Source organism: Thamnophis sirtalis, unplaced genomic scaffold (assembly GCF_051295495.1).
Source record: "Thamnophis sirtalis isolate CommonGarterSnake01/CBP01778 unplaced genomic scaffold, rThaSir2_p1.2 scaffold_1, whole genome shotgun sequence".
Lineage (NCBI taxonomy): Eukaryota > Metazoa > Chordata > Lepidosauria > Squamata > Natricidae > Thamnophis > Thamnophis sirtalis.
The window spans coordinates 180,367,717-180,439,805 of NW_028261381.1; the positions used below are offsets into that span (position 1 = coordinate 180,367,717).

General features: G+C 40.1%; 1 protein-coding gene across 1 annotated transcript; it reads left to right on the plus strand.

The window, feature by feature from the left end:
* Positions 1–15,228: 15,228 nt before the first annotated feature.
* Positions 15,229–28,516, plus strand: LOC148049948 (vomeronasal type-2 receptor 26-like). The gene is made up of 8 exons (XM_087705703.1): positions 15,229–15,247; positions 17,465–17,683; positions 20,871–21,024; positions 22,108–22,223; positions 22,857–23,713; positions 25,505–25,723; positions 26,835–26,964; positions 27,612–28,516. The coding sequence occupies exons 1-8, from the start codon at positions 15,229–15,231 to the stop codon at positions 28,514–28,516; spliced, it is 2,619 nt and encodes an 872-aa protein (XP_087561829.1).
* Positions 28,517–72,089: the final 43,573 nt, after the last annotated feature.

Below are 72,089 nucleotides of genomic sequence, written 5' to 3' on the forward strand. Positions count from 1 at the left end.
TGTTGTCTACACACCAGACAGGGGGAAAAAAACATATCTCTGTCTCTTGTTGCTAATCCACAGAGCAGATGGACTTGGGATAATAATAATAATAATTCTTTATTGTCAGTGCACAACATATGTACAGTGAGATTGGTTAAGCTTCCACAATGCAACCCCCCCAAGACAATAGAACTCACAGTGAAGACAAAGAAAAAATATCCCTGACCCAATAAATCATATTAACAAACACCCAGTCCCATTACACCAGTGTGAACAGGATGCATTTTGAATTTTTGACTTATATAAAGTCAATGGTGAATACCTCTACACGAGATAGAGTTTGGCCTGAGTCATAGTATGTTCAGAGAGAATGGGTGCTAATGAGCTATGGTGGCATCAGCTGTGCCCTAGGGACTGTGAGAAATCATACCAATGTTTAGATACAATGACTGACTTGGTTATACCAGAAGTGATATTCAGCAGGTTCTGACCCGTTCTGGAGAACTGGTAGTGGAAATTTTGAGAAGTTCGGAGAACTGGTAAATACCACCTCTGATTGGCCCCTCCCCCACCTATTCTCTGCCTCCCGAGTCGTAGCTGATCAGGAGCAAATGAGGATTTTGCAGTATCCTTCTCCTGGAGTGGGGTGGGAATGGAGATTTTACAGTATCCTTCCCCTGCCACACCCACAAGCCACGCCCACCAAGCCAAGGCTTCAAAACCAGTAATTAAAAAAGTTGAATCCCACCACTGAGTTATACCCACAAGACAGGATCCGATATTGGTTCATTGATCCAATTCACCCATTTCAGGCAAAGTCATTCTGGGCAGAATAAAAGGATTGGAAATTATAAGAGCAGAACTAAAACAGAAACAAGATTAACAGATGGAGGTATGTTAATAATAATAGAACCAACTCATGACTTCAACTGCCTATTGGGGTCCTCAAGCCAGCTAGCATAACCAGGTCTGAGGGAACTTCGGAAGGTCAGGAGTGACAAAGCCAACCAATGCAGCTGAGAAAGCAGAAGCATAATATGGTCTACCAGAAACATCATAACTGATCTTGCTACTGCATTTTATACCGGATGAAGTATAGCAATACTCTTCAAGGGCAGACCTATACACAGTGGTGGGATTCAGATGGTTTGGACCAGTTTGGGTGAACCAGTTATTAAATCCTTGGCTGGCCCTGCCCCTTCCTGCAGTTCCCAAATGCCCCGTTTTGACTTCCAGTTAAGTGCAGGGAGGCCTGCTAGGCCCAAAATGGGGTGAAGGGAGCTTGCAGGGAGGCCCCCGTGGCCTGTTTTTGCTCAGGGGGGGGGTCCAGGAGGCCAAGTACTGCCTGTCACACACTCTGGCCATGCCCACCCCCTGTGGCCCACCATGGCCACACCCACCCAGCCAGTCATTGGGACAGAGAAATGGTTGTTAAATTATTTGAATCCCACCACTGCCTATACAGAACACCTTGCAATAATCCAACCAAGAAGGGGCCAGAGAATCCTTCACCCAGGAACGGGTGCAACTAGCACATAAGCAAAGTTGTGACTCCTAAAAGAACTTCTCCTTGATTCTCAAGCAGGAGTTATGAATCCAGGAGCATCTCCAGATTTTGCACAGGATCTGTTTGGGGCATTGCAAACCGCAACTAGTACCATAGATGGAGTAATCCTAGAACCAGAGTCCCACAAAACCCAAATCTTGCTGAGGTTCATCAGAAGCATGTTTTTAAGCATTCAAGCCTCCCAATAGCAGGACAAAATATGCACTTAATTTACCAGAAGCAAAGATGTGCAATTAGATTTCATCACTATATTGAGGATAACTCACCACATGGAGATGGATGAGCTTACTCTGGGGTCTTATGGAGATGTTGAATAGGAAAGGGGACAGCACTGACCTTTGTGGCTCATCACAAAAAATGGTCAATGAACAGTGGAAAGAACTGGGCATGGCTAGTCTAGTGAAGAGAAGGACCAGGCGAGACATGATAGCAGCCTTCCAATATCTCAGGGGCTGCTCCAGAGGGGAGGGAGTTAAGCTATTTTCCAAAGCACCCAAAAGCCAGAAAAGGAATAATAGATGGAAACTGATCAAGGATACATTCAAATTGGAAATAAGGAGAAATTTTCTGGTATTAAGAGCAATCAACCAAAGGAACAGAAGTTGCCTTCAGAGGTTCTGGGAGCTTCATCACAGATTAACAGAGTCAGAAGGGACCTTGTAGGTCATCTAGTCCAACCTCCCACCCAAGCAGGAGGCCCTACACCATTTCTGACAGATGGCAGTTCAATCTCTTTTTGAAAGCTTCCACTGAAAGCAGTGGTGGGGTCTGCAGGAATCATTCCTACCCAGGTGCAGCAAATTCCAGTGGGCTGGATGCGGGTATGAAGGGCCTGGCTTCACAGTACTTCCTTGCTCAGTTTGAGAACTTAATCCAGCCTTCCAGAGTTCACTGTGCTGGGGCAGGAATGATTCCCATGGACTTTACTGCTGCTTGAGCAGGGTGTCAACTTATAAAGCATTTCCATCTCTGTTATCAAGTTGACATTGGAAGAAAGGGGGGAGAGAATTCCACACATACCTTTGGCTAGAGTCGGATCCCAGATTACTACAGCAGCTTGTGAGGCACAAAATTTTACAACCTGCTGCAGCACATCATTGGCAAATGTGATGAGGGAGAAACAGGGGTAAAGTTCTGTCATAATTTAACTGATGTCAGATCTGACTCCACGTGGGTATTGCCGGTGTTCCTAATAAATGACTGGATTTCATTTGAAACTTGGCTCGAGGCTCGTAAGTTAATTAGACATCTTTCGGAAACCTGACACAGGGAGGATGATGCTGAAGAGGAGAAAAACCGTGAGGTTTTGTGCCAGGCGGCTGACCCTGCAGTGGCAACTTGAATGTCCCAACTAAAGTTGTGCTCGCTGTGAATCACCAATGTTGGCTCTGGCAACTTCTATGGAAGGCTTTCTGAGGCCCTTCCACAGCTCCTTTTTGATCTTGCCCACTTTCAGGATAGCAGCCCCCTGAACCATGTACTCCACTGCCTTGACCTGCCAATTCATAGATTCCAACGTAAGGATCTTTTTGCATGGCACTTTCTCTTTCGGCTCCAGCACGGGGGCCGTGGCTGCAGAACTGCTCCAACCAGCCAGCCTAACAAAGCTCAGCTGGCAGCTGTGTACCCACTGGCATCTGAGTGATGCTACGTGGGGCATTGAGTGACTATCAGCCGCATGGCTCTTTGCTGGGGTTCAGCCTGGCAAGGAAGCACACAGCCTCAACTCTTCATTCAGGGAAGTGAGGGCGAGTGGCACGATGGTGGGAGAGAAGATCGCTGCTTGCAAGCAGACAAGCAGAGGTAGCAAGTGTATGCCACGCCATGGGAAAAATGGGTTGTCCTGTTGTCCCACAGAGCCTCCTGCCACTTGAGGGGGGGCAGGAGAATGGTGAGATTCAGAGAAGAGGCCAGGTGGAGCTGTCTGACTAGGGAGGGGGGGATCATACTGCCCAGAAGCTGCCCCCACCACTGCCAGAAGTTTGGGTGCCTTGGCTAAAGCACAGATTTTTGTTATTGTGTGCAGAAAAAGAAAAACAAAAAAGTTTGTGGGACTAAAAGAAAAAACTGGATCAATTCCAACTTTAAGAGATTTAATATTCTAGAGTAACACCAAATTTCTAAGAATTTCCCCTACAAAAAATCTCTTCTCTGCTAAAGTTAATAGAAGTTGCTCCTCTCACAACAAGGTGTTCAGTGTAACACATTGCAAAGTAAATGCATGGTGTGGGTCAGGCAGTCTGCTAAGCCATAGAAACTAAACCAAAGTTAAAATGAAGTGAGTTGAATGTCTTTTCAAAAAGTAACACAAGTTCAGAATGTATGGGGAGACTTGCCTTGTAACAGTTCATAATAATATGTAAGTGTCATGTAGAATAACAACATTGGAATTTAGAAAAATAATCATATTGGAAAGTAGAAAAACAAACACATAAATAAATATTTTTTTTAAAGGATGGGATTTGTAGACCCCAGAAATGATCAAGCTCTCGAATCTTCTTAGAAATACAACATCTGGTTACCTTTCAAAGCATTAGTTTCATCCTTGAAAGGCCTGAATGATCTGTCACAGAGGAACCAACAATTCCATCTTGTCCAAACACTTTTGTCCAAAACTGAAGCCTATGAAGGTTTTCAGGTCATGCTCTTTTCTTGCTGGCCCTGTTTTGCCTAAAGGAGCTTCCCTTCAGAAATTGGATCTGCTCCATGTTCCCCAGGGTATTTATAAATAAATATTCTGGAACACATTTGGTGAACTCTTCCTCTCAATTTTATTAGTTGTCTAATTATTTATACAGTAACTGAAGACTGATTTTTGTTACAAATGAAGAAAGGAAGTGCTATTAAAACTTTCCATATTTTTCCCCCTTGTAGACAGTTGTTTCTTCCACCAAACCCTTGTGCCAAAAAATAGTTCCCTTTCCCATTTTCAGATTCTTTTGAGGGACTCTCATAAACTTCCTCCAACCAGGACTTTCTCAGTATCTTCTCAACCATCTTTGATTGTTCATCAATGTTTATTCCTCAGAGGAGATTGTCCACTATGTCTCTAAATCCATTTGAATGTGTCTTCGTTGTTCCACCCCATTCCCTGACTTTACTGGATGCTCTACATTCGTCCATCTTTTAAGGCCTGAATTGCTCCAGATGGTCACAGGGAACAAAAGTTCTGCAGTTCTCTGACAAGGGCTGCGTGTGAATTGTTCATTAGATTTCTCTTTCAAACACAACTTTCTTGAAGTTTGATATGTGATTATATCACATATGGTCAGACAGTTAGATGACAGAATAGGATAGGATAGGATAGGATAGGATAGGATAGGATAGGATAGGATAGGATAGGATAGGATAGGATAGGATAGGACAGGACAGAGCAGAGCAGAGCAGAGCAGAACAGAACAGAATAGAATAAAATTCTTTATTGGCCAAGTGTGATTGGACACACAAGGAATTTGTCCTTGGTGCACATGCTCTCAGTGTACATCAAAAGACATGAAAAGATACATTCATCAAGAATCATAAGGTGCGGCACTTCATGACAGTCATAGGGTACAAATAAGCAATCAGAAAACAATCAATATGAATATAAACAATAAGGATATAAGCAATAAAGTTACAGTCCTGCAGTCATAAGTGGGAGGAGATGGGTGATAGCAATGATGAGAGGACTAATAGTAATAGTAATGCAGTCTTAGTGAATGGTTTGACAGTGGTGAGGGAATTATTTGTTTAGCAGAGTGATGGTGTTTGGGGAAAAACTTTCCTTGTATCTAAACATGACAGCTAAAGATGCAGATTTTTTTCAAATGTGTGTGTGTGTGTGTGTGTGTGTGTGTGTGTGTGTGTATGTATCAAATCTATGGAGAATTTGTTGCAAATCATTTGAGATTTTAGACAACATACCACTGTCTATATATAAGAGTATGCAGAATTTTGCCTTCCCCAATAACCAATTTCTAGGCATTTCCTTTATTCTTATCTATCAGTTCATTAAACAAGCAACAGGATATCACACAATGGTGTCTTCCTCCCTGAACATGAAAAAGTCGCAATGTATTTTATTTTTTCTCCCCACCCCATCCTTCCTCCCTCTTTTCCAACCAATCATCTTCCTTCTTCACAATATTTGAAAAGGATAAAAAAAATACTACCAACAGTAGAAGACGGAATATATCCATTAATAACTATTTTACATGATCGTGTCTATTAATGATGTTCTCCATTAAGTATAGAGAGAGCAAAAAATGTAGCTCATTTAAACTGCAGAATTAAAAGAACTCTAATAAACATTTGAATGAAAATGTTGGCAGGGAACTTGGCAAAGCCAAGTTGCAAACAAACATGCTTCAAAACAATCCAACATAGTGAAACAAACCCACCATATTTTTAAAGCTACTTTTGATGATAATAGACCTTTAACATCAAATCATATTTCCAAGTTGTTCATGGGGCCTCACTGGGGTGAACGGACATCAATGAAAAATAAAAATGTGGTTGATTAACAAATAGTCTGTGATTATTTACATCACTTCATTTCCAATTATTTAAAGAACTAGCTATCCTCTCATGTCACAACTTTTTTTAGAAATCAGATCAAGTACAAAAATACCCTAAAGTCAAATTAAAATTTTCAAATCTCTGCATAAATCAGAGATTTTTGTGTCTCATGATATTTTCTCTACAATTAAGATGGGGTCTCAGTAGGATAATATAACATTTGGGGAAAAAGATGCAAGCCAAGAGACCAGCCCCAGAAGCCAAGATGGAGAAGATTTCCACAGCTACCATGGACTTCCCTTTGGTGCTCAGGTAGGTGGGGAGGAAGGTGATCCAAACACTGCAAAAGACCAACATACTAAAAGTAATGAACTTGGCTTCGTTAAAACTGTTGGGCAACTTCCTAGCCAGAAAGGCCACCATGAAACTGATAATAGCCAGGAAACCTAGGAAGGCAAGGACAGCATAAAACATTGATGCTAAGCCTTCATTACATTCCAAGATGGCCTCTCCAACCAAGGAGTGGAAGTCCAAGTTGGGAAATGGGGGATAGGTTACCAACCAGATTGCACAAATAATTGCTTGGACCAGGGGACAGACTGAGACAATAGAGTTGGTCAGAGGCTTTCCTAAGAATTTATTTGTCCTATTCCCTGGTTTGGTTGCCATGAAGGCCAAAACTACCATGACAGTTTTTGCCAACACAGAGGAAACTGCAAGGGAAAACAGAATGGCAAAGGAAGTTTGTTGGAAGAGACAGGTGAGCTTCCCGGGTCAACCAATGAAGAGGAAAGAGCAGAGGAAGCAGAGCAGCAGAGACACAAGGAGGATGTAGGTGAGGTCTCGGTTGTTGGCCTTGACAATTGGTGTGTCACGATGTTTAAGGAAAACAACAAGGACTGTAGATGTGGTCACAAAGAGAAAAAGAGTGAGAGAAACTAAAGCGTATCCCAAGTTATCTTGATAGGCAAGGAAGTGGAGCTTCTTGGCAATGCAATGGTTCTTGCTCTCATGGGGATATTTGTCTTCCGGGCAAGGGTCACACTGGACTGCATCTGAAATCAAAAATCTTTGTCTGAACATGATTTCCCCTTCTCTGCAATGACCAACCCACAAAGATAAAGATGGAATGACCCACTGTGCTAACTGTAGTGCATTATAAAGGGCAAACTACACTTCATTCATGATGACCCTGAGATCTATTCAGCTCCAGCTGGTCAATTTGGTGGAGGAAAATAAAAGCTCCCTCCAGTCTTTAGACACTTCCATGATTCCTGTGGCTTTTACTGCGAGACAGATTGCCAACTGTTGTTTACCCCAGTTTCTACTGGAACCCACAGAAGACCGATAGTCCTGTCAGCCAGCAATCCTGCTCATTTGTTTATATGTGTCTCATCTGCTTCACCTTCAGAGATTTTTGTAGGAAAGTTCAGCAAACATAGATAGTGGGGCCTTCGGTTTTCTCCAAAAGTTCTAACAATTTCCTGGCAGATTCATAATACTGAAAGAACAAGCAACTCCCTCCCCACCAAATAATAAAGCTTAAACCCCATATCACACCCCTTCAGGAAAAATGGGTAGTTGGATTTTTTTTTCAATATGATGTGACAGCAGGAATGGGAATTCTGGTAGGGAAACTTAAAATTTTGGCACGAAACTACCCTGCATTAATAGCTGAGAGGTGGGGAAGATGGTCCATGGGGTTAAGAAAGGTCAGAACCATCAACTAAAAGTTCTGCTGAGACCTATGAACAGGTTGATTAAGGCTGATAAAGTTTGATTAGGTTGATTAAGTAGATTAACTAGGTTGATTAAGTTTGACCAAAGTTATTGTGGGTTGTTTCCAAAGCCTTCTGTGGAAACCCTAGAAACTATCAAAAGCTGTTTAAAACTTTCCTATCACTTCTCCTTTTTCAACATGATTATAATTGTTTCTTTTTTCTTAGCAAAGAAAGCTTGTAAGGCAGAAAACTCAGAACAGCAATGCAATTCTTCTGATTTGTAGATTTCTTCCTTTCATCTTGGGATAATATGTCATTGTTGGTTCATTCATTCACTCAGTCCTTCATTTAGGGCTAAGACTGGCTATTCCCCTAAAAGACATGGAAATTTTACCCCCATAATCTTGAAAAGCTGCTGCTAATAATGTACAGAATAAAGAATAACATAGTTGAAAGGGACCTCAGAGGTCTTCTAGTCCAACCCGAACTCAAGCAGAAGACCCTTAAATAAGGCTGAGTTCAATGGGCCACTCTTTACATTGCATCATCTTGATTTGGCTGAACTGATTTGCTCTCTCAGGTTCACCTTCAACCCTCTCCATCCAGCCTTGCCAGACCTCCTCATTCGGCTTTGAGGGACTTCTTGAACAAACTTGCCTGTTTGATTAGATATGGTCCCATCTGGGCAAGAAACACATTCATAGCAGCAAATGGGCCTCCCCTCTGCCACTTTCCTGACCTGTCCTGGAAGGCAGTGCTTCACACATCGGGAGAAAGGCTTTGTCTGGAAGGAGATATTTTAGTGTTGAGAGGTGAGAAACATTCAGCTCGGCTACATGATCTGCATAAAAGTGCCTCCTTCTTGCTCCATTCTGATCACAGTTTCCACCTCAACAGCCCCTTCTCTTCTCTCAGTTTTCCTTAGCCCTGGAAGCAGCGTCTGGTCCCCACCTGGTTGGCCCACACAATGGCATCAGGATCGATGCTGAAACCTTCAGCTGAAGGAGCCTCGGAATTGACCCATCCGACTTTCTCTCGAAGGATCGTCATATTTGCAAAGACGACCCAGTTGAGGATATCAAATCCTTCATATTTCATCCCAGTTTCTGAAAAGGAGACTTCATCCCCAGCAGTGTTGTTAAAAACCATGTTTCTCAAGAAAGTGTTGATCTGAAATTGCAAAACAAGCAAACAAAGAACAAGCTCAAAAAAGGGAAGACAGTTGATATAAAGAGATTGTCAGGGCTGTTTCCTAGGGAAGAAAAATCCTCAGCTCCAGAAATTTAGAGAAAAGTACTTTTATTAGGAACAATCCAAAAGCAAAAAATTCCAGGCAAGCTCTGAGGCAAAGCGCACGAAAACAGCAACTTGAAACAAACTGTACAGTCCAGCCCCCTTGTAGCTAGTCAACCAGAGGGATACTGCATACCAAAGCTAGAAGAAATGACCTTGAAGTGATATGCAAAGTCCAGGCCATAGTTGCAAAGCTGCAATGAAAAATTATCCACTGATCCCTTCCCCCTTTTCTATGGCAGCAAACAGCAGGCTAACTGACAGAAGATTTCTTTTAAAATTGCAATATGTTGAAGGAATATTATTCTGAATGCAGGACATGAAACAGAGATGGGATTAGCCAGCATTTCCTGCATAGGCCTTTAAGAGACAATCTGTTGGGGAAGAGAGTTGATGTCTTGATGGCATGACGTGCAATCTTGGTGCTACGAGATCGCAGTCAAATTCCTGCCACTGGACGGTCCATTTGACCTAAACTGTCCCGCAGAGACAGTGATTGAGAAGGGCACCTCCTGCTGATCTCAGGGACATCACAAAGTCCCTGAAAGATCCAGGAATAGCCCTTTTTTTCGGGTGACAGAATTGCAGCTAATGAAACTGATGAAGTTGGGACCGCTTCAGAATGGGAAGAAAGCAGAAATAGAAAGTGTGTCAAATTGGTGAGGAAATTTTATTATTAGAGGAAGAGACTACCCAAGAATTTTTTTAAAGTTAAGTTAAGATTGAAGACAAAAGACTATAGGTGGTGAGATTGATCTGCACTGAACTTAGTGTGTTATCCAGTTTCTAATTTCTTTTTTTTTCACGGATGGAACTTTTTCAGAGGCTCCCTGTTTTTTAAACTGAATGGATTAATTTTTTTCTTTTTTCACTTTTGCTTATATCTATGGGTTAAAATTCCCCTTCTTTTTTATAATGCCTGACTGGATTGATTGGATTGTTTTTGATCTCAATTTAAGGGTTTTTTCTTTCTTAATCTTGGAATATAAAGAAGAAAATAAGAAGGATTAAAGATGGTTGTAACTACAGGAGGAAAAACAATTACACTGCCACTTAGAGGCTGGAGGCTGGATACATTGTTTTCTTCTTCTTTCTCTTTGATCACTTGAGATTCAAGGTTCTTTCAGCTTGTTTACTGACAGTGATAGTAGGAAGTGCACAAGTTGCTTATACAGGTGCCTTTTGGAAGTTCTATCACTAGCTTTTGGAGAGAAGACAACATTTTGACTTGAAAGATAATAATCTTTTTGAAGTGTATTAAATAGCCTTGAACCCCAAAGTGGCAGTATCTGCAAAATTGAAAGTATAGCCCAGCAGAAAAAAGAAACTGTAACATTGCAAATGACTATGTTTGAAATTCAAAATCATTAGTTGTGACAGAGAGAATTGAAAAGAATTTAGAGAATATGGAATACAAAACTGAAAAATTGGATGGAGGAACTGAGGATGTTTACCAAATGAAGAAAGTGGAGGATAGAGTTCAAAAGATGGAAAGAAAAAAGGAGCAAAGAGATAAGAAAACTGTGGATACTGACAACAAAGTGAGCGTGGTTGGTAATAGCAAGAGCGGAATATGGAAAGGGGAGATGGATGGATTGGAACTCTACCCCAAACTTCAAAGCACAGAAGAAGAAAAGAGAGAAAATTGGCAGGGATAAGGAGAGAAATCTTGATAGACGCACTAGTGATAACCAAAGATAAGCTGAATGGAAAGAGCAGATATTGGGTTTCAAGCTTTTGTGGGATATGAAAGGAACAGCATGTTGCCAAGAGAGGTTTATATAAGATTTATTAAGAAAGTAACTAGAACATTACTGCTGCAAGTGGCAAGAGATATAAGATTGTACTATCACTGGAGGGATACAGGTTGATGCAATGAAAATGTATAATAAAAATTAAGCTAAATTTAGTTTACTAGCTATAGGTAAATAATGATTAATAGTGATAATGACACATATATATATATATCAGTTTGATAATATGAAATTTTATATAAACAATATATGGAGATTATGAGAGGAGGTTTAAAAGCTTTATCTAGAATATATTATAAAGATGTATTGTGATTAGATGATTTTAGGATGATTTAATGGAATGTTATTATGTAATCCTATTCTAGATTTTGAATATTATATATAAAAGGACATAAAAACAATTATAGTCAAATTCAGGTTGAGATATAATAATTGTGATATACATGAATATAGGTGAATTTAAAATATGCAATTTCATATGAAAAGCAGGTGGTGACTATGGAAGAGATGCATGGAAATACTGTAACCAACTGACATATTTTCTACAATTTGTAATGGAAGATGGGTTTTTTATTTTTATTTTTATCTTTGTTTGTCTTTGTTTAAAAACAAATAAAAATTGTTTAAAAAAGCGACAATCTGTTATTTCTTTTACTTTATTATACCCAGCTGCAGAACTAGAGTGGCAAGTGTTTTCTTAGTTGATAGAGAAAATAACGTTTGACAAATAAGGAAAATATATTTCACTTTAAGGTTAAGAAAAACTATTTTCCCATCAAATGAAAGTGTGGAGGGAGCAAAATATACCTATTAAATTTGAGACTTAATTCCATTTAAACTATGACTTGTTGTTACACCAGAATCCCAACTGAAATGGAAGTTGAGACAATGAATGTTCCATTTCTGGAGCGGCTACATCTTCAGCTTCAAGGATTGGACCTAAACTCTACTGTGAAGGGGAAAGAAAAGTGCTTGAAAAAGTAAATTAATAGGAAAACTGCAGAGCCAGGTGACTCCTCTGTAAAATCTCATTGGTTAAGCAGTTAATCCAAGTAATGAATGAGATCCATCAATATTGCATATTCCTGCTTGGAAGTTTCTCTAAGTGTTCTCATTCTTATTTACTTTATTGTTTCCCTTACGAATTGTCTGGAGATTAACGGGGGAAATTTCTGTAAATGTCAAGATATGAGATTTTTGTAAAAAGAGGGTGGGTGAAGTACTTAGACAAGACAGTGGAGATCAAAGGCAAAAGTTCATAAATCCTAAAAGAGTGCAAAGTGAAGAATTTATGTTTCACAGACAAAGAAATAAAGGAATAAAACATAAATTCGACACAAAAATAGTTTGTCATGAAAGTCACTGTCTGTGAAGGCTCCTGGATTGGGACTGAAAGGCAGAAATGGAAGCAATATGTTCTGCCCCATAATTGGGTAGACCAGACAAAGAAACACTTAGTGCAAAGTGAAGGTGACCAAGAGAAGGAAAGATTCCTTGGCCAAAAGGGAAGACCTGAAGATGAGAGTTACCTGCCAGGGATTCATAGAGAGCAGTTGTGGCTTCTTTCTGCCCCTCTTCAATACCCGTCGTGATTCCCATGTATACGCAGCCTGTAATGCGTGTGCCACAGAATAGGCAGCATTGTAGATGCTGTAGCTGAAACCGGTCATCTTTCCATCAAAGACAGAAGCCGGGAGGGTGTCCAGGTTCTCCTGCCCTGTGCAAACCCTTCGGGCACCAGGTGAGGACACACCTGCCTTCAACATATCACAGTCAAATACAACTTCCCACCATTCAGGGAGAAAGACGTTTCCATGAGGTTCGTGTGGATTCAGAGCCCAGAGATAATCTTTGAATCCTGACACTGGGTTTGTGTGGACCGTGAAAGACAAAGCACCATGGAGGGACTTTAATTTCACCCAATCGTAGTGATAGCCAATAGCTGAAAATTCCCATTGGGTGGTCAGGATCCAGACCTTCCCAGAAGAATCCTGGTTCTCATCTTCATAAGTATAGAGGGACACTATAATGCTTTGCAGAGCATTGGAGTCCCCAGAAATAATCACAACCTGAGCATCACTGTTCAAAATGGTCTGAAGCATATATATTTGAGTCCTGTGCAATATATTCAATATTGAGATTACGGGCAAGATCTGTTCCACAAATTGTATGCAAATATCATACTGGGACAGGGTGGCATCAAAAATCTGGATGAAATGGTCACTGCTCTCTGATTTCTGAACAACAATCCCAATCCAGTTCCACTGGAAATACAGAAGGAGTCGGACAATGGCTGCATTCTGCAGGTGATACTGGGGATCGATCTGGTAGAAGGTGGGGAACTGAGTCTTATCCCTCAGAACAGGGTCAGAGAAGCGATACCCTAGCTGAAAGGAGGTTGGGGATGGAGAAAAAGGAAGAAGTTAAACAAGGAAAATAGTATCTGTATTTTTGTTACTATTTAGACAAGTAGGTTATCCTATTCTAGACCTCATCCCCACAACCTTGCTCTTTCATGAGATGTTTTCTGCAGGTCACAGAATTGGCTCTGCAGGTTATTGGAAGTAACCACACAAGGCAGAACATACAACATTACATTTGCATTCCCCCTTTCATCATGTTACATGTACAAGTACCTGAGAAGTCTTGAAACAGCCAAACACAGTTGCCATCTGGTATGAGGTTCTAGAGTTGAGACCCCCAAGGACAGCGAGAAGGCTATCCTGTGTGTCACACTTATAGTTAGGAAACAATTTTCCCCAGCTGGAGAGGAGAGACAGGCTGACGTCTTCAGTCATGCTTGCATACTGGTTCTCTTGGTAGATGCGGAAGCCCAGGGTGATGTTGGGGAGAAGCCGTGGGTCTGTGTTGACCTCCTGAATGGCAAATGCCAAGGCCAGGACGTGTTGGTAGTTCTTGGGAATAGGTCTTTGTTGGAGGATGTGTTGGAGGACAAAAATTAGAGAGGAGCAGAAGGGAGATTTTGGTTAAGAAAGCATTATCAGGATTCTAGGAGTTAATCATAAAACAGATCAATACAATTTATTTTACTGCTGTCAGAAAACAGGGTTGCTGTCAATCAGTTCTCTCCCTCAGTCTGAAGCACCTTTCTATGAGTGGGTGCATAAATTATCATTTACAGCATGAACTCAGTTTAAGTCAGTATTGACTTTTCCAAAATGTATTTCTCACTCCAGTTAAGGAAAGAGGCTGATCATCTTGCTAAAGCTACACACTTTATAATATCCAGCCTTGGAAATCTTTACAGGCTGACAACTTGCATTCTCAGGGACTTATTCCCACCCTTCACCCATCATGTTATCAGAGTCCTTTTCAATTTGGTGGCTTCATAAATCCAATAAATTAGAGTAGAGTAAACATCCGACCAGATTGACCTTTCCTGACCCGCAATGATTTAATCAATAGATCTGGAGAACACTTTTAGTGTCTCAGAATGTGGAACTCTTTCAATTGGGGATTCTCAAAGAAGCTCACTTGGCTGACCTAGAAGGGCCCAGGATTAACAGGAGATTTAAATTAAATTAAATTAGAATGAAATTGAATGCCTGACCAGATTAATTTTTGCTGGATAGTAATGATTAATCTGATATATCTGGGTGACATCCACTTAGAAAAAGCCCTTTTAATGCCTCAGAATGCAGAACTCTTTCTGTTGGGGATTCTCCAAGAAACTCTCTTGGCTTGCCTAGGATTTAAAGGAGATTTATGGTAAGTGAGACATGGTGGGACAAAAGACAGGCTTTCTCTATATCTGATATAATGAAAGCATGAAGAATGGTGTTACAGATCATTAGAATAAGGAGATGGGAAGATGAATTTAATCCAACTATAAGATAAAGGATCCTGGCGTTATTTCTCCCTAAATTCAGTCCAAATTGGCTTCTCTGCAATGTGCACTTTACCTACAGAAACATGGAGAAGAAGTTGACTACCTTGTATGACAAGCTATTCTTCTCCACTGAAAGGTCAGAGGGCTTGAGAAAGGGATTAGAAGGAGATTTAATCATCAAGGAGAAACATTGTGAGGCTAGGTGGGATTTAAATCTGCCCCATCTTCAAGACTGCCCTTTCCATGTTGCCCTGAATAAAAAGACAATCAAGGAAAGACTTACAGATAATAGACATCCCAATCACCAGGACGCTCATCTAAAATAAAAAATGGGACTACAGAAATTGAGAGAGGCAGGTTTCCACCGATAATGAGATCTCCAGGTCTGTAATAGTCTTTCTGTGCTTGGAAAGGTCTCCTCCAGAAGCAGTTTGGCCTCAGGACCATCTGGACGGCTGCAGGCAAGGACCATAGCAACATTAAAAGCCAAATCATTGGCCACAAAAAGAGACCCTCTTCCTAGAGCAAATCAAGAAAGGATGATGTAGGGAATGTGATGCTCTCATGACTTCAGAGGGCTCAAGTAAGGTTTTAAATCTTCAAGATAAACATTCATCTCAGCTCCAACTCTGAAGAGACCCAGCCATGTTATTCAGAGCATGCTAAGTAAACATGTTTGGACTGGACACAAACCTCTTTATGCTAAGGGAGGGTTAATCTTTGGAAATCCACTGAGATGAAGTAAGAATTACTAGTGAATGGAAATAATAAAACACAAACTGAACTTAATAGAAAAGGAAGAATTGGCGCAACAAATCATAAGAGAAAAACAAAACTTTTTTGAAAATGCTAATAAATCAGGAAGATGTTTAGCCTACAAATTGAAAAAAGAAAAAGAAAAGAAATTGATAAGTAAACTACAAGATGTGAAAGGAAACTTACAGTTTCAAAATGAGTGTCAGCATTCCAAATATCATACAAAATTAAATCAGAGTCCAAGGCAGAGCTTTCCTCAGAGTTCCAATTTATTAAGAGAGACATGTTGGTACATCTGCGGGAAACCTCAATCTGAAAGCTTCCTGGGGTTCCCACCCAGTTGAAATTTCATGATCTTGCCCCCACACCCACAAGTCCATCACATGGTCCAATCTGCCACTGCCTCACTGGCATTTCCACCCATCCAGTTCAGGTCAGGCTCAGAGATGTGGAGACAAAGAATGACCTTGGCTTTCTAGAAAGGATTTTTTTTTATTTTGACAACAACACATTCTACTCCTTACTATTCCCCCTCCCAATTCCCCACTAATGAAACAGCATAGTAAAATAAGAGAGAGTGTGGCAGGCCAAAGATCCTAAAAGGAACCAGCTGCAGGCCTGACAGGCGCCCTCTCCTCAGAAGAAAAACGTTTCCTGAAAAGAGAATAACATAAAAGTTAACACAACAAAATTAACCACCTCTTCTCCCCACCCTTTGGTTATCAAGAAACTTATCAGGGAATCGTTTTACTAACTTATCTGCCTTTAGGTCCCAGCTTTTCACCCAAGTAGCTTCGGACAAAGGGTACCCCTTCCAATGCACTAAATACTGTAAGCGACCCTATACAGCCTGGAGTCTAAGATTTTTTCACCTCATAATGTGTTTCTCCTTCTACCACTACAGGAGGAGGGGGAGCTTGGGTGAATGATCTTATGCTGGACCCAATTACTGGTTTCAACAAGCTACTATGAAATACTGGGTAAATCTTCCCTAGAATTCTGGGTAGACTGAGTTGAACTGTAACTGCTAGGTGTGGCATGAAAAGGTGCCAGGCAAGAGAGAGGAGAAGAGTTCCAGAGGGCCAGCAAGTCTGCTGCTATCAATGTGTCCCTTGTCCAGAAGGCACCATTTCTAATCAGACAGGTAGAGCAAATGTCAAAAGCAGATCTTCCAGGATCAGTTGATAGACATGTCAGAGGAAGAGAACTACTAACACACAACAACAAAAACAGCAACAATCATAATCAACAGAATTGAAGTACAAAGTAGAGACCTTGAGTCAAATAACTCTCATTGCTGTGGTTCTTCTGCATCATTCTTTCCTCTTCCCTCTTTCTCTATAAACTACTTTGGACCAGGAAAAGAGACCGTTCGCTCTCCCAAAACTCAGTAGACATTTTCATGACCTTTTTGGTTTCACTGTAGATCTTCTCAACACAAACACAAAACCAGACCAGCTGGAGCTGAACTCCTCCTTGTCTGGGGCTAACTTATCCAAAGCATCATTAATAATATACAAAGAATGAACTTGTTTCATCCATGATGAAATACACAAAGGGTCATTCCATCACTTTCTTTGTGGACTGGCCAAAGCAGAAAGGGGAAATCATGCCAGAATAGAGGGAGGGAGGAATAATGAAGGGGAAACAACACATGGCAGATGTCCCTGGAATCCTCAGGCAAATATTTGATTTCTTGATTTCAGATGCAGCTTCCTGTGATCCCTGCCCAGAAGACCAATATCCCAACAAGGACAAGGACACTGCATTGCCAAGAAGATCCACTTCCTTGCCTACCAAGAGCCTCTGGGATATGCTTTAGCTTCTCTCACACTTTCTTGCTCTGAAATCATATTGGGAGTCCTGGCAATTTTTCTTAAACATTGTGACACACCTATTGTTAAGGCCAACAACCGAGATCTCACCTATATCCTCCTGGTCTCCCTCCTGCTCTGCTTCCTCTGCTCCTTCCTTTTCATTGGTCAACCCCAGAGGCTCATCTGTCTTTTCCGAAAAACTGCCTTTGGCATTCTCTTTTCTGCAGTTTCCTCTGTTTTGGCAAAAACTGTCATGGTGGTTCTGGCCTTCATGGCCACTAAGCCAGGGAACAGAGCAAGGAAATTCTTAGGAAAACCACTGACCAACTCCATTGTTTTAGCCTGTCCCCTGATTCAAGCAGTTCTTTGTGTCACCTGGCTAGCAACCTCTCCCCCATTTCCCAACTTTGATTTCCAGTCCTTAGTAGGAGAGACCATCTTGGAATGTAATGAAGGGTCAGCTTTAATGTTTTATGCTGTCCTCGCCTACCTGGGGTTTTTGGCCCTGGTCAATTTCACTGTCGCCTTAGGAAATTGCCTGACAGCTTTAACAAAGCCAAGTTCATTACTTTTAGCATGCTTATCTTTTGCACTGTTTGGATTACCTTCTTCCCCACCTACCTGAGCACCAAAGGGAAGTCCATGGTGGCTGTGGAGAGCCAAGGTGGCACAGTGGTTAAATGCAGCACTGCAGGCTACTGCTAGATCAGCAGTTCAGCGGTTCAAATCTCACCAGCTCAGGGTTGACTCAGCCTTCCATCCTTCCGAGGTGGGTAAAATGAGGACCCAGATTGTTGGGGGCAATATGCTGACTCTCTGTAAACCGCTTAGAGAGGGCTGAAAGCCCTATGAAGCGGTATATAAGTCTACTGCTATTGCTAAGTCTACTGCTATCTTCTCCATTTTGGCCTCTGGGGCTGGTCTCTTGGCTTGCATCTTTTTTCCCCAAATGCTACATTATCCTTTCAAGCCAGATCTGAATCAGAGAAAAAATATAATGGGGCACTAGAATCTTTGATTCATATGCAAACTTGTAACTTTTATTTTGCCCTTGGGCTCTTTTTTAATTTGATGTGGTTTCTTAACAATAATTAAATAGGAGAGTGGCTTGTCCTTCCAATGATTGGAAATCATGCAAATATTTAATGGTGCAGTAGTTAAAATGCAAAATTGCAGGCTAATTTTGCTGATTCCCAGGGATTCTATCTTCAGCATCTCAAGGTCAATTCAGCCTTCCTTCATTCCGAGGTCAGTAAAATGAAGACCCAGATTGTTGGGGACAGTTAGCCGACTCTGTAAACTTCTTAGAGAGGGTCTAAAAGAACTGTGATGTGACATATAAGCCTAAGTGCTATTGCTATTTTTATTTTATAATGAATTCTGTCCAAAGACACATAATTTTAGTTCGTGTTTGAAATTCCTTCTATTTGCATTTCAGATTTGGTATAATACAACTTCGAGTATTAAAACATTTCTCCTTAGGTCTCAGTATTGTGATGTGATATGCTTAACTAATTAGAATAATACATTAAACAACCTTTTGGACAGTAACTGTGACTAACAAGCAAGCACTGGAACACAAAACAACAACCATGATGCTGGTAGGAAATTACGAAATGGAGTCTCATTTACTTTGGTCATATCATGCAGGGAAATTCACTTGAGAAAGCAGTTATATTTGGAAGAGTTAGCGGTAAAAGAAAAACAGGCCACCAAAAAATGCCATGGCTGGACACTAAGAAAAGTGACAGCAGCTGGAGCATAAAACAGCTCAAAAATGTAGTGCAGGATCAGAAGGTCTGGCCCATAGAATCCCAAGAGTCATTTCCAACTCAATGGATATGGATCCCTATTATATATTGGGTAGATCACACCTCAATATAAAGTAACAGGGTATAAGATCCAGGCAGGGACAGCATACACTGAATGACACCACCAAGTAGTTGGAACAGGAACATAAGCACAGCGTATGGGCTAAACCTTCTAAAACCCAGTTATGATATTCCACACAAAGTTGTGGAGAATAATAGGGCTATGATCCTTTGGGACTTCCAGATCAAAGGAGACAGGCAGGTCCTAGCCAATGAACCAGACAAGGAGGTCATGGAGAAGTAGACAGAGGTAGGGATAGATGAAGCAGTGTCCAATGGAACACAAGTTGCCTTCAGAAGTTGTGGGAGCTTCATCGCTGGAAGCTTTCAGGAAGAGAATGGACTGCCATCTGTCAAAAATGGTGTAGGGTCTGCTTGGGAGGTGTGTTGGACTCGATGACCTACAAGGTCCCTTCCAACTCTGTTAATCAGTATCTGTAAATGACAGCAAGATCAGGAAGAAGGAGGGTGGGACACTGAAAAAGTCCCAGGGTCTAATGGATGAACTGGAGAGGATGTGGAAAGTCAAGGCCAAAGTGGTCCTAGTGATAGGGATATTTTGGGCAGTGACTCCTAAACTGGTAAAGGAGCTCCAGCAGATCCCAGGAACAACAGTAGAGTTCTAGGCCCAGAAGAATGAGACCCCAGGGTAACCTCATCCATCTCCATGTGGTGAGGTATCCTCAAAATGCTGATGACATCCAATTGAACATCGGTGCTTCTGATAAATTAAGCAGTGTTGTTCATGTCCTGTCCTGCTATCTGGAGGCTATGAGTGTCTGCATGGGGAAAAACAGGCTTCTAAGGAACCCCAGAAAGACTGAATGGCTTTGGGTTTGGGGGATCTCTAGTTCTAGGACTATATCATCTATGGTGCTGGATGGTGTTGCATTGCCCCCAAAAGTCCCTGTGAGAGCTTTGTGGTCTTCCTGGACTCACAAATCCTGCTTGAGGATCAAGTGGCAGTTATGGCTAGAAGGGCCTTTTCACAACTTTTTTTTTAATGCCAGTTGCACCCATTCTAGGACAAAAGATGCCCTAATCACCTCTCGGTTGGACTATTGCAATGTGTTCCATATGGTCCTTCCCTTGAAGAGTATCCAGAAACTTCAACTGGTGCAAACTGCATTAGCAAGAGCAGTTATGTTTCTGGTAGGTCTCATTATATCTTTGCTTGCTAAGCTGCATTGGTGGTCTCATCACTCCTGAGCTTCTGAAGTTCCCTCAGAGCTGGTCATGCAATAGCCTTGGGGACCCTGATAATTTCAATTCTTTTTAATAAATGTTGTATAAAGGTTTTAACCAATGATTGCCTTCCTTATTAACAATTTTACTGGACTGTTGTATGCTGCTCAGAATCACTTTGCATGAGATATAAACTTCATCAATCCATCCATTCCATCCCGCCCCCTGTCTTGTGGATATAACTAAACCTCTTATTCCATCTAAATGTTGGCATGATTGCTCACCCTTACTAGGGTACAGCTGACTGCCACCCTGCCCCATCAGCACACATTCGGTCTGAACATACTATGGTGCAGATCAAACTCCATCTTCTGTACAGGTGTTCACTTTCAGATAGGGCAACAAGTTTACTTCACTTTGATTCTCAAGTCCATCTGCTCTGTGGATTAGCTACAGGGGACACAAACATGTTTTTTCCTATCTGATGTACAAACAACATCCATTGCTCAGTGGGTAGGACAATGGCTTTTCCTTGCAATTATCAGAATAACAGTAATTCGTATTGTATCCCCTGCAGATTTCAATCCAGAAAAAATTTCCAAGGTTAATTCTGCTTTCAAATATATGTTCTACATTCTCACACTGCTGGGAGACCTTGCCTTGTCTACCACAGAGCTAACTCCAGGGTTTGGTGAGACTCAGCTGGCCTTCGTATCAAAGCACAAAGACAGGTAAGAGAAAGCATGGTTGATACAGTATTTTATTGATTGATTAGTCTTGCAACCTTATCATTAAAATAGTATAAAATGCAGCACATAGTTTAATTTCAGAATATGACAGATAAGAAGGAATAAAGTGACATAATACAAATGTGTTACTAGAAAGAGACAGCATATAAATTTGCCCTGGGGCCATCTAAAAGGCACCAAAGCTGTCTATTGTGTTAAAACTCTGCTGAGATTTCAAGTGCTCCCTGCAATTCAGCTTCTGCATAAACCTTGATTTTTGCTCTAGGAGGGAAGGTGAGAAGAATGACTGGGCTGCCTCTCCTGCTGCTGCTGCTCCTCTGGCTCCTTCCCTCAATTGCTGCTAAGGAGATTCAAACCGTATGTGCATCCCAAAAACAGTTTAATTTTCGATATTCATGGGAATTTTACAGGCCTGGTGATCTGATTATTGGAGGGAATTTGGCCCTGCTCACCTCTCTGCTGTTCAAAATCCCAGATTTTCAAAAGGACCCATTCCATCTAGGTAATATAGTCGCGTAAGTTTCACCTGAAGGGGAAAGATGTAGGTGATTATTTTCTTTCCTTTGGATTCAGGGCCTCTTTTAAGAAATACTCATTCTGGGGATTTTCAGATCTTAGTCCTTGTCTCAATAAAGAGGCAAATTCAAGAAATAGGCTAGGAATCAGCAGAGCTCATGAATAATGGCCCTTAGTGAGTCTGTGTTTTGACCCTCACTGGAGTCTTTTGTTCAGACCTGAAGAAGCTGCTCTGGGAGAGGAAGAAAATGATTAGCTATGAAGAAGAGCAACTGGGGAGGATTTCAGACCAAGTGAAGGAAGGAAGGAGAACAAAGTGGGGGGGGGGGGTTAAAATGATCTGAGATAAGTAAGACCTGGATTTTCTCTTTACCCAGAAATCCACCCAAGTTGAGTCAAGGAACATCCTTAAACAACAACAACCACCCCCCCCCCAAAAAAAAACCCAATTAAACTTGTGACTTTCTGTTCCAAGGACATCCAACAAAGGTAATTCCAACTTCAACAGAACACAGAATACAATGATCCCCAATATTTTTCTCATTATAGACTCACATCCCCAAACTACCAGTACTTCCTAGCCTTGGTGTTTACTGTCATGGAGGTGAACAAGGATCTGGATCTCCTGCCTAACATCACCCTTGGCTTCCACGTCCATGAGAATAGCAAGTTTCACAGGCACATTTCCTTACAAAGCCTCTCCCTGCTCTCCACACGAGGCCAAATGGTTCCAGGTTATAAATGTGACAGGCAGGACACCCTTCTCTCCATCATTGGAGGTGAAAACCCCAAATCCTCAGGGCAGATGGCCTCCATCTTCAGCATCTTAAAGATCCCACAGGTAAGTGGGGATTACAGTATGGAGTAGACAAACATAGAGAAGGCAAGGATGAAATCAATGTTTTGGTGGGGAGGGGAGGATATTAGGTGTATATGACTTAAATAATCCATCCCATATTTGAATTGATTTCTGGATTTTATATATCAAGATACATTTTTATATAACCACAAAGCCATATTGATATAATTCTGAAAGAGGAATTAGTTCCTGACTTTCATAGAAGTTTATCATATTTCTGTACCTTTCGGTGCAATTTATTCTCTGTGTCAGATTTAGGGTTTGTTCCTTTGACTTCTGATCTATCACAACCAGTCAAAACCGGAAACTGGCGGCTCTTCCTAAGAAGGGAGGAAGATGAAACCTGCCACTTGAAGTGGATAAACTTGACTGGTGGGGTAATAAATCACACAATGGGGACCCTTAAAATCAGCATTAAAATGTCCTTTGTCTGTTAAAGAGGATTCTCACTTTCTCCAGCTAGGTGTCGGCTTTGAATTCTCACAGGGAGGCAAAAGACTTTATCCATCCTTCTTCCGGATTAATCCCAGGGAATTTCCTCAGTACGTGGGTATAGCCCAGCTGCTCATGTATTTCCAGTGGAACTGGATTGGGCTGGTGGCCCCTGACAATGACAGTGGAGAACATTTCATCTCCTCTTTGGTGCCAATGCTGAAGAAGAAGGAGATCTGCCTGGCCTTCACTGAAATTATGAAATCTGGTTTTACTGCTACTTCAGATTCAAAATTATTTCAGATTTTAAACACGTGGTCTATAGGTGAAGTGATTGTTTTGTTTGCAGATTCCAATACTATTGCAAATGTACAGGCAGTTATTTTTGTTTATGAAAGAGAGAGAAATGCATCATTTCTGAAAGTCTGGATCTTTACATCCAGTTGGAAACTTAATGTTCTGAACTCTCAATATCTATTGCAAGGTATAAAGCCCTTCCATGGAGCTTTGCATTTTAGGGACCACACCAGGGATGTCTCGGAATTCAGCCGTTTTCTCCTGTCTTTAGACCCTTTGAACCCACAAGGGGACGTTTTTCTCCCAACGTGGTGGGAATTTGTCTTTGGCTGCAAGATCTACAAACCAGGCAGGATCCCTCCAAAGGGGAGAAAACCATGTACAGGAAAGGAGGATTTACGGAATCTGCCATCTTACGTGTTTGAAACAAGCATGACAGGGGAAAGTTACAACATCTACAACGCCATTTATGCTGTGGCACATGTGTTACATGCCATGCATGGATCCAGAGGGCAACCAGCCATGATGAGGATTGGAAAGAGGATCTCAAATGTCCAGTCATGGCAGGTAATTTCTGTGGGTTTTTTTTTTTTTTGGCCCAGTCCATTCCTTGGACTGGATAAAGGTTTTTAATACAGGACACAGATGCTTAGAGAGGAAATTCCCCAGGTGTTTTTCTTGAATTAAACAATTCTATGGCATCATATCACTGCATCAAATCTGCATCAAACCAGATTAAAACAGCAATTATTAACAAAAACACAAAGTAACTGAGAGCAGAATAGGAAGTAATAAATGGAAGATTATCAAGAGTGATCCAATGTCCAGTCATAAAAGGTAATTTCTGCAATCATCATCATCATCTTTAAATAGGAAACTCACAATTTGTATTTCTTTTATCAAAAATATGCATGGCATCATATCACTGCATCAAACAAGACTGAAACAGTATTTAAGCAGAAAACAACAGTAAAGTGAATTAAACACAATATTTTGTTGAGAGAGGTGGAGGGGAGAAGAGAAATAATCCAAGCCAGTTGCCCATGAGGTCCATATAGGAAAGACTTTCCTAAAAGTTCTTCAAGGGTTGCCTGAGTTTCATAAAGTGGTCATTCCAGGGAGGAAGCACCATCCCAGAGCAAGAGAGAACAAAGAGCAAGATAGCAATTTTGCCAGATGCTTAAACAGTCCTAGTGGGCACATTTGCAGAACCACCTCAGTTTTCTTCTGGATGTGCCCTTGATGACGATGATGATGTTATCCGTCATGCCTGACTTTTGGTGATTCTGTGGTCCAGATCGCTCGTCATTCTCCAATCTTGTACTACTTTTTAAAAAGATAGTAAACTCAGTTGATTTTAACCTTGGTTTGTGTTTCTATGGCTTAGCACGCTGTGTGACCTTCCTCCTGTCTTTAGTTTGCAACGTGTTGTACTGAACAGCTTGTTGTGTCCAAGCAACCTTTGTCAAATTTACCACACAGAACTGGACTCAACCTAGTCTGAAATTCATCAGATGTTTTTTATTTCTGCCTCAAAGGCTAAAGAACGGATCTCTTTGGCCAGTGAAGCCACAAATTAGGGCAGGCAATGTGTGGAAAACAAATCCTTAGCAGAGTGAAGGGAGTATTAGCAAAACAGAAATAAAGAAGGAATGTTTGCTAATTGGCATATTAAAAGGAACTTTTCCTTTTACAAAACCTTTACAAAAGTAAAAAAAATTAAAAAAAACTTATTTCAACATTTTAAAAAGAAGAAAAAAGTCAAGGAAACAATTGATCCATTAATGGAAGAAAATGGCAAGAAGGGAATAAGCAAACACACAATTCAGCATCAAAGGCTAAACCTTGGGCCTCTTCTGGACAGTAGAATAACAAACTGGGGCAGGAAATTTCTTCACATGGCCCCACTTGGTCATATCTTGTTCCCACATTCTGCTTTCCTTGATTGTCAGCTAGAGAAAGTCACTGGGATTCTACACTGATATGGTAAAAATGATTTAATCGTTCCTAAAATGCATTACTCATTTTCAAGACTTTGGGCCAAAGTCAACATTTAAAAAGAGCCTAGTATCACAGAAGCAAGATCATACAAAGAATTTTGAAAAGTGGCAGTAACATATTTGTACGTACCGTAGATACCATTCTGATAAAAACTACAGCTGAAGAAGCTATAATACAAATGACCAATGCAAAAGAGAAACTTTTGGAGGGGAAGTAGTTAAAAATTTGATGCTATTCCGGATTGTTCAGATCTTCAGCAAGGAAACTCTTCTAGATTCTCAGATATATATCAATCCCCTAATATGAGGGCCATCACACAATTATAGAAACCAATTATTCCAATTTCTTTCCATTCAGCTTCTTCCCTATTTGAGGAAAGTCCAGTTCAACAATAGTGCTGGTGATGAAATCTCCTTCTCAGAAAGTGGACTGGGATCTGCTCGTTATGATCTTCTCAACTGGGTTTTCTTCCCCAATCTATCTTTTGTCCACAGGAAAGTTGGACAGATAGAACCTGAGGCTCCCCCAGGCCAGGATTTCAACATTAACTCTGATGCAATTGTCTGGACAAAAAGGGTGAGCTGGAAGTTAAAATAAATACAGCAAAAGAGTCATTCTCCTCTGGGGATTCTCCCTTACTGGAGAACAGGTTACTGAATCAAAACTTTGGCAACCATTTGATGACAAAACTACTTTGCATGTAACAGTTTGCCAGATGACCACCCCAGACCTCAAGACTGGACTACTGCAATGCGCTCTACATGGGGCAGCCCTTGAAGAGCATTCGGAGACTTCAGCTCGTCAAGAATGCAGCCGCGCAAGCAATCGTGGGTGCATCTCAGTACACCCACGCTACATCTATCCTCCGCGAGCTGCACTGGTTACCAATTGGTCTCCGGATATGCTTCAAGGTGCTAGTCATCACTTATAAAGCCCTTCATGGTATTGGACCTGGGTACTTGAGAGACCGCCTGCTGCCAATTACCTCCCAAAGACCCATTAGATCACACAGGGCAGGCCTCCTCCGGGTTCCGTCTACCAGCCAATGTCATCTGGCTACTACCCGGGGGAGGGCCTTCTCTGTGGCAGCACCGGCCCTTTGGAACGAACTCCCCGCAGAGATTCGGACCCTCACCTCTCTCCAGGCCTTCCAAAAAGCCGTTGAAACCTGGCTGTGTCAGCAGGCCTGGGGTTGATGAGTTCCCTTCCCCTCTTGAATGGTGTGGCTGTTGGTTGTTTTTAAATGCCTGTATTTGTAGTTTTTGTGTTTCCCTTTCCCTCCTTGGGTTTGTGCGCCGCCCTGAGTCCCGCGGCATATAAATAAAATGAAACCTAAACTTAAACATATTTGAGGTCTGATTTGTGACAGATCCAAAAGGGTTGAGATTAGGAAGAAATTCTACTTGATACCCAGGATGCAGATGGAGCAGCCAATAGTGGTTTCCATGGACCATTCCCATTCAGTTGGATCTCCATCAGTGTTTGCTTCAGAAAAGCTATAGCTTTCCATTCCAGATGGAATGGAACTGGCCTTAATCTCCCTGTGTCTTTTCCAGGTTTTTTGCTAGAGCCCAGTTCACCATTTCATTTGAAAACATTCTGATGGTAGATATAGAAATGTGGAGAAGAATGAATGAAGCATATTCTTTGCTTATGCCATCTCAATCATCTCTCTTTTCTCTTTTAGAAAATGCCCTTTGGCAGGTGTGGCATGAAGAGGTGCCATGCAGGAGAGAAGAGGAGTGTTCCAGAGGGAGAGCAAGTCTGCTGCTACCGATGTGATCCTTGTCCAGAAGGGACCATTTCTAATGAGACAGGTAGAGAACACTTCTAATGTAACTCTTCTATGATCCAGGAAACCATTCAGTAGAAGCAAATATCAATTTTGTTGTTATTTTTCATAAATTGACATTCTTCAACATAGTCATGTTTTTTCAGCAGAAATTCTTATTTCATGGATCTAAACTGTCCTGCCCACCTCCCACCCCAGGTCACTTGAGTCAGGGTTGTCCTGAGGTTGTCCTGAGGAGACAACCTGTCCTGATGCTCATCAATTTAACACAAGGTAGTTGGGACACAATTCATGTGTTGAGGAGTCCTTAGTGCTCTTCATGTGTTACCTCCTTGACTTTCTACTCCTTCTCTTACAGCCCATTGGGAAATCCCACTACAAATCTTTTCATGAAGGAGTGTGAGGTTCAATATTTCTTATCTAGATTATGATTGTTCAGTCCCAGATAATTGATAGACCTGTTGGGGAATGAGAAGTTATATCCAGCTATATCTGTGTATTCTCCTCTGCAACAAAATCCTGAAAGTGTAATTGCAAAACACAAAGCAGAGAATTTGAGCCAAAGAGGTGAAAACATCATTGCCTCTAGCTAACCTGTCATCAGGGTCATCCGTAAAGGATGATTAACCCTTTTTGATCCATCATGAAATACAAAATGACTCCTGATTTCAGATGCAGCTCACTGTGACCCCTGTCCAGAAGACCAGTATCCCAACAAGGACAAGGACCACTGCATTGCCAAGATGCTCCACTTCCTCTCCTATCAAGAGACTCTGGGATACATCTTAGTTTCTCTTGCTCTTTTTCTCTCTGTGACCACATCTGCAGTCCTGGTGGTTTTCCATAAACATCATGACACACCAATTGTCAAGGCCAACAACCGAGATCTCACCTATATCCTCCTAGTCTCTCTCCTGCTCTGCTTCCTCTGCTCCTTCCTTTTCATTGGGCAACCTCGGATGCTCACCTGTCTCTTCCGACAAACAGCCTTTGCCATTCTGTTTTCCCTTGCGGTTTCCTCTGTCTTGGCAAAAACTGTCATGGTGGTTCTGGCTTTCATGGCCACCAAGCCAGGAAACAGGGCAAGGAAATTCTTAGGAAAACCACTGACCAACTCCATTGTATTAGGCTGTCCCCTGATCCAGGCAATTCTTTGTGCCACCTGGCTAATAACCACTCCCCCATTTCCCAATTTTGATTTCCACTCCTTGACTGGAGAGGCCATCTTGGAATGTAATGAAGGCTCAGCTTTAATGTTTTACACTGTCCTGGCTTACCTGGCTTTTCTGGCCCTTGTGAGTTTCACTGTTGCCTTTCTGGCTAGGAAATTGCCTGACAGCTTTAACGAAGCCAAGTTCATTACTTTCAGCATGCTGGTCTTCTGCAGTGTTTGGATCACCTTCATCCCCACTTATCTGAGCACCAAAGGGAAGTCCATGGTGGCCGTGGAGATCTTCTCCATCTTGGCATCTGGGGCTGGTCTCTTGGCTTGCATCTTTTTCCCCAAATGTTATATTATTCTACTGAGACCTGATCTAAATTGTAGAGAAAACATAATGAGACCCAAGAATCTCTGACTAATGTAGTTTTTGAGAACTTTTATTTGATTTTTGGACTTCTTTATTTTATCAGCATTCTTTAAAATATGAAATGAGGAAAGGGCTTTTCCATGAAATAATCAGATGATGCAAACCATTACAAAGTACCTGTTAATCTTAAACAATCCCTCACCTTTTATTTTTTACTTATGCCAGTTCTCTTCTGAGTCGATCCCCTTGAGTTGATCATCTTGGAAATAAATCTGGATGTTAAATATGTAAACATTCCTTTCCAAAATGATGGATTTATTTGAATCAAAAGTGTTAAAGAAAATATGTTGGGATGGATTTACTATCATTATTTTTAAGCACGTTTGTTTCCATAGATCACTGAAAGTTTGCTGAATTTCTTCTTATTTTTTTCATTCAACTGATTACTAGTTCTTTTAAAATAAATTATAGAATTCAAATAATCCACATTGTTTTTCTCTCTATTAATTGAAAAATACTTTATGAAGATATAAGATAATAACAATAGTAGATATTAAAGGTAGATATTAACAATATTTTTATGTCCCTGCTAATTGTTGCTACTTTTTATTCATGAAGAAGGAAGGACGAAGAGATGAATGGAAGAAAGGAAAGAAGCATGAATGACAATAAATGTTTTCTCAGAAGTCAAAATAATTGTTTCCTAGATTTGAAATACATACTTGTTGAATGTATTTGCAAATTAATATATCAAATACCAAAACAGTTGTATTTGGCAGAGGAATTGAGCGAACCAATGGTGGAATTCAATTTTTTTTACTAGCAGTTCTGTGTGTGTGGCTTGGTGGGCATGGCTTAGTGGGTGTGGCAGGAAAAGGATACTGCAAAATCTCCATTTCCATCCCACTTCAGGGCAAAGATAATGTCAAATCTCCATTTCAGCCCAACTCCAGGGGAAGGATACTGTAAAATCTCCATTGCAATACCACCCCAGGGGAAGAATACTGTAAAATATCCATTCCAACACCACCCCAGGCTAAGAATACTGTAAAATATCCATTCCAACACCACTCCAGGGCAAGGATACTGTAAAATCTCCATTTCCACCCAATTCCGGGGGAAGGATACTGTAAAATCCCCATTCCCTCCCCACTCCACTAACCTGCTTTCCAGCTCCATTCTCTGGTGCAAGGCAACATAAGAAGACCCAGCCAATCAGCTGGAACTCAGATCATCTGGGATTTGGGAGGCAGAGGATAGTTGAGGGCAGGGCAAGCCAGAGGTGGTATTTGCTCGTTCTCCAAACTACTCAAATTTTTCACTACTTGTTTGCCGGAAGCGGTCAGAACTGGCTGAATACCACCTCTGGAGTGAACTATTCAGAAGAAGCCCTTGCCAGACTGTTGCAGAACCTTAGTTCCCATTTGCCATCCGGAAAAAAAAGGTCATGGATGGGGGGAATTGAGCGGAGACTCCCAAAAGAACCTGAAAGAAGGAAGGGCAATGATTTTGTGCTGTACAGATTTGGTGGAAACTATGGTGGCCTGAAGGAAGGGAAATGTATGAAGAGCTATGCTGAGTTTAGCCATATTTCCTATAAAACCAATGAAATTGAGAGCAAGGATTTTTTTTTGCCAGGGCAACCTGGTCTACCCATTTATGGGATGGAGTGTACTGCTTCCATTTTCATTTTTGTCTTTCAGCACCAATCCAGGATCCTTCTCAGGCAGTCGATTTTGGGACAAAGCATTTTTGTGTTGAATTTATGTTTTACTAACAAAGATATAAAGGGAAACTAGTACAGATCTATTTCAAGCTATTTAGCTCTCATCAGCTAGCCATACCCTTCTGGGATTTGAACCCGGGCTACTTGCATATTAGGTAGATGTATTAACCTCTAAGCTATGGGCTATCCTCCCTTTGTCGGCTATACCTGGGGAAACATTAAATGTTTTTTGTCAGGGCAACCTGGTCTACCCAATTATGGGATTGAGCATACCACTTCCATTTTTATTTTTGCCTTTCAGCCCCAATCCAGGAGCCTTCACAGACAGTTGCTTTCATGACAAACTATTTTTGTGTTGAATTTATGTTTTACTAACAAAGAAATAAATAGAGACTAGTATAGATTGAGGGCAAGGCATTAAACACCAAATATATTCCAGAATAATTCTATTTTTAATAGCTTGTGGGACACAAGAAGCAGATCTAGTTTCTCAGGCAAAGCTGACAGTGTCCTGGAAGGTGGGAGGCTCTATAAATATTTTAAATAAGTAGACAAAACAAAACCTCCAGAGAACAGGGGCAGCAGCAGAAAAGAATCAGATTCTTGAGCAGGAGCTGAGAGTCAAGTGGGACACACACACACACACACACACACACACACACACACACACACACACACACCATATCACACCACAAGGCAGTGTAGCATCATGCAGGACCAAAGAGAGAAAGTCCTGAATGGACCAATCATCCACAGCTGCTTAGTTTTGCTAGGATTCAAACTGAGATTTTTCCTCCCCTTCCAACAGACTTCAACCACCTGGAGAAAACATTGACTGCATTGCTTTGTCAGTCAATGCTTGTAGAACTAAACATCATCAACCTACAGTTGACCTCTGAGCTGGAACTGAGAAGGTCTCACTGAGCCACCTAAACCTAAACAATCCACAGTTTGGGCTCAAACTCTCCATTCCAAGCAACACTGACTGGAACCATCTTCAGAGAAAGGAAAGAAGCACATAACAAACACATTGCACCCATTCTTATTACCACCATCAGTCAAGGGTTTACCATGGGTGATGGAATCCTTCCTATACCAGCTGACAATACTGGACACATTGTTTGTTTAATTGTTTTATTGAGCTTGTATGCCGCCCACTCCCGAAGGACTCCGGGCAGCTTACAATAAAACAAGGGAGGGGGATAATACACAAGACAACATATTAAAATATACAACAGTCACAATTTCCGAGGGCCTGGATATTTCGAAAGCTCCCCGGCCTGCTGGAGCAGCTAGGACTTAACGGCTTTGCGGAAGGCCGGGAGGGTAGTGAGGGTCTGGATCTTCATGGGGAGATCGTTGCAGAGGGCTGGAGCTGCAACAGACAAGGTTCTCCCCCGGGGAGTCGCCAGCCGACATTGGCTGGCAGATGGGATCCGGAGAAGGCCTAACCTGTGTGATCTAATCGGTTTATGGGAGGTGATCGGCAGGAGGCGGTCTCTCAGGTACCCAGGTCCGATGCCATGAAGGGCTTTATAGGTAACGACCAGTGCCTTGAAGCGGATCCGGAGACTAATGGGTAACCAGTGCAGCTCGTGGAGGATAGGTGTGACGTGGGTGTACCTGGGTGCACCCACAATCGCTCGCGCGGCTGCATTCTGGACCATCTGGAGTCTTTGAACACTCTTCAAGGGCAGCCCCACGTAGAGCGCATTACAGGAATCCAGTCTTGAGGTCACGGGGGCGTGAGTGACTGTCTGAAGAGCCTCCCGATCCAGGTAGGGTCGCAATTGGTGCACCAGGCGAACCTGGGCAAAGGTCCCCCTGGTCACAGCTGACAAATGGTGTTCTAAGGTCAGCTGAGGATCCAGGAGGACTCCCAAATTGCGAACCCTCTCTGAGGGGTGTATAATTTCACCTCCCAGCCTGAGAGATGGAATATTTGGCCAATCTTTGGGAGGGAACATCAGTAGCCACTTGGTCTTGTCTGGATTGAGTGCCAACTTATTTACTCCCATCCAGACCCTAACAGCCTCCAGGCAGTGGCACATCACTTCTACCGCTTTGCTGAGTTGGCACGGGGCGGACAGATACAGCTGCGTATTGTCCGCATATTGGTGGTACTTAATCCCGTGCCGGCGTATGATCTCACCCAGCGGCTTCATGTAGATGTTAAATAGGAGGGGGGACAGGACCGAACCCTGCGGCACCCCATAATTGAGGGGCCTTGGGGTCGACCTCTGCCCTCCAACCAACACCGACTGCGACCTGTCCGAGAGGTAGGAGAAGAACCACCGGAGGACGGTGACTCCCACTCCCACCTCTCGCAACCGTCGCAGAAGGATACTATGGTCGATGGTATCGAAGGCCACTGAGAGGTCAAGGAGCACAAGGATAGAGGGGTGACCCCTATCCCTGGCTCACCAGAGATCATCAATCAGCGCGACCAAAGCAGTTTCCGTGCTGTAACCAGGCCTGAAACCCGACTGAAAGGAGTCAAGATAATCAGTTTCATCCAAGGACCGTCGGAGTTGAGAGGCCACCACTTTCTCAACAACCTTCCCAACAAAGGGCAGGTTGGAGACGGGACGATAGTTGCTCAAAATGGCTGGTCCAGAGACGGTTTCTTCAGGAGGGGTCTCACCACTGCATCCTTTAGGAGGAGCAGGAAAGTTCCCTCCCGGAGAGAGATGTTAGCTATCGTCTGGTTCCAGCCGCGTGTCCAGTATACAAGTGGAGGCACTCACCGCTCCCATGGCCTTGTCCACTTCCTCAGGAGAAGCAAGTTGAAACTCAATCCATAAAGTATGCTCAAGACCTTCCCTCGGTACCTCAGCTGGTACCGTGCAATTGGAGTCCAGCTCTGTCCGAATCCGAGTGACTTTATCCGTTAAATACTGAACAAATTCCTCAGCTCTACCTTGTAAAGGGTCATCTGCATCCCTCCCTTTCAAGAGGGAGCGGGTTATTCTAAACAAGGCGGCTGGGCATGATTCAGCGGATGCAATAAGGGCGGCAAAATGCGAACATTTCGCCATCCATATTGCCACGAGATAGGCTCTGATAAAGGCTCTCATCAGTGCTCAGTCTGACTCAGATTTACTGGCTCATATAGTCCTGAGGGTGGAGGTTCATTCTCCAAGCGTGTGGGTTGGTTCCCAGATATATCATTCCACTGAAGATGTGATGATGTTACTTAGCCTGGTAAAGAAATGTTCGTAAACCAACCCACAAACTTAGAGAACAAATCTCTCTCGTCCTACACTCATTCTCAGTTCTAAGTTGCTTCTCTCCTTGATTAGTTTCCACCCATTGCTTCTTGTTCTACATTCAGGTGCCTTGGAGAATACTTTGACTACCTCTTCTTTGTGGTAACCCCTGAGATATTGGAACACTACTATCATGTCTCCCCTAGTCCTTCTTTTTATTAAACTAGACATACTAAGTTCCTGCAACCATTCTTCATACGTTTTAGTCTTCAGTCCCCTAATCATCTTTGTTGCTCTTCTCTGCACTCTTTTTAGAGTCTCCACATCTTTTCTACATCATGGCGACCAAAACTGAATGCAGTATTCCAAGTGTGGGCTTACCAAGGCATAATAAAGTGGTATTAACCCTTCATGTGATCTTGATTCTATCCCTCTGTTTATGCAGCCTAGAACTGTGTTGGCTTTTTTGACAACTGCTGCACGCTCCTATTTAAATGATTGTCCACTAGGACTCCAATATCTCTTTCACAGTTACTACTATTGAGCAAGGTACCACCTATACTGTACTTGTGCATTTTGTTTTTCATGCCTAAATGTAGGACTTTATTCTTTTCACCATTGAATGTCATTTTATTAGATAGGGCCCAATTTTCAAGTTTGTCCAGATCCTTCTGTAAGCCTCACTTCTGGAGTGTTGGCTATTCCTGCCAGCTTGGTCTCATCTGCAAATTTGATGTGTTCCCCATTTATTCCCTCATCCAAATCATTGATGAAGATGTTGAAGAGTACTGGGCCCAAAACAGAGCCTTGGGGTACTCCACTGTATACTTCCCTCCATGAAGATGCAGTTCCATTGAGGACTACACGTTGAGTGTGGTTGGTCAGCCAGTTACGAATCCATCTGGTGGTGATGCTGCCTAACCCACTTTCTTCTACTTTATCTAGTAGTAGGTTATTGTCTACCTTATCAAATGCCTTACTGAAGTCCAAGTAAACTATATCGACGGCATTCCTCTGGTCCACTAATTTTGTCACATCATCAAAGAATGCAATAAGATTAGTCTGGCATGATCTGTTTTTGACAAACCCATGTTGGCTTACTTTGTTTGCTTCTAGGTGTTCGCTAATTCGTTGCTTGATTATTTTTTCCAGAATCTTTCCTGGTATTGAGGTCAGGCTGATAGGTCTGTAGATTCCTGGATCTATTTTTTTTCCTTTTTTGAAGATGGGAACCACATCAGCTCTTTTCCAGTCCTCTGGTAGTTCCCCAGTGTTCCAGGATCTCTGAAAGATATAATTCAGTGGTTCTGAGATCTTCTCTGCCAGTTCCTTCAGAACCCCGGGGTATAATTAAGGTGACCAGATTTTCAGATTGGTAAAGAGGGACACCTTTGACTGGGGGGGGGGGAGCAACAAAAATTTTCATATAACGCAAACATAGTATTGTAATATATTTTTTTAATTTCAACATAACTACAATTTACAAATATAAATTTTAACTGTTGCCAAACATCGAAATTTTGATCACGTGACCATGAGGATGCTGCAACAGTCACTAAGTGTGAAAATGGTCGCTAAGTATGAAAAATGGTCATCAGTCACTTTTTTCAATGCCATTTTAACTTTGGTCACTAAGCCCATTATACCACCTTTCTTGCCACAGTTCTTAAGTGAATAACTGCAGCTGGTATTTTGTATTTTGGATAGAATCTTTTTTTAAAGAGCCTAAGACAATTTAAAAAAAGAATCCACATAAAATAAATTGAAGTAAAACATCTCAAACTATTCTTTCTATGCACAATATATTTCAAAGTATTGTGCATAGAATTTTTAAACATGATTTCACTTCAATTTATTTTGGATAGAATCTTTTTTTTAATAGTCTAAGACAATTTAAAAAAAGAATCCACACAGAATTTTTAAAAATCCTATGCACAATAAATAAAATATTATTTTAAAATAAATTAAAAAAATAAAAGAAAAAAACCAGCTCACTTACCAGCAGGCTTGCACTCCAAGTCAACCAAGAATGATGTAGATGTTAATACAAAGAACTGAGCAAATTGAAATGGTGAAATTAGTCAGGGAAATATTTTTCAAAGAAACTTTGCCATCATTTTTTTCACGAGCTGACCTCCAACCTCCATGCCCCTCCCCTCCAGAAAATCCAGGAAGTAACACTCGAGGCTTCTCTAGCCATGTATTTTCTGGAGCTCTATGGTATTAGGTCATTTTTTTCTTATAAAATGAGGTAAAAGGGGCGGGGGGTCCATTTTGTTGCTTTAACGTTTTAATATCTTCAATGAAAGTACTGAGACAGAGAGAGAGGTTAGACAGAGTATCTTTTGTCTTGCCCTGGTTAGGATTTCTTAAGCAAATCCACTGGGCTTTCAACATGAAACCAGAAAATTGGGACTTTTAAAAAACGGCTCAGGACACGGGACAAATTGTTAGAAATCATGGCCATCCCGTTGAAATTGGGACGTCTGGTCACCTTAGGTATAATCCATCCAGTCCTGGTGATTTGAATTTGTCTAGGGTAGACAGGTGCTCACTTACCGTTTTCTTCCCTATTTCAATTTGTGTTCCTAATCTGATTTTTGTGGTGCTGTTTTTGATAGGTTGGACTGTTTTATCCCTTTATGTAAAGACAAATGCAAAACATGAGTTAAATAGTTCTGTTTTCTCCCTGTTGCTTGTCACCGTCTTGCCTTCTTTAAAGATTAACCTTTAAAATTAAAGATCAAGAAGAGACAGATTATGATGTGATTTGGAATAAATTCTATTAATGGATAGAAGCAAGAGGTAGGAATGAGAGAAAAATAAGATCATAAATGTTAGTTCTGAAGGTAAGAAAATAAATAATGATAATACATACTTTAGTGTGAAAAGAAATTTAGCTAAAAGCTCTTTGGTTATATTATTAGTATTGTTACTATACCTGTATTATTGCTATTAGTTTGTATGTCAATGTTATCCTGACAATGCACTGTTTTTCAAAAAAGGGTTTATGAATAAAATTTATTTAAAAAAGAAAAGAAATTAACTTATCCCATAGAACTTAAAAATGGGTGGGAAGATCTCCCAAGAAGTTACATTAATTTAAACTAGTTGGACTTGGATAATATGTTCTGCTATATTTTGCTGACCAAGGAATGCTGTGAAGGTTCTGTCCCAGTGCTTGAAGGATGTTGGAGGTGAAGGAACTCTCAGACTTAATCCTAGCAGAAACCCAAACAAAGCAACAGTGGATGCTTGGTTCTTCCAATATTGGGACTTTTCCTATTTGGTCCTGGATAATGGAATAACAGAGTTGGAAGGGACCTTGGAGGTCTTCTAGTCCAATCTGATGCTCAAGCAGTAAACCTATACCATTCCAATGTCTATCCAATCTCTTCTTTAAAACCTCTAGTACTGGAGCACCCACAACTTCTGGAGGAAAGCTGTTCCACTGATTAATTGTTCTAAGTGTTGATGATGTTGCAGTGTCATGACTGCTGAGTATTCTGGGAGTGTTCCTGGACTCTCAGCTCCTGCTTAGGCACATATATTGGCTATGGCAAGTAAGGTCTTTGTAAAAGCTCAGTCTGTTAAATAAGAAGATACTTAGGACTTTGCTTTTTGCAAGACAGTGATTGTTTCTACCAAACCCATGCAACACCAAATGATTGCCTTTGCTTCTTTCAGATTCTTTTGGAAGACAATCATCATCTCCTTCACACCATGACTTTCTCAGTCTCCCCTTAATCGATTCTTCATCAATGTTCATTCCTCAAAACAAATTGTCCACAATGTTTCTACACACATTTGGTTTTTGTATTAACAAACATGTAAAATACACACACACAAAATCTAGACGTACACTACATTTACAAAATACAATACGAACAGGAGTTTCCTGTTCTTTCTAATAGCAATTATCAATAGATACCACTCACCTTATATTATTTCCCCTTCTATTGTATTTCATTTGGCTTTCACCATTCTTAACCCCCTTATTTTACTCATAACTATTATTTTTTGAGTTTTGTTATATTCCTTCATTGATTCCTGTTTCTTTCCTCCATCCACCTACACCATTTATCCCATATCTGGTAGAATTCTGATTCTTCTTTTCCCTGGATTTCTTTAGTTAGTTTGTCCATTTCAGCACAGTCCATAACCTTTCTTATTATTTCATCTTCGCTTGGAGTTAATTTGTTTTTCCATTTCTGGGCAAAGGCAATCCTTGCCGCTGTAATTATATGTGGCATTAAATACTGGATTTCTTTTTTATATTTTGCAGACATTATTCCTAATTAAAAAAAACTTCAGGTTTCCATTCTATTTTAACCCCAGTTATTGCCTCCAGCCAATTTTTGATCCTTTTCCAAAAAAAATTAGCCTCCTCAGAGGTCCACCATAAATGGTAATATGTTCCGTGTATTGATTCGCATTTCCAACATTTTGGGGAGGTATTTGTTAAGATTTTAGCTAAGCTTGTTGGTGCCAGGTGCCATCTATAAAACATTTTGTACTGGTTTTCCTTGTATGCAACTGAGAGTGTCATTTTTAAGTTTGTTTCCCAAATTTTTTCCCATTTGTCTAATTCAATATAATAGCCAAAGTTCTGTGCCCATTTTATCATTTGTTCTTTCACAATTTCCTCTTCCATTTTATACTTCAGGAGGAATTTATATATTCTCCCTATCATCTTTCAATCTGAGCTTTGAATAATTTTATCCAATTCGTGTGGTTCTGTTTTGATGTCATATAATTTAGTATCTTTATTGTATTTAGTTTTGATTTGGAGGTAAGTTAGCCAATCAACTTTCATGTTCTGATCTGCCAATTCTTCAATTGTTTTTAAATTTCCCTGTCTATCAATTAAGTCTCTGTATCTTAGCATTTTGTTCAAATCTATAAAATTTGGGTCGTCCTTTCCGTTAGTGATAGCCAATTCGGGATTTTCACATAGTGGATTTTTTTTTTTGAGCCATTTTTGCAATAACGCTCTTCTGATTAAATGATTTTGAAAGTATTTGTGCGTTTTGTTTTTATCATCCCATAGGAATGTATGACAGCCTGCTTGTAGATCATGGCCTTCTAAGGTCAAAATTCACATTTGAACACTTTATAATTCTTCCACCCTTTCTCTATCTTTAGCATGATACAAATATTCATCCACCTAATCTTAGACTGAATTTCTCCAGATAGTCATGGGAATAGAGGTTCTGCAGCTCTTCCAATAAGGGCTTCTTCTAAATTGGCTATTTCCTTTGAGGGTGTCATAGAATCAAATTGAATCAAATAGAATAGAATAATGGAGTTGGAAGGGACCTTGGCGGTCTTCTAGTCGAACCCTCTGATTAGGCAGGAAACCCTATACTATTTCACACAAATGGTTATCCAACATCTTCTTTAAAACTTCCAGTGTTGGAGCATTTACAATTTCTGGAGGCAAGCTGTTCCACTGATTAATTGTTCTAACTGTCAGGAAATTTCTCCTTAGTTCTAGGTTGCTTCTCTCCTTGATTAGTTTACACCCATTGCTTCTTGTCCTGCCCTCGGGTGCTTTGGAGAATGGCTTGATTCCCTCTTCTTAGATACTCTCTTAGCTTGACTGTTTTTTCTTGCAGACATTTCATTACCTCAACTAGGTAACATCATCAGTGCTAGCTCATCAGTCATAGAACTGATGATGTTACCTAGTTTGTGTAATGAAATGTCTACAAGAAATCAGACAAGCTCAGAGAGCACCAAGGATCCTTCATTTCAACCCTAAACTGCAAATGTTCTCCTTTATTGGTCATTCCAATTCTCTGTCAAACATGACTTTTAAATACTTACCACAAGCCTGTATATACGTATATGTTGCAGTCCTCCTCCTCCCTACAAACTGCACTCCCCCCTAACACAGAATAAGTTACCTAATTTGAGTAATGGAAAATCTGAAAGAAAACTGCCAAGCTCAGAGAGCACCAAGGACCCCTCATTTCAACCCTAAAAGTGCAAATATCATTCAATTTCTGTCTCAAAGATGAGTACATTGATATTTGATATGCTAGCTTATAAATGCATCCAATAAAACAAGTATATGCATATCAAAACTATGAAAATGATTTGAGTTGTATTCTAATAAATTTGAGCAATAATTCCAAAACGTATACCAAATAATAATTTATTTTTACTTGTTAGGGGGTGAAATTAGAAATTAATTGCTCCCATAGAAATTAAAAACAGACAGGAAGATCTCTCCAGATGTTACATTAATTTAAACTAGTTGGACCCAGAAAATGTCTTCTGATATCTTTTGCTGATCAAGTAGGGCTGCCAAAAGTTTCTCCTAGTGCCTGACGGTTGGTGGATATGAAGCAACTCTCATATTTTATCCTAGAAAAAAACCCAAAGGACACGTGGATGCTTGGTCCTCCCAATATTGGGACTTAGCCAGTTTTAAGGTAAATAAACAGAAAGAAAATGCTGCTTTAAAATATGAGTACTTATGAAATTTTGATGGTCAGGTTTTAAGGTGAAGTAAAAAGTCAAATACCTTGAGGTGACACTAACAAATGCAAACTCTAACCTGTTCCAAAACAATTTTGTGCCTCTTTTGAATGAAATTCAAAAAGACTTCTGAAGGTGGAATAAATTGTGATTATCCTTTTTGAGTACAATTTCTGTAATTACAATGAAGGTATTACCAAAATGTTGTTTTTATTCCAGGAACTACCAATACTGATGACTGATATTTCATTGAAGCAATAGCAAAATGATATTTTTCAGCTTATATGGCAAGGAAAACAAAAATTAAATTATTACAAGATGCTAAAGAAAGTGGAGGTTTGAGTAAACAGGTTTAAAACCGTATTTTGATCCTTATTGTTTGATCTGGTTGAAAGACTGAGTGGCCCTTAAAAATACAGCTCAGGAAACTTTATGTCAGCGTTCCTGAAAACCCCAACTCCAATGAAAAACTCAGAGTCACACAAACATGTTTTTCCCTTTCTGGTATGCAAACCAATCTAGGAATAATTGGGTAGGACAATTGCTCTTCTTTGCAATCATCCATGAAGCCACAATTCTTATTCCCTGTGGGTTTCTATTCACAAAAACCTTCTGAGAGAACAACGGCTTTAAAAAACTGGATGTGTCACCTCACCTTCTCTTGCAAAGAACTCACTCCTGGGCTTGATGCGACTCAGCTGCCCTTATCTTTGCCTTTATCACAGCCCAAACACTTATAAGGGGAAGGATGGTTGATATAAATTTGCCACAAAGCCATCCAGGTGGAATGACCTGTCTCTTTTGTGCTAAAGCTGTGATGAGATTTCAAGTGCTATCTGGAATTCACCTTTTGCACAAACCTAGATTTCTGCTCTAGGAGGGAAGGTGAGAAGAATGACTGGGCTGCCTCTCCTCCTCTTCCTCCTGCTCTTCTGGCTCCTGCTTCCAACTTCTGCTAAGAGGATGCAAAGCATATGTGTGTTGACAAGGCCTCTGCAGATTCTGAAGGACTATTACAGGCCTGGGGATCTCATTATTGGTGGGAATTTGCCCCTGGCAACCATTGTTTTATCCTTTAACAGCCTACATTTTCAGAAAGACCCATTCCAGCATCGTTTACCAATTCTGTAAGTTTTACATGGAGGCAAAAGATACAGAATGAATGTTTGCTTTCTTTGGGATTCAGGAACTCCTTTTAAAAATACTGGTCCTGATAAGGTTTGCAATGTCCTAGATAAATCTTTGCACTTTTTTCAATAAAGAACCAAGTTCATAAAAGAGGATAGAATCCTTAATCTTTCCAGAATTCCACCTGATGAAAGGGATGAAGCATAAAAAGTGAGGATGGACAACACCTTAGAAATTGTGATGGTCTAGTTATTAATTTGGATAGAAAGTTATGGTGGAAAAGTCAAATAAAAATCCTTATCCAGTATGAGATACGAGTCATTGGATACAAGAGGGTTGGCAAATAAATTTCCTAAATAAAATAAAATAATAAAAAATACAAAAGCAAAACTCAGTTTTGGAATCAGTAGTGCTCATAAACAATGGCTTTTAAGAAATCTATGCTGTGACACCACCACTATCCCAGAGGTTTGGCCTCAGCAATGGTTACTTGTCCTGAAGAAACTTGTCCAGGAGAGAACAAAATCTGCTAAAGGACAAATTGTGAAGGATTACAGTCACTGGAGCAATGTAAGGAAGGGAGGAATGAAGTGTATTAAATTATCTGTGATTGTGATGGACAGGTTAATTAAGGAAAATTCTTTTTAAAAATCCAAAGCCAATGAAACTTGAGTGTTGCTCCAAAGAACAACACAAAAGACAAGACAAATTCCAACAGCATATGTGAAATTTCCTGTAATGTTCCTCAATGTTTTTCTCACCATAGAGTCAGGCCCAAGAAATACCAGCAGTTTCTGGCCTTGGTGTTTGCAGTCACAGAAGTCAACAAGGATCTGGTTCTCCTCCCCAACATCACTCTTGGCTTCCACATCTATGACAACCACCAGATTGAGAGGGAGATTTCCTTAATCAGCCTCTCCCTGCTCTCCACAAGAGGCCAAGTGATTCCAGGTTACAAATGTGACCTGCAGGACACTCTGCTGTCCATCATTGGAGGTCTCAACTCCAAATCCTCAAAGCAGATGGCCTCCATCTTCAGCATCTTCGAGGTCCCACAGGTAATGGAGCCTCTTTAGATATAGTTATGGAGTAGGCAAAGATCAGAAACACACACAGAAGGCAAAGATTACACTAAAGGTATTTTGGGGGGACAAATCATGATCTTGTGATTCTTAGGTTATGCTTCATGAAAGGGTAGCCATTCTTTTACTGACCTTTATTCTCTACATCAGATTGATGGTTTCTCCTCTTCTGACATCATAATCAGTCATAATGTGTAACTGGTGGCTCTTCCTAAGAAGGGAAGAAGCTTAAAGCTCAGTGGCACAGTGGTTAAAGTGCAGAACCGCAGGCTACTTCTGCTGGCTGCTGGCTCCCCGCAATTTGACAGTAAAATCCAAAGAGGCTCAAGGTTGACTCAGCCATCCATCCTTCTGAGGTGGGTAGAATGAGGACCCAAATTGTTGGAGGCAAGAGGCTGATTCTGTAAAACACTGTTAGGCAGTATATAAAACCTACCACTCAGAGTGTGTCAGCCTGAGTGTTGGAGCAAAAGCCACCCAGTGGTGACTCCTAAAGTCCCCATAATACTTTAGTTTGTCTTTGAAAGAGGAATCTCTCTTTCTCCAGCTCGGTGTTGGTTTTGAGTTCTCTCAGGGAGAGAGAAGAGTTTATCCTTCCTTCTTCCGGATTAATCCCAAGGAATCTCCTCAGTATGTGGGTTTAGTCCAGCTGCTCCTGTATTTCCAGTGGAACTGGGTTGGGCTTCTGGCCCCTGAAGATGACAATGGAGAACGTTTCATTTCAACTCTGGTGCCAATGCTCAAGGAGAAGGAGATCTGCCTGGCCTTCACTGAAAAGTTAAAATTGGATTTTCTTGTTTCTACAAAGTTGAAATTTCTTCATATTTTCAAGACTTGGTCAAAAGCTGAAGTGATTACTCTCTTTGGAGACTCCAGTAGCATTACAAATATACTGGCAGTGATGAATGTTCATGAACAATGGGCAAAGACAATATTTTGCAAAGTTTGGATCTTAACTTCCCATTGGAAAGTTAGTATGATGGGATCTCAAGACATATTGAAAGGTCTAAATCCCTTCCATGGAGCTTTGCATTTTAGGGATCACACCGGGGATATTTCAGAATTCACCCATTTCCTCCTGTCTCTAGACCCTTTCAACCCACAAGGGGACATCTTTCTCCCACAATGGTGGGAAAGGGTCTTTGAATGCAAGTTCTACAAACCAGGTGGAATTTCTCCAGCCCAGCAAAAACCATGTACTGGAAAGGAGAACATAAAGAATCTGCCAATGTATGTATTTGAAACAGGCATGACAGGAGAAAGTTACAATATTTACAATGCAGTTTATGCTCTGGCACATGCATTACATACAACGTATGATTCAGGACCACAACCAGCCCTGATGAGGCTTGGAAAGAGGATCTCAAAAGTCCAGTCATGGCAGGTAATTTCTGTGATTTTTTATCTCGTCCCTAGATCTTTAGACAGTAAGTTTCCCATATGCATTTCTTCAATCACTGATTCAACCTCCATGTGCTGCGATCTCAGTACAGATTAAAAGAGCATTTGCAAACTATAATAAAAAATTAAGTGTTTCTTGAAAGGGGGCAGAGGAGAGAAATGACCCATGGAGGAAAAGTTTCCCTATAAAACCCTGAAAAGTCTTTCTTGGGTGTCCAGGAGTGGACATTTCAGAGAGGACTTGTCATTCCAGAGCAAAATGACAATATGTGTGTGTGAAGTCCTTGACTTGTGACTGTTCTTAGGTCCTCAACCTACGACTGGCCACAGGTCCTTGACTTACAACTGACAGCATGGCACATCTTGACCAATAGGTACTCAACTTGTGACTGGTCTTAGGTCCTTGACCTAAGACTGGCCACAGGTCTTTGACTTACGACTGACAGGCAACTAAAGGCTCGCACCTATTGGTCAAGACGTGCCAGGCTGAAAGCAGGCTTTTAAAGGGTTATTGGTTGCTCTGCTGGACAGCTCCTGTATAAATAGCTGTCAAGCAGAGCAAGGTGCTGAAGTTGATGTTCTCCTTCTGTGCTGGTGTTCTGTTAATAAAAGCTGTTAAAAGTACCTCAGTTGACTCCGGCGCCTCTGTTCCACACAGTCTTCAGTAGTGTGCATTTGTGTGAGATGCTTCATGACGTCAGTTGAAGTCCTAATGGGTATATTTGCAGAACTGACTCTGTTTCCCTCAGTACATTGCCTGAATCCCACCTGTAAGAGCCGACTGGACTCTATTCCTCTTAACTCTGGTTTATGTTTCTACGGCTTATCGTCCCATTTGACCTCACCCCATTTGTTTAGTCTGCTATTTGTTGTATTGTTCAACTTGTTGTGTGAAAACAGCCTCTGTCAACCTCAGCACACACAGTAGGACTCAACGGGATCCAAATGGGCTCCTGGGTTGAGATTCATCCGAGGGTTTTTTGCATCAAAGGATAAAGGCTGAATCTCTCTGGAAAAGTGAAGTGACAAACGAGGACAGTTGCTTCCTTCCACATAGCCTCACCTGTTCAGACCTGCTTCCTGCATTCTGCTGTCTTTGACTATGAATAAAGAGAAAGTTAGTGGGCTTTTACATTGTTGTGATAGGAATGATTTAATGACCCCTAATCTGTCATTTACAAGACCTGGAGCCCAAGGACACATTTAAAAATGCATGTAGCCAAATATCACAGGAACAAAAACATACAATGAAATTTGGAATATGGCATTAAAATCTTTGTATGAGGGATAATTCTGGTAAAACTGAAGTGGAAGAAGCCATGATCCAAAGTCCCAATAATAGAACCCCCTCTTTCATGGAGAAAGATGTTTTTTTTAAAGTCTTAATCCTGATGGATCAGAACTCATGGAACTCCTCTAGATTTTCAGACATACATCTATCTCCTAAGCTGATGCCAATAATGAATGATAGAAGCCAATGATACTTCATGTGATGCTTTCAGCTAATTTTTGCAATTTCTGAGATTTCTTTTCTTTCAGATTCTTTACTATCTGAGGGCTGTTCAGTTTAACAACAGTGCTGGAGATGAAATCTCTTTTTCAGAAAATCGACAGGGTTCTGCTAATTTTGATCTTCTCAACTGGGTTTTCCTCCTCAATAAATCTTTTGTGCCCATGAAAATTGGAAAAGTAGATCCCAGGGCTCCCCCAGGCAAGGAGTTCACCATAAACTCTGATGCCATCGTCTGGGCCACAAAGGTGAGCAGTGAGGAAATGTTGTAAGTTTAGGGAACTATTGATTCTCTCCCAGGGATGCAGAACTTCCTTCTAAGTTGAAAAATGGTAAATTGAGTCAGAAAATATGGCGGTGATTTGGTGAATAACCTGCTTTGCATGTAAGACACTAGAGGTGTGATTTATATCAAGCCACAAATAGTTGTGATTGGGAAGAATGTCTGTTTGAAACCAAGGACACAGTTAGAAGATGGGTTGCCCCAAAGAAGAGGGGGTCAAGCTGTTCTCCAAAGCATCTGAAGGCAGGACAAGAAGCAATGGGTGGAAACTAATCATGGAGAGAAGCAAACTAGAACTAGAAAGCAATTTCCTGATAGTTAGAACTATTAATAGGTGGAATAACTTGGCTCCAGAAGTTGTGAATTCTCCAACACTGGAAGTTTTAAAGAAGAGATTGGACAACCATTTGTCTGCAGCGGTATACGGAAGTGATGGCGAACCTTTTTTATGGCATGTCAGAATTGTACACATGCCCACTCAATTCCCCACCCAATTGCGCATGCGCACATGACCCCCTGTGCATGCACATGCACCCCCTCCCCAGGCTCCAGAGGCTTTCCTGAAGCCTGGGGAGGGCAAAAATGGCCACCCCCACCCCCCTAGAGGCCCTCTGGAAGTCAGAAATGGATCATTTCCAAACTTCCGTTTGGCCTGTAGTCTGCTCTGGTGGGGAGGAAGGGAAGCCCTTGCCTCTCCTTGCCGCTGCCACCCCCTACCCCCGGCAGCTGTCACAGTGCTGCTTCTGGCTGGTGTGGGAGTGACTGCAAGAGCCTGCCGGCCGCTCCTGCCCTTCCCCCTGTAGCTGCTGCTGCTTTTCTGGGGTGCCTGAGCCAGCCAGGCACTTCAGACCACAGATGAGCCATGGGCTGGAGGGCTTGGGCCACATAAGAAGCCTACTTGGGCAAGGAGGGAGGGAAACCCCAACCACAGCTCTGCTCTACTAAGAAGCGATGGCCGGGAGCCCATCTCCGCGCGTGTCATTGTTTTTCCTGTTGCTGGTTTTTGCATGTGCATGCGCACCAGAAACCAGATCACCAAATGGCCGACATGCAAGTGTACCCTGGAAACAAAAAGATCATTTTCCTGGCATGCGTATGCACTGGGTGGCTCATCTTCTGCTTTCTGGCATGCTAATGCATGTGAAGACCAGCTGGCTGCTGCGCCCGAACCTGGAAGAGCAACTGGTGATGGCTCTGCATGCCACTTCTGGCACACGTACCATAGGTTCGCTATCATCTTCTGTAAGCCGCTCGGATTCCTTCGGGATTGGGCGGCCTATAAATTTATCAAATCAAATCAAATCAATCACGGGTATAGGGTTTCCTGCCTAAACAGTGGGTTGGACTAGAAGACCTCCAAAGTCCTTTCCAACTCTGTTGTTCTAGATTCAAGATGCAACAATGAGTTCCAAGACCATTCCCATTCAGTTAGAGCCTCATGACTCTTTGTTTTAGAAATCCTGTAGCTCAATGTCACAATATTTCTTTTGTAGGTCCCACTTCCAATCTCCAGCATCTAGTTTGAGTCACCAGTGGCTACTGGTGGTTTCCGGTAGACAATGTGGAACCATTTCATTGGAAAAACATAGATATAGGAATATGGAATGGAAATAGGAATTTGGAAGCCAATAAAGGAGAATAATTGTAGTTCAGGGTTAACATGAGGATTCCTTTGTGTTCTTTGAGCTTCCTTGTTTTCTTGCCAATGGTTCATGACCCAAACTTGGAAACATTTAGCACTGATGATGTTGTCTAATTTGGATAATGAAACATCGCCAAGAAAACAAGCAAGCTCAGAGAGTACCAAAGACCACTTAATTTGGAAATGAATTAATGAAGCATGTTCATTGCTTAGGTCATCTCAAGAATTTCTCTTTTCTCTTTCAGACCATCCCCTTTGCCAGGTGTGGCATGAAGAGGTGCCATGCAGGAGAGAGGAGAAGAGTTCCAGAGGGCGAGCTGGTTTGCTGCTACCAGTGTGATGCTTGTCCAGAAGGGACCATTTCTAATCAAACAGGTAGAACAGATTTCAAATGTGGACCTTTCTTTCTGCCACAGCAGAAAGAGGACAGTCATATCATCTCTGCTGGAAAGATAATCTCATGGCAGATGTCCCTGAAATCCTTAGACAAAGGTTCTTGATTTCAGATGCAGCTCACTGTGAACCCTGCCCAGAAGACCAATATCCCAACAAGGACCAGGGCCAATGCATTGCCAAGAAGATCCACTTCCTTGCTTATCAAGACACACTAGGATGCACTTTAATGTCTCTCACTCTTTTTCTCTCGGTGACCACATCTGCAGTCCTGGTGATTTTCTATAAACACCATGATACACCAATTGTCAAGGCCAACAACCGAGATCTCACATACATCCTCCTGGTCTCCCTACTTTTCTGCTTCCTCTGCGCCTTCCTTTTCATTGGTCAACCTAGGAAGATCACCTGTTTCTTCCAACAGTCTGCCTTTGCCATTCTCTTTTCCCTTGCGGTTTCCTCTGTATTGGCAAAAACTGTCATGGTGGTTCTAGCCTTCATGGCCACCAAACCAGGGAACAGGACAAGGAAATTCTTGGGAAAATTCCTGACAAATTCCATTGTTATAGCCTGCCCCCTGCTCCAAGCAGTTATTTGTGTCACCTGGTTGGCAACGTCTCCTCCATTTCCCAACATGGACTTCCACTCCTTGGTTGGAGAGATCATCTTGGAATGTAATGAAGGCTCAGCTTTAATGTTTTACACTGTCCTTGCTTACTTGTGTTTCCTGGCGCTCGTCAGTTTCATGGTTGCCTTTCTAGCTAGGAAACTGCCTGACAGCTTCAATGAAGCCAAGTTCATTACTTTCAGCATGCTGGTCTTTTGCAGTGTTTGGGTCACCTTCCTCCCTACCTACCTGAGCACCAAAGGGAAGTCCATGGTAGCTGTGGAGATTTTCTCCATCTTGGCCTCTGGAGCTGCTCTTTTGGCTTGTATCTTTTCCCCCAAATGCTACATTATTCTGTTGAGGCCCCATCTTAATTGTAGAGAAAATATAATAAGAAACAAAAATCTCTAGCTAATGTAAGGATTGGCCTCATTTATATTTCTTTGAGGTAGGTCAGGATGTTCTAACCCAGATTTCACAGAATCACGAAACAGACTCCTTTTCCTGCAAAAATCTCTTTTTATTTGGTTAATTAGCAGATTAATAGAGTTGGAAGGGACCTTGTATGTCATCTAGTTCAACCTCCTGCCCTACATTATTTCTGACAAATGGCTGCCCAATCTCTTCTTAAAAGCCAATGGTCAGACTAAAGCCAGATAGCTAGCTGAAGCCCTGATCACTGCTCCATCTGTCCTTTCCTAAGCTTTTCTAGTAGGTAGACTTCTATCACTTCAAGAAGCTCCATTAAAGATTTCTGCAGGCTAAATCTTGCACTAAGCATCAGCCCTTCTGGAATAAAATGGTAGAATCCTTGGTGCAATCTGAGCTTGTCTATTTGCTTGCGAACATTTCATTACCCAACTGGGTAACATCATCAGTGCAAATGAAGGTTCCAGCTGCTGTATTTAAATAGAGAGTAACTTTCCTCGCACTCAGTTTATGATTCCGATGGCTACCTATGAAGACCTCAATGGCACTGGGCCCTGTTGTAAAAATATTCTGATAAAAAAAGGCAAACCGCAAACAATGTCTTCAAATTTATTCTGTTCCAAAATAATTTTGTGTCTGTTTGGAATGAAATGCAAAAAGATTTACTAAGAGGAAATAAATTGTGATTATCATTTTTGTGTAGAATTTCTGTAATTACGATGGAAGTTTTACCAAATATGTTGTTTTTATTCCAGAAACTACCAATACTGGTGACCGATATTTCATTGAAACAATGGCAAAAGGCTATTTCTAAGTTTACATGGCAAAGGCCAAAAAATATGGAATATGAATAGTTGCAAGATGCTAAAGAAAGAGGAGGGTTTGTGTAGCCAGGTTTAAAATGATACTTTGGTCCTTGTTGTTTGATCTTGGTGAAAGACCGGGTAGCCCTTTAAAAGAAGATATCAGCTCAGGAAACTTCCTTCAGAAAAGAAATAATGGTGAGACCAAACTAATGGACCTACAGTCAGACAATACATTTTAGCCAAACTTAACCTAAACTTAAGTCAAAAGGAGAGAATTAGAATAAGAAGAATGTGTTTCTCACAAACTCACATACCTACAATATAAGAAAAGATTTAATTTAGACAGGAAAGTTGGATTTGAGGAAAAGTATACAACCAGAGGTGACATTCACATTTTTCCCCTAACGGTTCTATGGGCCTGGTTTGGTTGGGGGTCCTATGACTGAGTGGGAATGGCCACGGCCCCTCAGTCACATGATTTGTCAGAAATTGTGTAGGGTCTCCTGCTTGAGTGTGGGGTCAGACTGGATGACCTATAAGGTCCCTTCCAACTCAGTTAATCTGTTAAATTTAGTAGCTGGAGCAATGGGGTTCTGCTGTGAGCAAGAACACAGACTGATGGTTGATTGGCACCAGAGGGCTGGTTCCTGCATGAGGCAATCTGCACTGTGATTGGTTGCTCTGGGTATGGAGGGGGAGTTTCCCTTTTTCCCGCCTTTTTCTTCTGTGGGCCCTGATTTACCTCAGGTGCTCCCATTTGCCTAAATATCAAGTTTTCTGTATATATAGTTGTAAAATATATTCATTTTTTAAATATAAATGTATGTGTGTATATATGTATGTATGTATGTATGTATGTGTACATACATACATACATACATACACATGTATATAATTTTCAAACATATGAAATACACAAAAACAAAACGTAGACATAAACTACATTTACACAATACATTGGAACTTCATGTTCCTTCTTATAGCAGTTTCAAATTGGTACAATTCTCCTTCTGTTAATTCCCCTTTTAATTTCATTTGAGCTTCACCATTTTTAACTCTCTTATTTTACTCTTCTATCTGATATGTTGGGTGATTACCTCTAATAAGTTTAAGCTCTCTTGAGTGCATCTATACATGGTAATCCTCCTTAACTTCTACTTTTGGGCTTTATTGGCTTCTTTCATTGACCCTTGTTTCTTTCCTCCAACACAGCCCCCTAGAGTCAGGAACGACTAGCACATATGTGTCAAGGGAACTTTTATCTAAAATATATTCATTTCTATAAAGCTAAAAGTTTGTGTCAGCATTTCTGACTCCATTGAGACACCGGCTGTGCAATTCCCTGATATAAGCAAAAGCCAAATACCCCTTATAAATTATGTAATGTAGTTTATATAATAAATTACCTATCGTGACTGACTTTTGTCCTACATACAAACACACAGACACACACACACACAGAGTATATATAGCATTCCATGTTTCTATTCTCTTGCTACATTCCCCTTTCTATGAGAATTTATTTTCCTGATAATGTTGTAAAACTCATCTGCAGCTTCCCCACATGCCAAAAAATGTCAATCTCAGAGCTTTATGTGGTATCCCAGGACTATTATCAAAGCTACCTCCTATTACGCTATCAGCTCATCTGATATAGCAGGATATCCTTATCAAAATAATAAAGGCAGGATACAAAGTAAGACATAAATTTGAAGTGCAGTTTTTCCCCAGTGCTAAGCTTCCTGAAGATGCTGATTTTGGCTCAGGGGTTTCTCTGTTGATGAAAATGTAACCAAATTTTGATATCTCATCAAAAAGCTCTCAGTGCCATTTTGCCTTTGGTTCTTTCTTTCCTTTCCCCCTGTAAATCAGGAAACTTTCCCCATTCAGAACACTTGGTGCATGATTCTATGTCCTCCTCTTTGTAACCAATTTCTTTGTAAATTAATTTGCATCAGGAAAGGTGACCATTTTCTCTCATGAAGTTCAGTGCACATTTTTTTCCTCTGCTACATTGTTGACATTCTCAGCACACATGAAAAGATAATGTACACATACAAAAGAGTGAGATTTCTGGCTGAGAGATGTATCAGTCTTTCTATACTTCCAGTATAAAGTGGCGGAAAACTGTCACTCTGACATTGAAAGTTACAGTAACCATGCAACTGTCCAGTGAATAGACAGGGCCTTTTTCACACAGCAAACTGACCAACTGGAGATGAAGAGATCCACGTCTCTTGGAAACCTATCCTGAGATCATTAATAATGAAGAAGGATTGGTCATTCTTCATCCACTGTGAGGACTGGCCCTAGAACAAAGCACATTTGTCTGTTCTGAAAATCTCATAAAATGTTGGAAAAATGACATGATCTCACGTCACCAATTTTTGTAGCCAGATGATTTTCCCCAGAGTTTCTGATTCTGGTTGTTGGCTGTAGGTGGGTCAGATGTAAAGGGAGGGGGGGGGAGAATTGGTGAGGAGTTTTAAAGGATCCCAGGTACCAGGCTTGATGTGAGAAAGGTAAAAACAATCCTGCAACACACTCTCCCCCAACTTTACAACAGTGCTGGACAGAAATTCCTTCTAAAAGGGAATTAAATCTTCACAAACATCCATCTTAATATGTTCATATAAAGCTGCTCCAGGAGAAAAGAAGAATTGCAGATGTCACAGAAGCTGAAGTGGAAGAAGGAAAGACTGAAGACGGGATAAGAAGGTCAAATTGGAGGGGAAGAAAAGGGTATAACCACTTGGGAAACTGAACTCAATGTTAGCCATAAAATCATTTAGATGTTCCCCATTTCATCCGGAGAAAATCAAGAGGTCAATAATATCTGTATTTTATTTTCTTATATACAGGAGATACTGTTAAGATGTTTAAATTTAGTAGCTGGAGCAGTGAGGGGTTCTGCAGTGAGCCAGAACACAGTGATGGTTGATTGACACCAGAGTGCCAGCTCCTACGTGAGGCAATCTGTGCTGTGATTGGTTGATGTGGATGTGGAGGGGGAGTTTCCCTCCCCCCCCCGCTTTTTTCTTCTGGGTGCCCTGATTTACCTCATGATGCTTCTGTTTGCCTGGCTGTCTAATTTGCTGCATATATAATTGTAAAATAGATTCATTTCTATAAAACTACAAGTTCTTTGCCAGGTCAAGAGGTTTATGTTGAGTGATGATATCTTTCCCACAAAAGTCAACAATGAAGAAAACCCACTTCACAAGAAAAATGCAGTAGACAAACATTTCTGGCTCTAACTAGTTTTTGGATAACTCTCCTGGAGAATTTAAGTGAGCCTGACATCTTGAGAAATCTTCCTGTCTCTCTTGCAAGAAAATGTTGTCCATTAAATAATTGAAGATAACATGATGTGACTAATCACAAAATATTTCTTAATCAGTAAAAATCACCCATTCTTTTATTCTTCATTCTTTCTTGCTGTACCCAGTATGGCCCCAGTAATAACAATAAACATAAACTTTTGTATTAAATATGTGGATATTAGTTCCCAACAGGACAGTTCCTTGTTTCATTTATTTTAATTCAAATAGTCTTCATTTTTTTTTCTAATTGGATTCATTATCCACATTGATAAGCATGTTCCCTAAAGATGTTCTGAATAAGATGCTGAAATGAATGAATAGAGGAAGGAAGGAAGGAAGGAAGGAAGGAAGGAAGGAAGGAAGGAAGGAAGATGGGATACAAAGAACAATTTGGAGGAAAGAGTAGAACTATTTGGAAATAGTTTGGAAACTTAATTGGATGTTAGGAAAAAATATTGCCCATTTCAGCAAGAGAAAATGAAAATTATTTTATTTTTTTCATATACAGGGTATATCAAAAACTTCTTCCCTTTTAATTTTTTCATATAATGTACATAACAAACTATATAAGGAGCCAGACTTTGGAATTGTACAGAAACACAGAGAGACATTAAAACACACTGTTCATGCAACATTCCATATTTCTATTCTGTTTATGTGCTCCCCTTCCTTTGAGTATTTATTTTCCTTACAGAGTTTTAAAACTCATCTGCACCCTACAGAAATTGAATTATTGGGTGTCCACTTCAATTACAACACATCCTCTTCCTGTGTCACACAGAACAGATAGACCTTTTCCACTTTGATGAAGCCCAAGAGGGTCTCATCCGATTGAAAGTCTTCTAGGAAATGGGCCAAAGGATGGCCATGGAAATTGTCCATCTCTTATGTGCCAAATATCACTTCTCAGTCAAGTGCAATAAATTAAAACAAATAGAGATTTAGAGGCTTAATGCCACACACTATTATCTTAGTACAACAATCCTATATATTTGCAATAACAATAGCAATAACACTTAGACTTATATAACAGTTTACAGTGCTTTAAAGACTTCTGTAAGAAGTTTACAGAGTCAGCATGTTTCCCCCAGCAATCTAAGTCCTCATTTCATCAACCCGAAAAGGATGGAAAGCTAAGGCAACCTTGAGCCGGTCAGTTTTTTATTTATTGATTGATTTTATATTGCCACCTATTCGCACATGGTGACTCAAGGTGGCTTACAGAATATAAAACCTCATTTAAAACAATAAAACTAATAAAAAAGAATCAAATAAATTAACATAATATAATAAGATCAATAAGAATGATTAATGAATGGAACAGCTTGCCTCCTGGATGTGTGGGTGCTCAATGGCTGGTAACTATATATAAAAAAAGGCTGGGCAACAATTTATCCAGGATTGTATGAGGATTCCTGCCTTGGGCAGGAAGTTGGAGTAGATGATCTCCAAAGTGCCTTCCAGACCTATGATTCTAATAATTGAAATGTCTTTCCTCCAGAAGTTGGTGGTGTCCAATCACTGGAGGTTTCCAAGAAGAGATGGGAAGGGACATTTGTCTGGAATGATATAATATCTCTTGGATTTGCAGGGCGTTGGACTAGAAGACCTCTAAGGTCCCTTCCAGCCCTATGATTCTGTGTATGTGTCTTACTAACACGCTGTTACTCAACCAAGAACATGTTTTCCACACAGATATCATCTCTATGCTAATGATATTCATGTGTACAAGCAGTCATGTTTAATGTTCTCAAAGGTTTGTGTCTGATAGTGCCTGAAACTCTTGGAAGTGAAGGAACAGTATCAGGTTGAATCCTAGAAAAACCAAAGACCATTTTATTTATCATAGTCAGTCTCCTCTCCTTCCTTATATCATTTTCTCTTAATTTTTGAAATGTATAAAATATGAATGCATCTCATTTTCTCCTTATCTGCAGAGGTATGTCTTCCACTATTTTATGGGAAAAGATCCATTTCAATTACCTCCCTGCGTCCCATCAGATCGCACAGAGTAGGCCTCCTCCGAATTCCATCCGCCAGTCAGTGCCGACTGGCGACTACGCGGAGGAGAGCCTTCTCAGTTGCAGCTCCGACACTATGGAACAACCTCCCCATGGAGATCCATACCCTCACCACAGTCCAGGCCTTCCGCACAGCCCTCAAGATCTGGCTATCCCGTCAGGCCTGGGGATAGGATTATTCTCACCCCGCCCGAATGTTGAGTGAACGATGTTGCCAAATGCTTTGCTGACATCAAGGTATACTATGTTCTTTGCATTCCCATGGTCAAGTTGACTGGTCATTTTATCTCTCTGCAAAAATGCTGAGACCTAAGGAGAAATATTTTAATATGTTGTGCTGTGGTGGCCCAGTGGTTAGAATGCATAATTGCAGGCTACTTCCACTGACTGCTGGGTTTGATCACTGGCTCAAGACTGACTCAGCCTTCCATCCTTCCAAGGTGGTTAAAATGAGAACCCAGATTGTTGGGGGTAATACGGTGACTCTGAAAACCATGTAGAGAGGTCTGTGAATGTCAGACCTGCCCCAATCCGGTCCCTTAGGAAATAAAGACCCTCAACTCCATCAGGTTGAAGCAAAAGGTTTTTTTTCCCTAAGGAAGTTGGTTATAGTAAAGTCAGGCTAGCTCCAAGGTTTTCCCATGCGAAAAAGACCCAGAAAAGGTCCCCTTCTCTCCTCCCCCTATGACCAGAATGTCAGTCGGACCTCCATGATGTGATGTATCTAGACCCCTTTCAATCAGGATTCAGTTATGGGACAGAAAAGGCACTGGTTGAACTTCTAGATGAATGTTGCAGTAAGGAGGTGATGGTAGAACAGCCATACTTGCTCTACTTGACCTCTTGATGGTCTTTAACATTACCAACCATGAAATCCTTCTGTGACAGCTAGATTTTAGACAACACTCCTGTAGAGTTTAAGGCAGCTTGATGTCTTGAGAAAGTCTTCTAACAATTGTTACACATCACTGGATAAGGCTGAATCTAAGTTTTCATCCTCTGCCATGTGGGCATAAATAAACCAAGCATTGGTTTGATTACACACACTTGCTACAGTATGAAGAAAGTCCAATGCATAATAAAAACACAGCCGACAAACTTTTCTGGCTCTTTTGTTTTTAGATAACACTCCTGTAGGTTTTAAGGGAGCCTAACTTCTTGATATAGCTTCCTGCCTCCTGTGAAGAACAATTGGAAAAGTTGGAAAGACTTAAACCAAAGGATAAGTTTCCATCCCCTGCCATGTGTGGATGAAAAGAACCCAGGTATTCCATCCAAACATTGGTTTGATTACTTTCACTTGCTAGAGTACAATTGATTATCACGTGCCACCAGGACACATTAGAACTCCTACTACCTGAACAATCTATGGAACAGACCAAACTCCACATTATGTGCAGGTTCTAAATTTCATTCAGGTCAATTACCCAACTTCACCTTGACTCTCAAGTTCAGTTGCTTTGTGGATTGGCAACAAGAGACACAAACATATTTTTCCCTTTCTGGTGCACAAACAAAATGGGTGGGACAACTGCTGTTCATTGAAATTATCAGAAAAAACCAGGAGTTGTTAATGTATCCCCTGCAGATTTCAAGCCAGAAAAATATTCCAAGATAAAACCTGCTTTAAAAAAATATGCTTGGCGTTCTCCAGCTGGTGGCAGGCAATGTCACTTCACCTTGTCTGACAAAGAGCTAACTCCTGGATATGAGGAGACTGAGTTGCCATTAATATTATCTTTGGTGACAGCCCAAACACAGGTAAGAGGAAGCATATTTGATATATTTGCCCTGAATCCATCCAGGGTACATGTCCTGTGTTTATCCTGTTAAAGCTCTGGTGAAATTTAATGATGCCTGCAATTCAGTTTCTGTACAATTTTGATTTCTGATTTAGGAGGGAAGGTGACAAGAATGAATGGGCTGCCTTTCCTGCTGCTGCTACTGCTCTTCTGGCTCCTGGCTCCAGTTACTACAAAGAGGATGCAAACCCTTTGTGTGCTGCCACAACCTTACAAGATTAAGGAACACTATTACAGGCCTGGTGATCTCATTGTTGGTGGGAATTTCCACTTGGGGAACTATTGGGACCTTTACAAAGACTTTAACAAAGACCCCTACCCATTTTCTATCCCATATTTGTAAGTTTTATCTGGAGGTAAAATATCTTGGTGATTGTTTGCTGTGTTGTTCTTGCAATATTTGAACTTCTCAGTATAGTTCAATTCTTTGTACTTTTCTCAATAAACAGACAAGCTGATTCAATAGCCTAGATGTTCAAGCTTTCCAGAACTCTTCCACAGGAAGACAACACACCACATAAAGTGTGAATTTTACTAGCCTAGTGAAGGAGTTGACTTACAATGTTAATTTGGAAAGAAAATCATGATGGAAGACTCAAGGAAAGTAGGAACATTTTTCAGTGTGGAGTACTGCAAAAAAAGCACAAAACTCAATTTTGGAAACAACAGTGCTTAGGAATAATTGCCCTCAGTAAATATTTCCTTTGCTTCCCACTTGAGTCTTGTGCTCAGCAATGGTTTGCAGAGCTGAAGAGAGATCCAAATTGATTAGGTTGCTAGAGGAGAAAGTTGGTAGCTTATAGTCACTAAAGCAAAGTGAAGAAATGAGGGATGATAGAGGGAAATAAAATGGACCATGATATGGACAGAGAGGCTTTTCTCCTTTCTCAAAAACCAACAAGTTTGGTCAAGAAACATATTCAAAAAGAAAACCATCAAAGAAGACAAGGCAAACTCCACGATGACTCACAAACTTTTCAGTAACATTTCACAATGTTTCTTTCGTTATAGACCCACACCCACCAACTACCAGCAGTTCATCGCCTTGGCATTTTCAGTGATAGAGATCAATAAGGATCAGGTTCTCCTCCCCAACATCACCCTTGGCTTCAATATGTATGACAATGCCAATTTGAACAAGAGAGTTTCTTTGAACAGCCTCTTTCAGCTCTCCACCAGTGACCAAATGGTTCCTGGTTACAAATGTGACCAACGGGACACTCTGCTTTCTGTCATTGGAGGTGACAAACCCATATTCGCAATGCTGATGGCCTCCATCTTCAGCATCTTCAAAGTGCCACAGGTAAAGGGGATCCTTTAGATACAGTAATGGAGTAGACAAACTACAGAAGCACACACAGAAGTGTAACATGACACCAAAAGGAAGGGACCCCAATAGTGTATGACTTAGAGAATTGATGCTCTATTTAGATTCATATTTTATGTGTCAAGATATATTTTATATAACCTCTAAGAGATACAAAACATAATGTTTTGGTATTTGCTCAGAGGAATTCTTTCCTAACTTATTATTCATAAAATGGTAGCAGTTCCTCCACTGCACTTTATTCCATGTACCAGATTGATAGTTTTTTCACTTGGATTCTGACATGTCTCAGCCAGGGAAATATGGAAATTGGTGGCTCTTCCCTAGAAGGGAGGAAGCTTATTTCTCAAAATAACTCAGCTTGACTGATGGGGTGAATAATCACGCAATGAGCTACCATCAATCTTTATTTTTGTCTTTTAAAGAAGATTTTCCCTTCTTTCAGCTCAGCATTGGCTTTGAGTTCATTCAGGGAGACCGAAGAATTTATCCTTCCTCCTTCCGGATTGATCCCAAGGAATTGCCTCTATTTGTGGGTTTAGTCCAGCTGCTCCTGCATTTCCAGTGGAACTGGGTTGGGTTTATTGCCTCTGAAAGTGAGAATGGCGAACAATTCCTCTCAACTCTGAGGCCAATGCTCTTGGAGAAGGAGATCTGCCTGGCCTTCACTCAAATGCTGAAACATAATTTTTCTCCTTCGGAGGTGGAAAAATTCACTTTACATTCAAAAATATGGGCTAATGTTGAAGTTATTCTTTCCTTTGCAGAACCTGACATTGTGCATGTGTTTCTTTCATATAGTAACAGTCCAAAAGTTTGGATCTTAACTTCTTATTGGAAACCATATTTATTGAATTATGCATTTAGAAGGTTAGCTTTAAACCAGTTGCATGGGTCTCTGCATTTTCGGGAGCACAGTACTGTTATCTCAGAATTCAGAAATTTCATTCTCTCTTTAGACCCTTTGAGGCCACAAGGGGATAAAATTCTCCCAAAGTGGTTGGAACGGGTCTTACAATGTGAGTTACACAGACCACGTCACTCTTTTGAAAAATACTGTAAAGGAATAGGGAATGTACCGAATCTGCCGAACTACAAGTTTGAAAGGAGCATGACAGGTGAAAGTTACAATGTCTACAATGCCATTTATGCTGTGGCACATGCACTACATGCAATGTGTGGATCAGGAGTGAGACCAGCCATGAAGAGGCTTGGAAACAGGATCTCAAATGTTCAGTCTTGGCAGGTAATCTCTGTCCTCTTTTATTCAGTCTATAGATTTTAGAGATGACTCTTACCATGTTTGTTATTTGAAACATTCATTAAATGCAGTTTCTGTATGCTGCCATACCAATGTCCTTCAGGGTATATTAAAAGAAGCATTTGTTGAAAAATAATAATCTGAATTTAGTATACTGTTCGGGTGGAAAGGAGTAGAGATGGGGGAAAGAGAAGGACTGCAAACCAGATGTGTGTAAGATCTATAGAGGAAACATATCTCTATAGCAGCCTGAAAGGCCTTCACAGCTTGCCCGATTTTCAGAAAGGAGATGTTACCTCAGAACCAGATGACAATCTGGGTGTATTTGTGCAAGGAGTTTCAATAAGGCAGTTGTTGTCTTAGAGGGAACATTTCCAGAATCACCTCATTTTCTCTCAGTATGTAGCCTGAATCCAACCTCTTTCTGGTCTAAAATTCATCAGACACCTCTGAATCGAAAGCTAAATGTGGGACCTTTCCGAACAATGATGTGACAACCCAAAGCAGTTACTTCCACTTGGCCCCCACTTACTCAGACATTGTTCCTGCATTCTATTTTTTTAATCACATAAGGTCAGTAGATTTCTACATTGTTTTAAAAGAAATTGTTTAACCATTCCATTATATTTAAAACAAACATTTAAAAATGTACGTACACAAGTATCAGAGGAGGAAAACCAGACCATGAAATTTGTAGTGCAGCATTAAAATATTTGTATTTTGATATTATTCTGGAAAAATTAGACTTGAATGAGCCATGATACAAATGCCCAATCATAAAGGGGAACTTTGTAGTTTTGGAGAAATAGCTGAGCATTTAGGTTACTCCTGATTGCTCAGATTTCCACAAAGGAAACCCTTCTATCCTGTGGGACATACACCTATTCTGAAAATGATGGGCATCACAGAATAACAGAGTATAAATGAGTCTTGGAGGTCTTCTAGTCCAACCCCCTGCTCAAACAGTAAATCCTATACCATTTCTGACAAATGTTTATCCATTCTCCTCTTAAAACTTCCAGTGTTGGAGCCTTCACAACTTCTGGAGGCAAGTTGTTCCATTGATTAATTGTTCTCACTGTCAGGAAATTTCTCCTTAGTTTTAAATTGCTTCTCTCTTTGATTAGTTTCTATCCATTGCTCTATCCTCAGGTGCTTTGGAGAATAGCTTGAACTCCCTCTTCTTTGTGGAAGCCCCTTACATATTGGAACACTGCTATCATGTCACCACTAGTCCTTCTTTTTATTAAAATAGACATAACAAATTCCTGCAACCGTTCTTCATATATTTTAGCCTCCACTCCCCTAATCATCTTTGTTACTCTTCTCTGAAATCTTTCTAGAGTATCAACATCTTTTTTATATCATGAAGATCAAAACTGAATGCAATATTTCCTGGACGGTCTTATAAAAGAATTATAAAGTGGTACTAACACTTCATGTGATCTAGATTCTATCCCTCTGTTAAAGAAGCCTAGAGTTGGTTTCCTTGGCAGCTACTGTACACTTCTGGCTCATCTTTTGTGATTGCCCACCAAGACTCCAAGATCCTTCTTACAATCACTACTATTCAGCCAGGGACCACCTATAATATATCTGGTGTTTTTTTTTGCTTAAATGTAGAACCATACTTTTTCATCATTGAATTTCATTTTGTTAGATAGGGCCCACTGTTCAAATCGGTCAAGATCCTTCTGTAAGTTGAATCCAACTTTGTCAGCCAGATGTGAATCCATCAGGAGGTGATGTTCCCAAACCCACATTTTTCTATCTTATCAAGTAGTAGAGTGTAGTCTACGTAATGAAATGCCTAACTAAAGTCCAACTAAATTATATCTATAGCATTTTGCTGGTCTGCTAATTTTGTTACTTTGTCATTTATTTATCTGGTATAATCTCTTTTTGACAAAGTCATGTTGGCTTCTGGTAATGACTTTTTCAGAATTTTCCCAGGTATTGATGTCAGGCTGATAAGCTTGTAGTTTCATTGATACATATTTCTTCCTTTTTTGAAGATGGGAACTATATCAGCCCTTTTCCCTTCTTCTGGCAGTTACTCGGTACTCAATGATCCTTGAAAGATATAATTTAGTGGTTTTGCCAATTCCTTAAGAACCTCTGGGTGTAATCCATCTGGTCCTAGTGAGTTGAACTCATTTAGAGTGATTAAATATTCTCTTGCTATTTTCTTGCTTACTTTGGCTTGCATTCCCAATCTGCATTTTACAGTCATTTTTTAAAAATAGGATGGACGGTTTTTTCCCTTTTGTTGTAAAGACAGATGCAAAAAATTAGTTCTACTTTCTTCCTGTAGCTTGTTATTTTCTTACCATTTCCTTGACTTTTTACTTGTTTTTTACATGTTGAAAGAAGCTTTTTTGTTATTTTTGACTTTTATCACAGATCTTACACTATTTTGAGCCTTAGCTTTCTTGACTACATCTTTTCAGGTTTGGGCAATTTGCTGATATTCTTCCTTAGTGCTTGGGAAACATCTTCCACTGTGACAGGGATCTGGTTGGGCCAATTAATGGACATGTAGGTGTAAGGGAAGGAATTCTGACTTTTTTGGGTGGGGAAAACCCAGGAGCCTTTCAGATTCGGGTTTTCACAGATGTGCCATTATGACATCTCCAATAAAATGGAACTTTGGGGAATTTTATTTCTATTGGGGGAGTTACTTGGAACCCTGACAATCCTTCTTATTTTACTTTTATATTGACCCAAATGCATCCAAGGTGGTTTTCATCACTCTCTTGCTATATTTCTGTAGAGATATAGCTATTTCTTATATATAGCCAGCTCAACCTTCTCTTTTATTAACTCTGTTTCTTAAATCCCTCCAGTTATGTTTTCCATGTATGGGTTTCATTCATCAAGTTTCCATAATGTCATATCTGCCTTCATGGTGTTGGATTTCATGGTCACCCTGTTTATGCCTCATATTTTGTTAATGAACATGCATTTGAACCTTTTGGACTGACACTGTATTTGTTTTCTACAAAATCCTGTTTTGTGTCTAAGAAGCCACTTTTATGTGTGGTTTTCAGCCTATTATTCCAATTTCTGAAGGTCACTTTTGTTTCAGATTCTTCCTTATTTGATGAATGTGAAGTTCAATAACAGTGCTGGAGAGGAAGTCTCCTTCTCAGAAACAGGACTTGGATCTGCTCGTTATGATATTTTCAATTGGGTTGTCCACCCGAACGAATCAATTGTCCTTCTCAAAGTTGGGCAAATAAATCCTGGGGCTCCCCAAGGCCAGGATGTCACCATTCGCTCTGGTACAATTGTCTGGCCTAAAAAGGTGAGCTGGAAGATTCATTCTCTCCTGGGGTTGCAAAATATCTTAACTGGAAAGTAGAACTATTGAAACAGGAAATATGACCACATGATATTGGATGAAAAACCTGCTTTGAGTGTAAAATTTGAGGTCTGAATTGTGTCAGGATTGGGAAAATTTTGTTATAATCCAGTCAGTAATTAAAGCAAGCCTCAGTAGTTTCTTTTTTTGATAAAGTTTTTTTTTTCATTTTCAGAACATATAATCACATGTATACTATTACATAGCCAACATTGTATTGTATTATTAAATGTTTACATCAATTCATCTTACCATCAACTCCCAGAAACAATTATTGGCTCTTCTGCTCTCCACACACCATATTTGTACCTTATCCATCACTTTCTACTCCCCCTCTCCTCCCACTCCCTACCTCCTTTCTTCCTTCTGTCATCCTTCTCTTCTTTACTTCCCTTTCCTCTCCTCTTTTCCTCTCTTCTCTTTCCACTCCTCCTTTCTCGCCTCCTCTTCCAGCCTTGCCCTCTCTCCTATCCCTCTCTTCTTCCCTTACATCTCTCCTCTACTTCCCACTCTTCATCTCATTTACTTGGTGTATTTCAGCTTCTGAGCAAACTCCATTTTATGTTGATGGTATTTTTAATATACATATTTAATTTTAACATATCTTCAACATATCATTTTTTAGAAAAAACAAACAAAATAGTATACATATAAAGTCAGTTGTGCTTTTATCTCCCCCCTCCGCCTAATTTTGGCCAAGATGTAGACCTAATTACAATTCCCTGCTATTCTCATCATTATCTTTATATTATACATCCTTACCCACCCCCAATTTGTGGTTCTGCCTTTAAATCTCAATACTTTCCCATTGTAAGTATATTTCATGTTCCCTCTCAATTTTTCCCTATCTTGGATTAGATTGTCCTTAATTGCCTATAAATAGCAATCCTTACTGTTCAATATTCATTACAATTCCCTTAATCTATTGTATAGAACAACAAGCGGCAAACATCTCACTTTGTTCATCATCTTAAAAGTTCTATATATGTCCATGTTTCATATATTTTAACCCATGCTTGATTGTCCTTCTATTATCATATTCAATCAATTAGCAACTCAGTTTAATTATCATGTATAAAAGTGACACAAACCTCTGCTTTACAACCTCCCCATATCATTTTATATTTGTCCATATTCCATATATTTTAACTTTTATTTAGCCATATTTCCATTATCATATTTAGCCAGTTAGCAACTCCATTTATTGTCATATTTAGGAATAAAGCCCTTATCTTAGCTTTATATTTTCCTATATAACAGTTTCTAGTTGTTTGATTTTTTCCTAGTAAAACTTTTGTCCCACTTCTCTGTTCCTGACTTCTCCCTTTTCTTTGTTTTGACAGGTCCACCCTCTTCAATCTTCCCCACTCCACCGTCAAAGAAATATTTTAGTTCACTTTGTTGGAGCATAACCTCCTATTTCATTTTTTTAATATTTTTTAAAAATTTTTTAATTTAAAACAAATACAACATCCTTCTTTACATGCTATAGAAAGTGTATCAGTTGGTTACAAAAAGACTTTCATGCATCTCTTCCACAGTCAACAAACATAATTCATATTAACTTAAGTATTTTAACTCAAATATTTATACATGTCACCATCATCATATCTCCATTTTCATTTGACTATAATTGTTTAAGCATTCTTCATCACAAAATATACCAAAATTTAATACATAACCACATACTGGCCTTTCAATTACTGTTTCTAAAATCCTCCGCTAACACTAAATCCTTATGTACTATTCTAGCTAAACATCCATAATATTTAATAACAAAGGTTTCTAATCCTCCTTTCCAAATCATTGTTTCAAGTTTACATCCAGTTTCCTTATGTTATGCCCATATCTATATATACGTTGTTATTCTTATCCCTCCTTTATTTGACTATATCCTGTACCATAACATTTTCCCCCTAATAATCAAAACTTTAATTGTATGTAACTTAGTTGTTGTTGTTGTTGCTGTTGTTGTTGCTGTTGTTATACAATTGTATCACAGCGGCCAGTTGTTTCGCCGGATTTGGCATTGGTTACTAGTCGGGCCCCACCCAGGGGCCTAGGACGTCATAAAGTATTTTCGTAATATGCGTGCAGATCCAAGCAGTGCGGCTTTTTGCATTTGACTGATGGTGATTTTGTCAATTTTTAACTGTTTTAAATGTAATTCCAGTGCTTTTGGAATAGCACCCAGTGTGCCAATTACCACTGGAATTACCACTGCTGGCTTGTGCCATAGTCATTGAATTTTGATTTTTAAGTCCTGGTATTTTGCGATTTTTTCATGTTCCTTCTCGGCAACCCTGCTATCACCTGGTATTGCGATGTCTATGATTGTGACCTTATTTTTCTCAACCAGTGTGATGTCTGGTGTATTATGCGCCAGTATTTTGTCTGTTTGTATACGGAAATCCCACAAGATCTTGACCATCTGATTTTCGGTGACTTTTTCAGGCTGATGTTCCCACCAGTTTGTTGCTGTTTTAATATTATAATTTTTGCACAAATTCCAATGGATCATTTGTGCTACTGAATTGTGCCGCAATTTATAATCAGTCTGCGCGATTTTTTTACAGCAGCTGAGTATGTGATCAACAGTTTCATCAGCTTCTTTGCAAAGTCTGCATTTGGCATGATCAGAGGATTTTTCGATTTTGGCTTTAATGGCATTTGAGCGGATAGCTTGTTCTTGCGCAGCCAGGATTAGTGACTCTGTTTCTTTCTTTAATGTACCTGTTGTTAACCATAACCAAGTTTGTTCACTGTCCACTTTATCTTTTATTTTTTCCAGAAATTGACCATGCAGTGCTTTGTTCTGCCAACTCTCCATTCTTGATTTTATCACATGTTTTCTTTATTCTTGTTTCATCTGTTGGGCCTTCAGTAGTTTTTTTGTTCTTTACTTCAATTAATAGATGTTCTTGACTTTCTTTTAAATAATCAGCCAGTGCATGTTTTTCTTCTTCAACTGTTTGCTTGACTTGTAATAATCCTCTGCCACCTGATTTTCGGGGCATGTATAGTCTATCAGTATCACCGCGTGGATGTAAGCTGTAGTGCATTGTCATTAGTTTCCTGGTTTTTCGGTCCAAAATGTCCAAATCAACTTGTGTCCAGTTAACTATACCAGCTGTGTATCTTATAACTGGTATTGCCCAGGTATTTATGGCCTTGATTGTATTTCCACCATTCAATTTAGTTTTCAAAATTTTCCTAACTCTGTTGGTGTACTCTCGCCTGACAATAGTTTTTACTTCTCCATGCTTGATATTATCCAACTGGAGAATGCCTAAGTATTTGTAGGCTTCATTTTCGTTGCATTTAATTAGTTGGCCATTGGGCATTTCAATTCCCTCACATGCAGTGATTTTGCCCCTTTTTATGGATACAGTGGCACATTTTTCCATGCCAAACTGCATTGAAATATCGGTGCTGAATACTCGGACTGTGTTTGTCAATGATTGGATTTCTATTTCTGACTTTCCATAGAGTTTCAAATCATCCATATATAGTAAATGCGAAATTTTTTCAGCTTCTTTGGCTGTTTGGTAGCCTAATTTCATTTTTTTTAAGATTACTGATAGTGGGATCATTGCGATGATGAAGAGGAGAGATGAAAGTGAATCACCCTGGAAAATTCCTCGCTTGATATTAACCATTCCGTAGATCTCATTCCCTACTGCCAACTCAGTTCTCCATTGTTTCATCGCCTTTTCAGTAAAGGATGTAATATTTTTGCTAATGCCAGTTGTTTCTAAGCATTTTATGATCCAACTATGTGGCAGTGAGTCAAATGCGTTTTTGTACTCAATCCAGACCATATTCAAGTTCGTTTTTCTGTTCTTACAATTTTCTAATATCATTTTATCAATTAGGAGCTGATCTTTTGTGCCCCTGCTCCTTCTTTTGTTGCCTTTTTGCTCTACTGGCAAGATGTTGTTTGTTTCCAAATAATCCATCATGTTATCTGCAATAATGCCTGTGAGTAATTTGAAGGTTGTTGGCAAGCATGTTATTGGTCTGTAGTTTTCAGGTGTTGTTCCTTTAGTTGCATCTTTCTGAATCAAGTATGTTTTTCCAGTTGTCAACCATTCATCAATTTGGCCCTTTTGTAAAATTTCATTCAGTTGCCTGGCCAATATTGCATGTAAACTGGTCAGATATTTGAGCCAGAAACCATGTAATTGGTCCTTTCCAGGTGATGTCCAATTCTTTACCTTTTTTTACTTGATTTTTGACCATCTCAGTTGTTATTTTTAATACTTGCATTTGTTTGTTGCCAATGCTTTTCTCAAAGTCATGTATCCACTTTGCTTCCCTATTGTAATCCTTTGCATTTTCCCACAATTCTTTCCAGAATTCAGCTGTGGCCTGCTTTTCTGGTTTTTCACTTTTGGTGTCACCATTCACATTAAGACTTTGATAAAAATGCCGTTGGTCTGATCGAAATTGCTGATTTTGTTTATATTGGATGATTCGTGCCTCATATCTTTCAATTTTTCTACCTATTGCTGTTATCTGCTGTTTTACAATCTCTACAGCTTCATTGATGTTTCTTGTATCCAATCTATATCTTCTGATTAGCCGATCTATGATATTATTATTATTATTATTATTATTATTATTATTATACAATTGTATCACAGCGGCCAGTTGTTTCGCCGGATTTGGCATTGGTTACTAGTCGGGCCCCACCCAGGGGCCTAGGACGTCGTAACGTATTTTCTTAATATGCGTGCAGATCCAAGCAGTGCGGCTTTTTGCATTTGACTGATGGTGATTTTGTCAATTTTTAACTGTTTTAAATGTAATTCCAGTGCTTTTGGAATAGCACCCAGTGTGCCAATTACCACTGGAATTACCACTGCTGGTTTGTGCCATAGTCGTTGAATTTCGATTTTTAAGTCCTGCTATCTTGTGGTTTTTTCATGTTCCTTCTCGGCGACCCTGCTATCACCTGGTATTGCGATGTCTATGATTGTGACCTTATTTTTCTCAACCAGTGTGATGTCTGGTGTATTATGCGCCAGTATTTTGTCGGTTTGTATACGGAAATCCCACAAGATCTTGACCATCTGATTTTCGGTGACTTTTTCAGGCTGATGTTCCCACCAGTTTTTTGCTGTTATAATATTATAATTTTTGCACAAATTCCAATGGATCATTTGTGCTACTGAATTGTGCCGCAATTTATAATCAGTCTGCGCGATTTTTTTACAGCAGCTGAGTATGTGATCAACAGTTTCATCAGCTTCTTTGCAAAGTCTGCATTTGGCATCATCAGAGGATTTTTCGATTTTGGCCTTAATGGCATTTGTGCGGATAGCTTGTTCTTGCGCAGCCAGGAGTAGTGACTTTGTTTCTTTCTATAATGTACCTGTTTTTAACCATAACCAAGTTTGTTCACTGTCTACTTTATCTTTTATTTTTTCCAGAAATTGACCATGCAGTGCTTTGTTCTGCCAACTCTCCATTCTTGATTTTATCACATCTTTTCTGTATTCTTGTTTTGTCTGTTGGGCCTTCAGTAGATTTTTGTTCTTTACTTCGATTAATAGATGTTCTTGACTTTCTTTTAAATAATCAGCCAGTGCATGTTTTTCCTCTTCAACTGTTTGCTTCACTTGTAATAATCCTCTGCCACCTGATTTTCGGGGCAGATATAGTCTATCAGTATCACCACGTGGATGTAAACTGTAGTGCATTGTCATTAGTTTCCTGGTTTTTCGGTCCAAAAGGTCCAAATCAGCTTGTGTCCAGTTAACTATGCCAGCTGTGTATCTTATAACTGGTATTGCCCAGGTATTTATGGCCTTGATTGTATTTTCACCATTCAATTTAGATTTCAAAATTTTCCTAACTCTGTTGGTGTACTCTCGCCTGACAATAGTTTTTACTTCTCCATGCTTGATGTTATCCAACTGCAGAATGCCTAAATATTTGTAGGCTTCATTTTCTTTGCATTTAATTAGTTGGCCATTGGGCATTTCAATTCCCTCAGATGCAGTGATTTTGCCCCTTTTTATGGATACAGTGGCGCATTTTTCCATGCCAAACTGCATTGAAATATCGGTGCTGAATACTCGGACTGTGTTTGTCAATGATTGGATTTCTATTTCTGACTTTCCATAGAGTTTCAAATCATCCATATATAGTAAATGCGAAATTTTTTCAGCTTTTTTGGTAGCCTAATTTCATTTTCATTTTCATTTTTATTATTATTATTATTATTATTATTATTATTATTATTATTAATTTCCAAAGGGATTGCTAATCTTCCTTACATGAGTACCATTTAATATTCATATCCAATTATACTCATCATAACACTTCACATTGTATATACATTAGTAATATTATCAGTTATTTATTTAAGTTATATCTATTGTCAATAAATTTCACTAAGTTTAACTTGTTTTAAATTATATTCTTCCATCTATCAACCTGTATCTTTCCAATAGCAAAATAGTCTCATATTTTCTGCCATTTGTGGTGTCAGTCCTCTAATCATCTTCTTAGTCAGCTTTGTATAGACATCCCTTAGCAACTCCTTGCTTATAAGATCTCTCATATAATCTTGATGCCCTCTTTCTGTTTCCTTATTCATCTTATCTTTGATTGTCAGCAGTGTTATAATGCTTTGCTAATAGAATTTCTCTCTTTAAATTCATAGATTCTTTAGTTTTTTCTTCTTCTGTATCTTGCCCTTGGAATAGATTTCCTCTCCATTTAATTCCTCATTCAGTATTCCATTCTTTCAATTTTCAGAGACAAACCAATCACCAAAAATATCAGCAGGTTTAATCTCTTTATATTCATTTTCCATTTTGATTTTTTGAGTTTCAACCACCCTGTTTTGCATTTGATAGACATCCTCAATTTCTTCATCATATATTATTGTTATATGCTCTAAATATTCCAGTTTTTTCTCTATTCTTTCATATGTATTTGATAATTTCTGTATTTCTGAAAGTATCTTTTGCAAACTTGAAAGTTCTATTTTCTTTTGAAATTGTGCCATTCTAACAAACCCAGCTGCTCTAGCTTGGAAGGTTAATAAAATGAAAGCATAGATTCACAAAAATGTTTTCACTTTTCTCTGATTAGAAATATACTTCAAAGGGACATATGTGTGCTTCCCTTCTTATCACTCTCTGTAGCCAAGCATTGAAACCTTGTAATGCCAAGTCAAAACAATCAGTGGAGAAAAAAAAGTGTTCCATTTTCAATAGACAAATTCCAATCAACAAATCCTCCCAGCCTCCGAGCAGCGGTAATACTGTTGAAAATCTAATTTCCTTTTGTATCTTTCTTTGTATTTCAAGTTAGAAAAAAGTGTCCAATTTTTAAATGAATTAGAAAAATATCCACAGCAATGTAAGAGGAAAACTTTAGTCCATAGGTTACAGAGAACAATAAAAGAAAAAAATAGAAGAAGAAAACTTAATCCATTCATTTCAAAAGGTTTGTATAAATTCCATCCACGAAGATAGCATTTAAAAAGTAAGATAACCACTGTCCAAAACCATTCCAAATTTAATTCCGCCACTTGATTCTTCTATTCTCCAATTTAGATTAATTTTAAGTCTCTTTTTAAAACAGTAAAACTTCCTCATCAGCTGGAAACACTTTCTCTTTCCGTATCCTTCCATTTTGGAGTTGCCCCAACTTCGTCAGCCTTGGCTGGATTTTTTGTCGCTGGCTTGAAGAACTTCTCTTGTTTCTTTCAGGGATTTATTCTTCCTGTTCACCATCTCTTCAGAACGGTTTAGATCTGATTGGACCACCCAGCAGCAAAAGTATTGACTGCAGTCTCAGAGCATTGAGACCGCACGTCCACATCGTTGTGACATTGGCTAATCCCCAATGGTCATTTTTCTATTTTCTTTATTCCACTGTCCTCTGAAACATCTTTTGTCTGCTTTCTATTCCCTTTTGTTGGGACACAGCCCCACTTTACCATTTTCCCTATACCACTGCAAAGCCCAATGGAGTTTTTTGTCTGCTTTTTATTTCCCACTGTTTCTACTGCTTCATTATATTTCCTCCATTCTTCTTTTCCTTCTTCCTTAAATCCCTGCTTCTCTGGGTTCAAAATTCTAGTTAGGCTTGATTTTAATGATTTACGCATATTTTTTATAATTTCAAGTAGTTCTTCAAATTTCCAGCTTTCCATGATGTCCAGTTCCAAAGTTACAGTCAATTATACAGTTTTTATTTCAGAGTTCTCATCTACCTGAAATTTATCTACTTCAGCTGCTTAGGGGAAGAGCAAGGGGGGCCATCTTGGTCTTTTGTTCTTCCTTAATGTCCAGTTCCAAAATTGCAATTAGTTATACAATTCTTATTTCAAGATTCTGGTCCACCTTAAATTTAGTTAATTCAACTACTGTGAAACCGGAAGAGAAGTTAGAGCCATCTTAATCTTTTGCAGAGAAAAAAGGAAGGAAGGAAGAAAGAAAAACTTTCGTATTTCCCAGTTCCACTATTATCTATACTGTTATACAGTTATACTAATGGACAGGTAATAGTACACAGGAGCATTTCATAGTTGGCAAGCCTCAATTTACTTCCCAGCCCTTCTACTGTTATTTTATATTAACATAAAGGGAAAAACACGTCGAAGGCAAAATGCTTAAGATATGATTTGGGTCAGGTCCACAAAGAATTATAAAATAGAACATGTTAGATGGTAAAGGAAACATTGACCAATCATACAATCTATGTTTCTATTTTGCTAACTCATCCCGATTCCTCCAAGAATTTTTTCACACTGTTCAGTTGGATTTTCATGCTTTATTGTTTCATAAATGCTGTTGTTCAATGTCACAAGTCTTCCTCTGCATGTCAAAAATGGAGCTCCAATATCCAGCATACAGAGGTGGATATGTAGTGACACTGAACTGAATCCCCAGGAACCGTATCTGGTTTCTAATAGAACCTGGTGAACCATGTCAAAAGATGGATACAGAATGTGGACATGGATAAATAAAGCATGTCCATTGTGTCAATCATTTCTATTTTCTCATTTAGAAGGTACCTTTTGCCAGGTGCAGCAGAAATAGGTGCCAGGCAGGAGAAAGGAGAATTGTCCCGGAGGGAGAGAAGATTTGCTGCTACCTTTGTACCCCTTGTCCAGATGGCAGCATTTCTGATCAGACAGGTAGAGTATACTTCAAATATAGGCCTTCCAGGATCAGTGAACCATTTCGTAAATCAAAACATTGTTGTTGTTGTTTTTAATCATTGTTGGTATTGGTATTTATTCGATTTGTAAGTCACCCTATTCCCCGAAGGGACTCATTGTTCATAGAATCCAATGGTCTGTTGTACAACTTATGGATTTTCCCTGTAAATCATTTCTTCTCCTTTTCAGAATACTTGATGCACAATTCTATATCCTTTTCCATGTTACCAATTCATCTGTAAATCACTTTGGATTAGGAAAAGGGACCATTCCCTCTCATGATATTCAGTGCATCTTTTTGTGTCTTCCAATGTTGCATTTTGGAAATTGTCAGAACACATGAAAAGATAATGTATACACACACACACACACACCACCACCACCACCACCACCACCGCCACCACCGCCACCATGACCACTATTTCTGCCTGATAGATCCAGTATGGAATGGGGGAAAGCAATCACTCTGATACTGAAAAGCACAGTAGTCATAGAAGTGGACTCTGAATTGACAGGGCCTTTTCCCCACAGCCAGTTGACAAGGCCAATTGGAGAGGAATGGAATGGAATGGAATGGAATGGAATGGAATGGAATGGAATAGAATAGAATAGAATAGAATAGAATAGAATAGAA

Excerpts from the sequence above, each read along its gene's own strand:
- LOC148049948 (XM_087705703.1), top strand. Across the intron at positions 21,025-22,107 it reads GTATCAAAGCACAAAGACAG|ACTCACATCCCCAAACTACC; the intron begins GTAAGAGAAAGC and ends TTCTCATTATAG. Across the intron at positions 25,724-26,834 it reads CAATTGTCTGGACAAAAAGG|AAAATGCCCTTTGGCAGGTG; the intron begins GTGAGCTGGAAG and ends TTTCTCTTTTAG.